The sequence below is a fragment of the Mercenaria mercenaria genome, unplaced genomic scaffold (genome assembly GCF_021730395.1).
Source record: "Mercenaria mercenaria strain notata unplaced genomic scaffold, MADL_Memer_1 contig_3837, whole genome shotgun sequence".
In the NCBI taxonomy this organism is placed as follows: domain Eukaryota; kingdom Metazoa; phylum Mollusca; class Bivalvia; order Venerida; family Veneridae; genus Mercenaria; species Mercenaria mercenaria.
In genome coordinates, this window is record NW_026462015.1 from 1 (window position 1) to 71,933 (window position 71,933).

At 33.3% G+C, this 71,933-nt stretch overlaps 1 protein-coding gene across 1 annotated transcript; it reads right to left on the reverse strand.

The window, feature by feature from the left end:
• Positions 1-7,105: 7,105 nt before the first annotated feature.
• On the reverse strand, positions 7,106-33,116 carry LOC128553450 (uncharacterized). Its single transcript, XM_053534600.1, has 4 exons — positions 33,049-33,116; positions 26,063-26,541; positions 11,279-11,732; positions 7,106-7,770 (listed from the first exon to the last, which is right to left on the reverse strand). Exons 2-4 carry the CDS (start codon positions 26,525-26,527, stop codon positions 7,595-7,597), a joined length of 1,095 nt encoding a protein of 364 aa, XP_053390575.1. The 5' UTR covers positions 26,528-26,541; positions 33,049-33,116; the 3' UTR covers positions 7,106-7,594.
• Between the last annotated feature and the right edge of the window lie 38,817 nt (positions 33,117-71,933).

Sequence of the window (71,933 nt, forward strand, 5' to 3'; positions counted from 1 at the left end):
GTTATAGTGACGCAGTGAGTTAAAACGTCTCAGTATGGTGCTTACGCGCTTATCTAGTAGTAATACGACAGCCAAAGAATGTTTGACAAAGCAACTAAGCTGTCTTATCAGATCATTGTGCGTTACAACTGACAATGAAGAACCAGCGATATTTCTCCCGTAATTGAGGTTCAATTATATATCTTTCATTATCCTTTGATCTTTGATTGAAATTTACAGACTTTAAAAATAATACTGTGTCAAAGATGAAGGCTAAATCTTATAACATATAGCACCACTTGAGATATATTTATCAACTCTTTCCGAGATGCGTATCCGTGGAACAGCCTAAAAATCATGAATCCTCAACATACGCAAAATACTCAATATTTGTTGGATTTATCGTTGCAACGACACAATTATAGGTCATATGGCAACTTGTTGTATTTCTTGTAAGTAGATAAACACTAAAACATGTTTTGATTTAAACCTTTTATACGATGCAGATCTTACGGGTTTGATGAATTTTGTTTAGATATTGTTCAAATTAAACATCATTTTAAAAATAATTCCATGAAACTGTCGAGTGTTTATTTTTATTTAAAACTTCAGAAACACAGCCCCGCAACATAACACATTTGTCCGCGTGCATACAAATTATGACATTTATGGCTGTAGGTCAAAAGTCAATAAGTCACGTTAAAGACATTCGTATATGCTTCCGTAACTTTCCTGACTCTTTGGTCCGTAGAGTGTTCGGTTTAGAAGAGTTCCACTGAAATGTACCTTTACGAAAAGTAAAGAAACACGGAGAGCGTCTCTCTATATTCAACAAAATATAAACACTATAATTATATACAACTGGATTTCTCAAGATCATTAATTTTCTCACAATAATACCTCTACTATGGACGTTGGTGATAATGTGTTGATAATTTAAATGCTATCTAGATTTGTTATGTGATTTCATCGCCAGAACTCGGACGTTTCTGTTACCCCCGCAGACTGCTCCTTTATCGGTATCTCAATGACAATAGTAATAACCACTTCACTTTGACCTTTTCACGACTTTTATAAGGGCTTCCGTGTCCGAGTGGATAAGGTCGCTGACTTCGAATCACTTGCCGCAATTCTTCATGTAAGGAAACCATCCAGCAGGCTTACGGAAAGTCAGTTGTTCCACCCAGGTGCCCGCCCGTGATGAAATAATGCACGAATGGGCACGCGGTGTCTTCATTCACCATCAAAAGCTTGAAAGTCGCCATTTGACTTTATAATTATCAGCCATCAGTATTCATAGTCAAACTTATCATTCAGTCATCATTATTCCCATTAATTATTTTCATTCATCATCAGCAGTATTATCGATTAAACGATATGTTAGAGAAATGATAAAATAACACAAATGATATGATAACAGGATGGACTTCTTGTCTTACTACACTGCGCCCGCCATCTTTCTTAAAGATATTTCTTTTTTTATAGTAAAATCAATCTTACATGTTTATTTTCTTTTTTAATCTGATATATGAAACAAAATTAAAGGTTTTATTTCGTTTATTTTGCGTATCCAAATTACAGTCTTTCTTAGATATCTGTTACCGAGAAAGGAATAATTAAAATAAATCAAATGACGGTGAAGAAATGTCACGAATAAAAACTGACATTTAAAGGCACTGGCCTCAAGATCGTTCGAAAAAAATTTTTTTTTAGATATCTGGAAATTAATGCTGTTTTTCTTAAGAAAGCTTTGAAACTTTATTACTGACAGGCTATATGTTACAGAAACACATTGGATTTGGTTGATTTTACTATTTTTTACGATGAAAATCGAAAAGCGTTTGTAACGCTTTATGCGAGATAAATTGCCTCGATTATAGATATCTATATTTAACGCGCACTGAACACAAAATTATCCATACCGTTAATGGTAACGACAGCGGAAAACATCTTTATTGCCGCGGCAGTCCGGTTTCGATTCCTGACGCGGTCATCTTTTTTCTTGATTTTGCACTTTTAAAATAGTTTAGAAACAAAAACTCATATTCCAATGTTCATAATATCACCAAACCTCAATTTGAAAGAAAGATCATTTTTTAGCCAAAATCTGGGGATCAATTCCTTTAAAAGTTGAATTTTAAAGTAAATGAACTGAGAGCAACTTCCATCTTTTCTATAATTATTTGTTGACTATAACAGGTAAGTTATTTTAGATATTATATATCTAAGCAATACCGGCTAACAATATGAAGGTATCTTAACTTCTATCTAAACTACGTCTTTTCTCTTATTTTGGGCCCGATGTTGTGGTAGCTCATGCTTGAGTATTATTTCATGCTCCAGGTTCATCCGTTTTGATTGCGGGTATTCTTTTGTCGCCTACAAGAAGTATTATGTTATGACCGGCAATCAAAAAATATCAAGTTTTGCGATGGTTTGCTGTCAGAAGAAAAAAACGGACACTGGTGCAAAGGAGGTTAGGATAATAGTTTTGTGTACATGATACATGATAAAGCATGTAACCTCACATAAGTTAAAACAAATGAAAAAAAAAAAACAGTCATAATACCTTTGGGATTTTTTTGCGTGTAAATCCGACGCAAGCTGAAAATCAGTACTCACAATCGGGGGCACATAAGGATGTTATTACAAACAATGTAATAATTAAGTAACCTAATACGGTTTTATTTTTACTTAATTAATAAAGACCATGTGATGTATTAAATATTGATTATAGACCTTTTGCACCTAAGGATTTTTTTTCTAATGTTTTTGTTAGTAATTAATATGTGTACATGCTTTTCTTTTTTGAATAAACATTTTACCACTATCGACTATCGGAATAATCACTTCGAGGGTTGCCCGCAAAACTGCGGTATCTCACTTTTTTTTATAAATTCCCTTTTTTGAGTTTTTTAAGTATTTTCATATTATATGCCTGCAGAAAAAAATTATAGGGTTATATTCCCAAAACTTTTGTTGTATAGTTAAAAAGTTGACTTACTGCAGTCTTGCGGCAAACTGATGGTCATTTGTCAATAAGAAAGAAATGACTTACTGCTATATTGCACTGATAAAATTTTTGAACGGTTTCAGTTATACTCCTAAATTGCTTCTTATAGTAATGCCTTAAACAGAACTTACATGCAAGGATGTGATAAGAGAGTCGAAATGAATTTTTAACTCGATGCACTATGCGTCTCCTATAGAAATGCTTCGGAAAGCTTTTTCATACAAATTCAATAGTTTGCAGTGGTCAAAGTATTTTTTTTACACATAAACAGTAATTAATCAATAGCTTACAATGGCTTTTAGCCAAAAAAAAAAATGATTAGCAATATGTACCATCATCGTATGAGTATAGGTTGCACCTTTTTACAGAGATTCTGGCCAGGAAGGACCAATGTGCCCTGGATACATGGGAACAGGACAAGCCGCATTTTTCCCTGACTAAAAAAATTTAAAAAATATATCTTTGTTTACACCACATACCTTTACATTGCAGACAATTCATGGGGAGTAACTACCTAGGACTCGGGCATAAAAGCGGGTATCATGACCTAGTGTCTTTAATGAATTTTTTCTAAAATGTAAAATTAAGAGCTCCCTTATAAGCTTTAAAGAAATGCAGTTTTTCATTAATATATTTAGTAGATAATGAGAAGATGTTTTAAAAGGTGATGAGATCGAAAAGGTGTTGTGCTCAGAGAAGTTTGAGATAGTTTGGATAAAACTTTAAATACCTCCTGATTTTAGTAAGTCTTTTTCACAACTTTGTCAAAATTACAGGTGGTGCAACAATGGCCGACTGATGCCAGAAAAAATGCATTTTCTTACAAATTTACATGGTTTTGAGATTCCCTTTTAGCGACCAATACATGGTTATAAGCATTTTTCAGAAATCTGTATATATTTTACACTGTGTCTTATACACAAATGTGACATACACTCATACGTCATCATGACAGTATGTTTTGCTCCCGTATGAGCAAGACTTTCTAAAATTGGTACAAGCAGTCTATTGCAATGATAGTCTATCAAATTTGACCACCTGCTGGAAACTAAACTCAGTATCAGTTGATTTGTAACATGTGGTTTGGTTATGAAATAACACTTTCCACTCATGGAAGTGATATTACATTTATAATCCCAAAGACACCTGGTAAGTTCCAATTCAATATCTGCATTTGTTTTGGAGATAGTGATTTGCATGTAAAACTTTAACCAGGACTTTCTAGGTCAAAAAGGGAACATCATTTGACCAAATTACATGTCAGATTTATTGGACATGACCCAGTGAGGCTGATAGTTGACATAGAAAAAGAAAAAAAATAAGTTTCAAAGCTATATGCCTATAAATGATAGCCATATGTACATGCATGCCAAACTTTAAGCAAGGTGAGACGCCGACGCAGACGCCAGGATGAGCAGGGCCGAATTATAGAACCTGCACACTGCATGTCATATCATCAAAGTGAACAAGTGTTTGAAGTTTCAATCCATTCCTATCAGTGGGTACTGAGATACTACATTTTGCTTACATATTAAAACTCAACAAATATTTTTTTAGTCAAAAAAAGAGCATTTGGATTTTTGTAAAGAGCTATCGGACGACAGCAACGCTGGACTGTTCAACAGCCCTGTCAGCTGAATAAATATAAAAGTCGAAAAAGGGGCATGATTTTGTAAAATTGCAAAACAAGGTTATGGAACCTGTGCAAGTATATCAGCTCATGACAACAAAAAATTATCTTAAGTTTCAATCCATTCCTATTAGTGTGTTCTAAGATTACATATAAAAACTTAACCAAAAGCTGCTAAGTCGAAAAAGAGGCATAGTTTTGTAAACATATAAATAGAGTTATGGAACCTGTGCACTGCATGTCATAACATCACAGTGAACAAATGTGACAAGTTTCAGTCCATTCCCATTCGTGGGCACAGAGTTACGAGCTTACGTATAAAACCTTTACCAAAAATGTCCATGTTGGAAAACTAGCATAATTTTGTAAAAAGCAAAATAGAGTAATGGAACCTATGCAGTGTAAGTCAACTTATCACAGTAAATAACTGTGTTTCAATCCATTCCCACCAGTGGTTACTGAGGTACCAACTTCCATACAAAAACTTAACCAAACCTGGACACCAACGCATGGGTGAGTCCAGTAGCTTCTTTCAATAGTCAAGCTAAAAAGCAAAACAGAGTTATGGAACCTGTGCAGTGCAAGTCAATTCTTCACAGTGAATAATTCTGTGAAGTATCAATCCATTCCCAGTTGTAACTTACATAACAGTTTTACATACAAAACCTTAACCAAAATGGGATGCCAACACCAACAAATGGATGAATATAATAGCTCTAACTTTTCTTGGAATAACAAGAACTGTTTGTAAGACAACATCCTCAACTTTTCTCAGTGTTTGACTCTGAATTAGAGCAATGCCAGTAAAAGGGACATAAATCTGTGAAAATTTTAATCAGAATTATGTGGATTGTTTCTTATGTTGCAGTCTGTGATGTTAATAACTACTTTAAGTTTCAAGTCAATAGCTTTGATAGTAACAAATATATTAGATGTTATATAAAACTTTAACCAAAAAAAATTTAAGTGGAAAAGGGAAATAACTCTGATAAAAATTAAGAGTTAAGTTATGTGGATTTTTTCTTGTGGTGTAGACTTTGTAAGTGTATAATAACTATTTCAAGATTCAAGACCAAATCATTGATATTAACAGAGATATTTGACTTTATCAAAAACGTTAACCAAAAAATTTTAAGTTAAAAAGGGGCATAAATTTACCAAAATTCAAATCAGAGTTATGGGGATTGTAAACTTTAATAGTAAATAACTATTTTATTATTCAAGTCAATAGCCCAGATAGTAACAGAGAATTTGACTTTAGCAACAAATTTAACCAACATCAGCGCCGACACCAACGCCGTGGCGAGCGCAACAGCTCTGTATTTTCTTCGAAAGGTTGAGTTAAAGAGTGTGTAATATTAATGTCAAACTCTACATTTGATTTGCATGCATGTGTACACAGTGATGCCAGGCTCTCATAATTTGAGTAAGATATGCCAAGTTAACCAGGCTTCAACAAAATCCACTATCCTGTTGCAGATATGAATAAAAATTTTCTCTGAGCAAGTGGAAATTGCTTTAGTACTTGCCCTGCAGGATTAAATTTTGATTTTTGGCCAAAATATGAATTAATCCAATTAAAAAAAGCTCTGCAGAAGCCAGAGAGCTAAAAGATGTAAAAGGAATCGTAACTATTTAATTCATCCCTCGATCCTTAATGTACCATTCATTATGATTGCATTAGGTAGACCCTTGGCAATCAAGAAATGATTAATACTCTGTGTACTACTTTTAAGGAACTTCAGAAAAGACAAGTCTGTAAAAACAATTCTCTAGCAGGATGAGTACAAACTGAAGCTGGACGAGTGAAAATTCTAAGCAGTCATCCTTCAGAACTACAATTACTTTCAAGGAATTCGTCGAGCCCTGTTATAGAAATGCCATTGTTACACTCATTTAGTTCAGGAGATAGACTACAGGACTATGACTTAAAAGTTCAGTACTATTGACATCTATGTCACATAACGCTGTGACAAAATAATTGTGGTGTACAAACACCCGCAGTTTCAATCTTCTTTAAATAGGAAAATAAAACAGACAGTGCAAAAAAGTTTCTTTACAGTTCGCATTCAAATGAAGTTGTTGCTAGAAGTATCGGGGTGTTATTACTGATTGTATGCTAATGTAACAATGCATACAGTTCATATTCACCAACATGTTTCAAAATTTTTCAGTTTATATAAAAAAGAAAGCAAAAGAAAAGTTAGAAATGCATAATTTTAAGTTTTATTTGAAATGCAAAAGGTAGTAACTGATTCCAATGTAAAAAATTTGTAGTCTAGAGTACTGCAAAAGAGTTGTAACTTTAGATACAACTTTTTTGCAGTAAACATCAACAATGCAAGAGAAATAGATTAGCTCGCAAGAGAGTTGTAAGACCAATTACAACACTTTTGCGGTAATGAATTGACTGCTAAAAGTTAGAAAAGTCATGCAATATAGTTGTAAGTAATTGTAAGTCAAATATCTCAGATAAGTATAACTTTAGACATAAAAGAAGAATTTATTTTCATAAGTCATTGAAATTTTTCCCACATATCTTCAAGTTCTGTCAAATAAGCTGTTTCTTGTAAAATAAGGAAGTTGTTAGCTTTTCCTGAAAAGTTTTCAAAAATGCAGTTACCGCAGTTTTTTCGGGCAACCCTCGACTTGTACATTTTAAGGTATCGCAGGATCCACATGTATTCCATATTTTAGATTTATATTGTCAATAATGCCTACTACCCATGTTTCAAGTTTCATGAGAAAACACCTTGCACATTTTTTGGTTTAGGCAGTGTCCTATTTTGTATGACTGATGGCTGACTGACTGACGGGTAGAGGCAAAGTTCCAAATGTGCATCGGCTCCGTGTCTTCCTGTATACATTTTTGTCCACATAGTCCGTCAAATAACATATGAACATTTTAGCAATGTAAGCAAAGCACGGTGCTATCTGAAATCGAGATTCGGGTAAATTTCGTAAATCGTCAGCTAGTACCCTATAACAACACCATTGTTATTGAGATATATTGGGTTATCCGGTAACTGGTCATAGTCAAGAGTCCACTCCATTACAAGACTGTTGCTCTCCATTGTCTTGTCTCTTACACTCTGCCCAGTAAAATGTAAGCCATTTTCAAACCAGTTGAAAGTAAACCCTTGCAGACCTGAAAAGGCATACAACAGTTTGAAATATTGTAGTAATTTTGGTAAGTTATAATTTAGATTTATTAAACAAACGCGGGCAGCATTACATAAAACATCTCCAAACTAATAGCTTTTTAAAGGTATGATTTCTTATTAGTTGAGAAAAGTAATGTTAAAATATACTGAAGCTGAAAAAAAAATGTTGGTTTTAATATAACGTAACGAACATAAGAGTTGGCAGTTCATTGAAATTAAATGAAAATGTATTTCAACATAAACACTTGTATATGTGTGTTCGGGTTTAGCGTACTTTGCCAGTTTTAAGTGTACTTGTAGCAGTAAGCACAATGATTTTCGTTTCTGCTGCTTCACTAGAAAATCAAACCGTAGACACGTGACCTTATACCCCACCTACATTATACTGACACCGGACTGACCTTTGAACTATTTGCGAATTTAGGCAAAATGTATTGTGCTCAACTACGACGATCGACTTTTCAAGGGGACCATCTCAGCATAATTTAATTATATCATTTATAGTAGGAAAAACATACCCATACTGATGTTTGTTTTTGGTTAATTGGACTGTGGAAAGAAATTGGGTCATGTGTTCATTTTGAGACCTAAGGAGATTGATAGTTTACATAGTTTGAAAAAAGTCCTTATATGCAATGAATTATTATATACTCCTTTCTCAAAATCATTGAAGCGTGCGAAATAAAGTATGTAACTGTAATGTATTACTTTGTATTAGATTTTTGTATAAATGTACATATAATATAAATGATTTACTTTTCTTTAGAAAAAAACTATAACTGAACATCAGTCAGTTTTTATGATGTCTTGACTCTATGTCTTAAAATGCAGTACTTTTTGACGAAATTCTTTATATAATTTCAGCAACGCTTTAAAGGTAGAAATAAGTCTATCTGACGTAAATGAGCGATATATATTTGTCTCTGATATCGCAATGTAACTTATGTTACATGTGTCTTTCATAAAAGTGAAACAGATAAATGTATGTGATTAGTATATATTTATATTTTATATTGTCAAAAAGTTATTACTCTCGTCGGACTTAAACATCATTACCATGTTTTGTGCCTCATTGTGTTACGCTGAGAATGCCATTCACTATTAATACTTCAGAGAAAGAAAACATCTGCATTTGGTGCAAATACATAAGAAGATGACATTTTAATATGAATACATATTGTGGAAATTATAAGGACAGGCTATTTTATGCAATCGGTTATAAAAATATCGTTTAAGAGTAACTAAACAAAAAGTCAGCACTTCCACTACGAAGACCACTGAAAATATTTGAACAGAATTTGTCTACACAGTTAGTATTAAATAAGTAAATTTACTAGGAAACATTTCTATCTGGAAACAAAATATACATGTATATCTACAAGGGGTCATCAATTACTTCTAATACTTAATAGATCCCGACTTTAAAAACTGAGTGACTTTTATTTATTATAATTATATGCACTGATTACATTGCTTTCTAAATACTATACCCTTTCTGTTGTCATAGTAGCAAGTAAACGGTGAGCGAAACTTCAACGACACTACGTAGGTACAATAATTGGCATTTAGAGATATAGTGATGTTTTCTGCATCATGTTATAAATTGTTTTTGGAAATATATCAGGTCTTTTACACTACATAACAGGGACTAATATTTGGCTACTTTTGGAAATTTACAAAACGGCTACTTCAAAATAAAGAAACGGCCACCTAACAGTCGAAGAAATGACCATTTTCGTAGAGTCTATTCCTGATTCCGGATACCCGGTTATTTTTCAGGCAGATATAATGTTATATGCATCATACTAAAACAATTACTTAAGCTAGTGATCAAATATTAAAGCAAAGTTACATGAGAACAAAGATTTTAAACGAAAAGTAACAAAATCATGTTTCCCTTGAAAATTGTTTCATCTATTTTATTTTCTGTCTGTATGTGTCACTGGGATTACCTGTCAATAATAACGTTTTGTAATCCACGTAATTTACATTTAGATGTAGCGGAACATGAATGAAAATTCGATGTATTCACTAGACTGACAATAAAATCTGTTCAATAATATTTTCATTTAATGGACAAATGATATACACTACTTAAAATTACCTTAAAACATGTAAAATATTGTTCCGTTGCATCAGCATAGACCCAAACCAACACAAATCTTCCATGCAGAATGATTCCTGTACTAAATGTTTGAATCCGTATTTTTTCACAAATGAAAAAATATTGCACTATTCATTTCGAAATCGTAGCGACAACGACACTAAAATTTCACAATTTAAAGACCTATCGCGCTTGTTTTTGACAAAACAAGAAGGCTAGGACTTTTTCACAAAATGCTGCCTGCAAGAAATCGTACTAAGGATTAATCTCGGTCTCTTAAGTAGTATATTTGTTCAGGTAGAACATGTTACAAATGACTAGACAAATAATACATAAACAAGTTCCCGGACAAATGATATGTTATTGCAAATATAAATACAGACTAGAAAAACTGTAACCAATGACGAGAGACGTACCATCTTTATGTTTGGCATCCAGAACAGAAAATTTATAGAAAGGTATTGCAGTGAGGTGTTCTTTAATTCTATCCTATAACAAGGTAATAAAATTATAACTAAGATCACAAACAGATCTTTTTTCACAGAAATTATATCAAATTTTACATCAAGCAATTGAAACAAGGAATCGGTAAAACCGAATGATGCTCACAATGCATGCTTGTCCCAATATGGGAAATAACGTATTTTCCCGTCAATGTCTCTATCATTTTGTGAAGTTTCAATGAAATGCCATTAATACTTTTCAAGTAATGCTCCGGACAAGCCTTTTTTGTATTAAAAGGGAGATGATTCAAAAACTAGGTAAAATAGAGTTATGGTTCTTTGACACTGCACTTTCCGTCAATGGCCTGTATAATTTTGTGAAGTTTCAATTAGATTCCATTAATACTTTTCAAGTTATGCTCCGGACAACCTTTATTATGTATAATAAGGGGAGATAATTAAGAAACCAGGTAAGGTAGAGTTATGAATTATAACAGTGCACTTTGACTCAATGACCTCTATGACTATGTGAAGTTTCAATCAGATGCCTTTAATACTTTTCAAGTTATACTCCAGACAAAAGGATTTTGTGTAACAAAGGAAGATAATTCAAAAACTAGGTAAGGTAGAGTTATTGTTCTTTGACACTGCACTTCGCGTCAATGACCTCTATCATTTTGTGATTTTCAAGTAGTGCTCCGGACAAGCCTTATTTTGTATAATAAAGGGAGATAATTCAAAAACTAGGTAAGTCAGAGTTATGATTCTTTAACATTGCACTTCTCAATAGCTTCTATGATTATGTGAAGTTTCAATCAAAAGCCATTAATACTTTTCAAGTTATACTCCGGACAAAGTGTGACGGACGGACGGAAGGACGGACAAATACGTCAACTGTATGCTCGCCTTTCGGGGAGCATAAAAATATAGAAGTTAAAAGCTTACCTGGAAAATTTGGATATAACGTGAACTCTTTTTTGCTTTGTGTATAATACAAATACTCCAACTCCCACATAGAATCTGCCTTTCCTTTTCTTTTCAGTTGTTTATACCATGTTACAGCAATATGATTTTTAATTAATGGAATAACATCAATACTTCGTCTTGTTATTTCTTTGAACCAAGCTAGAAATTGCAACCAATTTCGAGTGTTTGGGGAAAACCCAGAAGTACCTAAAGTTGGATAAAGGAATACTGTGTGTTGTAAGGAAACGTTTAGGCAACACATTCCATCACTATGTTTTATATTGCTGCCTTGTAAGGAAAAACCATATATATCCCGTCTGTCGCCGTACTTTTTATGCACAAGTTTTAAATATCTGTAGAAGTATGGTGATACTGTTAAATCGTCTTCTAATATTACAGCAATTTCTGATGATTTCTGTGCAGGGGACCATGTCTGAAATAGAATTAACGTAATAGTATTTAATATTTAGGTTTAAATGAATAGGCGGGCATTAAGATGAAACTGTGTTGTATTGTACTTCTCCGTTCTAGATATTGTGTACTTATTACCTTTGTCAACAAATCTAATATGAAATAAATTATCTTTTGTAAGTTCGTGATGCCAACAAATTTATAACATGCACACATGATTGACAACGACAGTTGTGGATAAAACAGCGCATAAAGTAAGGTTTTTTTCACAGATGAAAGTGTGTTTTAACATGATCAAGAGGATAAAAGACTTAAGATCCAAACTCCCTGCACCAGCCTCCACTTTTCAGTACACGTATGTCCCTTGGTCACATGTATCATATTACTTGCTAAAAACATTGTGGTAACTTTGCTGTCGTCAATATTTTAATGATAAAGATAATAATTTATATGCCGAAATAAGCCTTTCTGTGACTGGAAGACAAACATTGTTAAAACTTATAGATATATGGGCGAAATTCAATGATTGCTAGGCTCCCATCATGTATTCAGAACAATTTGCCATGAATGAGAGACAAAACAGTGAGTTTATAGGCCTTAAATGTACTTATGTAGTATATTATATAGAATTCTTTCTATATCTTGCATGATAATAAAATGGAAAATTTCGTTCAGCTGTCGTTACTTTTAATTTTAAGACGTGCATTCTGTCAGAATACGAGTTATATGACCCAGGGAGGGGCCTACGCCTTTAGCATCTTAAACAATGGTATGGGTCCAATCGCTAAGGTGACTATGTCTTAGACTAGCTGACAAACGATGTAGAATGTCCTTTGTTAAAACGTATAGCTGGTGAGACCAAATATCTCGTATATAATTTTTTTATCGGGCTACCTTGCTTAAATAATTCGTGTACCGATGATTCGTAAGTGATTTCAATTAGGAGCTAAATAATTTCAGGGATGAGGCAAATCATTAAATGTTTCAAACCAACAATCTTCAGTTAATGATAATCAGCTCAAACTCCTATAGGCTGGATATACTTTACTTATTGAAGCTGTAACTCAATAAGATTGTCATGACTCCTGGATGCTCAGCGCCTATATGCTATCACATATAGTATTCAACTACCATATAAGTATAACCCGATGCCTTAGATGTACTTCTCCAATAACGCTGAACCCCGTCTATAAGCTGGAACTTTCCTACTATCTCAGTAGATTACCAAATACTATGTCTCTGTCTCAGCTTTCGGATGTTCAGCCTATATTTGCTATTGTCTATAGCATTCAACTAACGTTAAGGTAAAACTCTATGCGCTGGCCCTATAGCTCAATACTTTGTTATTGACTGCCAGCCAAGGTGGTTGATCGTATTGGTCACACAGCATGGAGTTCTCTCCCAGTAGGTGTTACAGACAAACCTAGAGCCCCTTCTTTGAACTTTATCGAGTTGATTGATGTCGCCGGCTAAGTACGGGTCCCATACGGCTGCTGCGTGATTGAGCGTGGAGAGAACCAGAACATTATATGTGTGTTAACGTACACTCTGTGTGCAGTTATATAAATTTCTCCCGAGAAACAAGAGTCTTTGAGGCTTTGGCTGCGGTCTTGTCAACATGTATCTTCCAAGTGAAGTTTTTACTAAGGTTACCGCTAGGTACTTGGCGCTGTCAACAGCCTCTAGTGTATGTCCATGCCGCATGTACGTATAGTGTCTTCGATACCTCTTTTTGGTACATATATGAATCACTTGGCACTTCTTAGGATGGAAATTTGCTTCCCATATGTATAGGACATCAAGAGCCTTCTGAAGTTTGGCAGCATCTGCGTCTGTCCTGAACTGCCTATAGAGTAGTCCATCGTCAGCAAACAGGCATGTCTGTAATATTTTTACCTCTGGCTTGTCATTGATAAATGCGTGGAAAAAAGTGGCCTTATACGGTACCCTGCGGGACACCTGATAGGACATCTGCTTGTGACGAAGTAACACCGTGCAGGAGAACTTGCTGCTTCCTATAGCTCAGAAAGGGCCTTATCCATTGGAGAGTGACATTCCGTACTCCATAGTAGTGTACTTTCTGCAGTAGTCTCTCATGTGGGACTTTGTCGAACACTTTTGATAAGTCAAGGAGTATAACGTCGACTTGGTCTTTCCCAGAGTGTAGATGACTCGCTATACCATGCAGTGTTGTAATAAGCTGGGTCTCACACGAGCGCTGTTTTCGGAAACCATGTTGATTGTCGCAGAGTATACCGTGAGTCTGGAAGTGAACTACGTACAACGTGTTCCAAGATCTTGCATGATACTGAAGTGAGGGAGACTGGTCGATAAATTGCGGCTTGGTGTTTGTCTCCTTTTTTGAAGATGGGGACGATGTTTGCTTTCCTCCAGTCTTCTGGTACATTCACTTTGTTGAGTGAGTATTTAAAGATGGCGGCAAGTACTGGAGCTAATTCCTTTCGCTATCGCTATGTAGGAAGCCGTCTTTGTCAGTCAGTAAGGGAAAATCCTTCGCTGTCCTGCTTCTTAATCTTGATGTAGGACGAATAGCGCCTTGGATCTGTGTGCACAATCTCACATACAACCTTCTGAAGGTACTCTTTCACAGCCTGGCTGGATGTGTTTTGGACATCCCTCTGTGAATTTGTATAGCGCCTCCAATCCTTTTTCTTGTTCTTTGCTCTCCAGTGAGGATTTTGCTTCCTTTTCATTAAGCGACGTAGTTTAGTGTTGACCCAGGGATGTGTTTGGTTTGTACTTGACATCTTGGTCGGAACAAGTTGCTGAGGTAATTGCAGATTTGAAGTTGGACCACATGTGTTCAATAATTTGGTCATCTGTATTGAAGTTCAATGGAAATGACAGTAGAAAATGTTTGATACCCTGGATGTCAGCTTTCTTCCAGAGGTAGATCTTGCGACGCGGGAGTCGCTTTCTGTAGGACTTGTGTCCTGTATCCAGTAATAAAACAACATCATGGTCACTGTTCATGCCAATAGGTGGTAGTGGTTTGCAGCGAATGTTAAAGCTGGGGTGTGACATGAATACTAGGTCCAGTATGTTCTGTTGGAATGATCATGTCCATGGCCAAATTCTGGAAGGTTTCGCTGACTCGGAGCGGGTAGTTATTGTCCGTAACGGTGTTGTTTTCCCAGTTTAAATCTGGTAGGTTGAAGTCACCGGCAATGATAGAGGTGGCCCCCTTGTACTTCTTCTTGTGATTATTAAATGCTATGGACACCTCGACACCTCTTAAAAGTATGATATTAAATAAAAACTCACATATTGTTTTAACCTTGAACTGGTTATTGAGAAACTTGACCATTTCAATCAAGATTTGGTAAATAGTGACATATATTTTTTTGCCGATTTCTCTGATTGTGTTTACATTTTTAAACACCCGTATAAAAGAATGGGCTTATAGGGTTTTGACGGAATTTCGTTAGCCCATTGTTCTATGGCATAGTTACTTATGAAAGCATATTTATTGTTTCATGCCATATTTAAAAGAGATTGATTTTAATAAATATTATATCAGGATAATAAATCTACACTCAACTATATGATAAATATGGTTTAACCATTAGTCCCACCTGTGCAGTTATATGAACAAGAACGATAACACCTTAACTTTAGATTACCATATATTCGATGATTATTAACATATGTGCACACATTGATTTACAAAGTCCATTCGGTTTAAAGTCAGCTGTCAGAGCACAATACTCTCTAAACAGCTTTATGATTGAAATTCAAATTTTCAAAAAACAGCATTTCGAGATGGCATATCTGGAGCTAGCTCGAATATTGAAACCCCAATATTCAGTGTTAAATCCAATCCAGCTTTGTATTTGAACATGGTCGAATTCTAAATTAATTTTTAGAAAGAAACTGAATTTCAGCTTGAATAACAATTCAGGCCAGTTGAGGATCAAAATAAAACACATGAACAAAAGATATGTCTAGAGGAGGCATAATTTTTTGGTATGCTAGAAGATCAAAATTCTAAGGAAAATCATCGAGCATTGTAGTCTGAACGAACTTCAAGATCGAAATTCAAACTAAAAGACAAACATCGAATTTCGAGCTGGAATAGAAGAAAGAGTAAGCTGGAAAATTGAACCTTTTTACACTAGTATTAACTTCGAATCGATGTCATGACATTGTTGTGTATTTTTTTAAACAAAATGATCGTTCATATTCGAGCTGGTTCATGGCAGATATAAATTCAATCTCTTCTTATTTGTGCTCGCGCGAAAGTAATGCTAGTCGAAATTTTTCGAAATTTCTATTTATCTGAATTTTGTTCCTCGAGCTTGCTCGAAAATCAATGGTAGGTTAAAATTCAGTTTTCTCAAAATAAAAATTTCCATATTCGAACTTGGTCAAAAGTTAATGCTAGGTCAAAGTCTGAATTTCGATCTTGGAGCAAGTCAAAAATTCAATGCTAGATCAAAATCCTGCTTACTCTATTTTCGAGCCAGGTCGACATAAAATACCGCAATACCAAATTGATTTTATATATAATTTTTTGTAGAAAATACTAATTTCTATCTTCCTGCTGGCTCGTAGCACAATACCAGCCTAATATCCAAATTCTTAAAAGTATAAATTTTGATATTCCAAGTGACTTTTATTGTAATGCTAGAGTTTAATAGAGTAAAATATCGAGAATGTAAGAAATTTAATTAAATGCAAGATTTATCTATTTCAAAAGTTCCAGTTTTCGAGCTAGTATGATATTAACTGCCAGCTTGACATTTCAGAATATCAGTTCCATTTTCGTGCAGGCTCGAACTAAAATATTTAGCTTCCTGAAATTATTTTTTCTATTTCGATCTGGCTCGAAATGCATTCCTAGATTTTTAAACTATGAGTTATGGCCTTGGGCATTCGCGAACTTCTGCACTACATTGAAATTCAGCATTTAAAAATTGAAAGTTGGTTCCACATAAAATCCTAAAATGCACTTGACTTTAAAAATCAAATAAACAACATTTATTCGTTTTGGTCAAGTTACAACATTTGTAACAAAATGAGTTTTGATCACCGAAACAAGCGAGCTGGTATTTCAATATCATGTTGAAATTCAACTTTTTGAAACATCATTTAGCAGACCCGAAAATAATTGTTATTTTGAAATAACACTATTTTGAACAAATAAAATTCGTCGTTCATGCTAGCTTGGAATCATAATTCGACATGGTATAGAGCTGGATTTTAATCTTCGAGTTGTCATGCAATTCAAAGATAGTTAGAAATGGAATTGCGGTCTTCGACGACAATATAACGGCTAACGATCTGGTTACAAATGTGCAACCATTGCTATCTTTATTACAGACAGACTTATTTAAATCATATATTTCGTTTTTTCTTATTTTCGAACAAGGTTTTATATGTAAGAGATTCTGTTGAGCTCTTAATAACAGAAACAATTTTGTACACTGATTATTCCATTGTCATAGTAACGTACGGTACATTCAATATTATCTCTATAAAGGTTTGCAATTTTTGTTTTTTCAATGTTTTTTAATAACCATTTGATTTTAGTTAAATGTTTATACTTATATTTGAAAACACTATATATATATATATATATATATATATATATATATATATATATATATATATATATATATATACATGCCTTCAATATTTCTGGGTCTTTTTAATCTATCTAACTATTAGTATTTATTTAACAGTATGAAGAAAAAGGAGCAGTCCCGACACTTCTTGTCAATGCGCTAGCCAAATTTTGTATCGATTGTTATGGTGTTATTTACGATGTATCGTATTTTCCCATATAGGAAGTAGAAAAAGAAACTCTACTGGTCGCCTAACACGGCAAAAAATAAAGTTTTGCAGACTCGGTTCGATTGAGGGTTGAGCAGAACTCAATATTTGCACATGTAACAAGAACCGAAATACTATTTAGAGGCATCCGCAGATTCATAAGGTGGTGTACGTTGCACCTTCAACGATACACCATAGCGCAATTCAATGAAAAGCGGCATATGGTCCCCATGAAGTAGTTAATGGTGGTCACCGTTAGACCCTTGATACAATGGCGTTAAACATAGGTTCTAGGGGGCGCGAGTGGTGCTGCACATTTCATTACACCTCATGAACATTCAGTCAAACTGCACACCCAGTTACCCGATGTCCTGATGTGTCTACACACATAATTTGAAAATCACTGACGTGGAATGATGGGGATAATTTCTGAGCTGTAATTTCTCATTTCGACTTCATATTAAGATATTTTAAGGTATGCATACGTGAAAATTATACGTCAAAATGCCTAAAAATATTATATTACTAATCCTGTTTGCTATCTTTGCGAAATAAACACACATTTAACTGTGAGGCAAAAACCATATTAAATGGTCGTTTTTTTCGGCGTTGAGGACATCTGATAATTGGGTGTGGACAGCATCTGCCATTATTTTGCTTAGTTGCTCTTGCACTAGCCACTCGATCAACCTTTAGAAGAAAACTAGGTGATTGTCTTTCGCCAATCTTGAAAGGATGCAAGCTTTAGATCTTCCAGCATCTTTGTGACGCATCCTTCCTCTCTTGATGTGCAGTTTTCCGACTGGAATATTGCAATGCCGTACTTTCTCCAGTCGATTGAAATGTTTCATATAGTGGGGATCCAAAACTGTTGAGCTATATTCAAGAGTGGATCAAAAAAGAGCTAGGTATGCTTATCTCCGGCGAGACTGTTATCAGTATTTGAGATTGCTGTTAAGGAATCCGAGTGAAGAATTTTCCTTCTTGACTTGCTTGGTTATGTGTGAGTCCAATTTCAGGTCTTCAGAATGTGTAACTCATAGGTATGGATTTTCCTTCACTTGTTAGAGGTTTAGTGTAGAGTGTAGAAATGAGATGATCAACAGTCTAGGCTCATTAAGTAACCTTCTTTACATTGAAACTGATTTTCAGTATTGGCCCATGCTTCAAGTAATTTAAGGTCATCTTGAAGGGTCTGAATGTCTTGGTATGTTTGCATGGTGCAGTAAAGATTGCAGTGTTTCATGGAGGTCGTTTATGTGTCATAACAAGTAGGTATTCTTTTACAATTATAGGTCATATGGCGACGTTTAAGCTTTGATGGTGGAGAAAGACCCAAGATGCCCCTCCGAGCATTATTTTATCACGAGTGGGCACCTGGGTAGAACCACCGACCTTCCGTTAGCCAGCTGGATGGCTTCCTCACATGAAGAATTCAACGCCCCGAGTGAGGTTCGAACCTACTTCGACGAGGAGCAAGTGATATGAAGTCAGTGACCTTAACCACTCGGCCACGGAGGCCCCCGCATAAGTAGAGGACCTACCACTGTTCAATGGGCACGCCCGAGTCAACAGGTACTGAATATGATTATTCCCCTCCAACAGGGACTTGCATTTGACATGGGAAACTGTCTAACCCAATCATTAGTGAGACCATCTACAGCGTAGTTCTTAATCTGGCGCAGAAGTCTCTCATGGTGAACAGTGTCGAACGCTTTCGAGTTGTCAAGTATGACCATGTCTTTTTGCTTATTGGCATCATGTCGCCGAAGAAGGTTAAGTAAGTAGCTGGGTTTCCCACGAGTAACCAGATCGGAAAACATATCTGGGATTGGTCAGTATATTATAAATCTTGATACTATTTATAAAAAGTGCCTTTTGGATGAAGCTTTATAAAAACGGGATTCTTGGTAAATTGATTAGAGAAGTATTTTACATGTATAGATGTTAAGTCATAAGTAAGGAATTGTAATGATTATTCGGAATATTTTGAATATGTAGTAGGTTTTTTTAAACAAGTGGAGATAATGTCATAAATTTTATTTTCTACCTTTGTTGAAGATTTAGGGCCGACTTAACAAGGTAGTGTTGAATCTGGATTAGTTACTGAAGAATTGTGTTAAAAATGTCATCATTTGCTGATGACTGAATGAACATTAGACTTGTAATGGTTAAAAAATAGAAGTTGTGAGCGATTAAAATTATTTAATACTTACTTAACTTGTATATTTTCATCTAATCTAGAGAATCTTACTTGAAAGCGTCTAAAGTGATGAATGTGTTATTAATCATCTCCATAAAGATTAAAATATCCCTTAAGGTTATATGTCAATTTTGAAAAAAAAGTCATTTTAAGGCCACTTTGTGGCTCTGTGATGAAAAAAGTATTCAAGACAATAAAAAATGCAATATGTTGTGTGAATGTCCATTGCATAGTTATTTTATCATGAAAGTTCAAGGTAAAAAGTTTGAACCTTTAAAAAAAAAATAACGGAAATTGTGTTCCTGGCTGGTTACATGTCAAATTACCCCACCCACTTTAAATGTGAATATCTATAAAAGTAAATCAAAACTGGTAACGGTAACACTTGTTAGTAATACATGTAGAAATATTGTCATAAAATATAAAGAAAATCAAAAAACATTTTGCGCAGACACCTAACTGGGACCCCCCCCGCCCCAACCCTTAACTTTATTATCATAATGCCCGTGGCATTTAGAATAACTCATCATTACTACTATGCTAGACCAAATATATAGAATTGCTTACATTTTTTTCAACCCACAAACGAGATGGTACTTTATAGATTAGCATTTTACTGTAAAATGCACTGTGTAAGATAAACTTTTTTTCTGAATATGATAATAAAAAAGTCTTCTGTAATGTTCATCCTACAATTGTTTTATTGACATATAGCTTGTCGTATAAACTAGCCATTGATTGTGTGATTGTTTGTATTAGGAAATATGCTACGTATGTGTTGCCGATAATGGCTTCGTACAAGTAGCAATAAACAATGTTCTCAACTCCTTCGTTTTAATAAAAAATGACAACAGTCTTTAATAGCCCTTTGGTGGCTGTAATAGTCTCCTCCTACTTTGACTCGGTGTTGTTATATTTTCAGGTCCTTTTGGGATTAAAGAGCACATTCAATTTTACTGTAATGTAACACCGCTTAGGCCGATAGTAAAGGAAGTAAGTGTGTTTCAAATTTCATTAACTCGGATGTACAGGCACAGTCTAACCGTGGTTGCTATTATGTTGCTTGGCTGCGTTCAGTGCTTTCTAAAGGATTTTTAACATATGTTATTTCATATAACATTCGCAATATTCCACAATTGACATGATATTTTCCAGCATGACTTGACATGAGGCATTTATGTAGTCTGGATTTCAAGTAAGATCATGCAAGTGACATTTTGAGATAGCATTATGGGAGGCTCCTTATATTATATTGAAAATTGAATGTATATTGTGTACACTGAAAAGTGGAAAGGCAGGAAACAATTATCAAACACAAGACGTACTGATATTTTAAAATCGGATACTGTTTTTGATTACACTGTCAAGCGTGTTATGCCTATCTACATTATAAATTGTGCTCTGTGCACACATCTTTGTCTGCATGCACACATACTTTTGCAATTTATTCATCGTATTTCACACATGATATTCAAATGTCTTTTGATATTTCTGTAGTAGTCGTTATCAATCGGTCTAATAAAAGGACACACTTCTATTATGAACTGTTATATTAAATTCGACACACTCTCACTCGAACAAAAACAACAAAAAATAAAGGTCTTGATCTACATTGAGTTTAGTTTTGAGAGAAATATCTTTTAGGTGTGAGTGGGGTAATTCCATACCTGTCCTGCTTTACGGAACAAATAGGTGGATTTCATTGCTTTTATATCAGCTGAACTAACAGTAAAGAGGTATAATGTGTACACTATAAACACATACTGATATGATGTAAGACATAACTTCATATGCATTTTGTAGAATCTTATACATTTTGCATCTACCGTCTTTGCGGAAAACCACAACGTTTCTTGATACAAAAAGAGAGACAAATCCCATTTATTGAGAATACTTGTTAATAACTAATGACTCGACATTGCAGAATTATGGGGATTTTTCTGTGCTTTGCATGTGAAGTGACTTATTTGCCCTTGACATCAGAAAAAAACATGAGAAAAATGCAGAAAAAAATATCAAATTTTCTTATTTCAGAATTTCAATTCATTCATGTGTAAAAGTAATCCTGGCCCATTGAATTATACTGTATTCAACTAAGAAAAAAAACATTTTTATTCATCAATTTCATAAATAGAAATAATCTTCTATTCATTTGATGTAGCCAATTCTCTTCGTGTTTCTCTACTAGTTAAGGCATACAGAAATGTCAACAAACATAAAACATAAAAACCTGATGTAGGCCAACTTTTTATGCTATGTATGCTTTCTGGCGTTCCTGATACAACTATATTTGCTGCATTATATGTGTCATTTTCAGTTCAGCAGTTATATTTGGTGTCCCATATCTCTGTGTTTGACAAAGATTCATTTAAATATCTAATGCCTTGAACACAGCCTTAAATAATACATCTAACTCTTTATATATTTAAACCTATATGTTGTACTGTCAAATCCTGACATAACTTAGCTTTCATTTCATTATTAAGCAAATGCTTGTGGTGCGTCTTCAGTAGTTTTGTGTTTCGTAGATTTGCCTTGTTTTAATAGGGATGTGTCACAATAAAAGAAATAAATGCATTGTGATTTTTACAATTTCGCAGATATCACTTTAGGTCCAGTGTCCAATTAATTTACCTTTTTTTTGCAGTACTGAAAATAAAAATATTTACCTTCAGCAAAACTGCAACCTCTTTAGCACTGCCCAGTGAAAAGATCCACAGTGATTTCGGCACATATAATCTGTATTTTCTTATCTATTGAGATATATCACATAGGATATTTTGCTGGAAAAAAACATTCTCTCCTAACATTTGCACCAACGTTTTGTAAGTTCATCTCTAGCATTAAATAAAAAATTATTTCTTGTTTACTTGGCAAGTTTTTTGCTTTTGCATAACACATTCTGTGTATAAATCATTACTTTATATGTTCTGGTAGATAATCAGGAACTGTTCAATGTTTTGAATTTCTTCTGTTTATTTGACAAATTGACCTTCCTTCATTTGATACCAGTGTTGATTTCTTATAATGTTTTAACAAGGAATCTGTTTGTGCTTCATTTATACAATATTTTATAACATGTATGGTTGCAGTTATACATTGTTAATACTTTAATTCAAAGGAATTGAATTTTAAACCTAGGAGGTTATTGTTTTGCATATATAATAACAAGTTTATATGTGTATACATTTTGTTTTCAATATAATATGGCAGAGAAAAGAGGCAAAAGCTGCAAAAGCTGCCAAGTCAGATATGGGCGTTGGTCCCGACTTAGAAGATAGAATGAACATAAAATTTGTGTTTTACCTTCAATATTAAAAACAAAGGTAAGTGAGGGTGATCTGCTTTGCGATAAATGTTATGGGATTCAAGCTTCCTCCTTGCCTAACTCCATCTTAAGGGAAAGGCAATCTAATAATAATGCCAGCACCTCAGAACTAGATCCACAATCACCTCCTGAGAAAATAATAAAGCTAAGCAATTCTACAGCAACACCTTCCTCTGTGAAGTGCCTTGTGTGTCAAAAAGACAGACGTAGACATAAATCTGCCAATATGACAAAGCCTTCGCCAAAACAGAGAGCTGACATATTTATAAAAACAGGCATTATTATAACTGAAGGGGCAAGAGTTTATTCTTCACATGTAAATGATGGCTGTCGTAAAGAAGACTGCTACAGCAGAGTTACTTCAAAGTCATCATTTACAAATGCAAATAGTAATGAAATAACACAACTGCTGACTGAGTTGCGTAGAGTTGCAATGAAAAAGTCTAATACTTTGAATTTTGACAGCGACGAGGCTATGACAGACTATTAAAGGTTGACTGGTATAACAAAGCAACAATTCAGCACTTTCCATGAATGCCTCTCACCAGTACGCTCTTCAGCAACAAGGAACACCCGTACTGCCCTTGCAATGTTGCTTGTAAAACTCCGAACTAGTTTGTCCTCGGGTGTCATTTCTACATTGTTTGGTATGAAGAAAAAAAAACTGTAGTAAAGCTATTTATTCTGCTAGGGTAGGTCTAATGTCCAGCTTTGTCCCAAAGCATCTTTGTCTGGCACATATAGATAGAAATAAGGTTATTCGAGATCATACCACAAAGTTTGCTAGGGTATTATTTGCAGATTCCAGAAGAGATGTTGCAATTGCTGTAGCGGATGGTACCTATATATATATATTGAGAAAGGGGTGATTATTCATTTCAAAGGCGCTCCTATTCTGTGCACAAAGGCTGTCCGTTGATTAAACCAATGATGCTTGTGGCAACGTATGGCTACATACTCACTGTTCTTGGGCCTTATTTGGCAGATGGGAAGAATACAGATGCTAAAATTACTGAGCATATGCTCAAAAGCAATACTGAAGATATTAGAAATTGGTTTAGTGAAGGGGATGTCCTTATAGTTGATCGAGGATTCAGAGATGTAACCAATTTACTAAATGACTGTGTGATTAAGACTGAAATGCCCAATTTCTTGAAAAAGTCTGAGAAGCAACATAGCACTAGAGAAGCATATGAGTCTAGACTTTTAACTAAGTAAGGTGGGTAGCAGAATCTGCTTATGGTCGTATAAAACAGTGGAAGGCATTAATTAATATCCTTTCAAATTCACAAATACCATTTGCTGGTGATTATGTCAGAATTGTCTGTGCACTATGCTATGTTTTTAGACCACCCTTGGTGACAAGTTTGGAAATGGATACTGTCATCACAAAAAGAATGATGACACTGGTAAAATCACCTAACAAGCTGCAGCAAAAGGTTATTGAGAACAAGTGGGATAAAAAGCGTGTCATTTGGAAGAATATTGATAAGGCTGAATTGACTAACTTCCCACAGCTGACAGAAAATGAACTTAGGGATCTGACAATGGGTGTTTACCAAATTCGTCAAGCTAAATCATACACTAAAGAACATATAACAGAGAATAGAAAGTATGAAATTATGATTTACAACGAGAATGATGGTATTTTGAAGGCCCAGATCCGTTCAAGACATACCACCAGCAAAACTTACAATTTGTGGATTGAGCACAATACAGGTATAAATCCTATCAGTGGCTGGTATTGTAGATGTTGATCAGGGACTAGGGTGATCGGCTGCTGTGCATATTGCTTCCGTTCTGTGGTATTTAGGTTTTGAACGTCACCAGCAAAAAGAAAGCCACCTAAAACACATGATAAATTTAAGAAAGCTTTGACAGATGCGCAGCTGAGGTATGGGACACCGAAAGTGACTCCTCAAGTGATAGTAACGCAGAATAACATATAGACGATGACATATCAGAAAAGTCAAACAGAAAACATAACATAAGGAGTTCATATACATCAGACTCTTATATTTGGTTGAAAAGTCGGTATCTCTTACCAACTCCTTTTACCAGCACAGCAACACTTAGAGAGTGTAAAAGCTGTTTGGCAATATCACATTAATAGCAACTGAGCAATAAAATATGCTTTTTTATAGTTAAGTACAGTACAATCCATTGAGCATGGGTTACTTTTACACATAAATTAATTGAAATTCTGAAATAAGAAAATTTGATAATTTCTGCATTTTTCTCATGTCTTTTTCTGCAATCAAGAGCAAATAAGTCACTTCACAGGCAAAACATTGAAAAATCCCCAACATTCTGCAATGTCGAGTCATTAACAAGTATTCTCAATAAATGGAGTTTGTCTCTCTTCTTGTATCAAAAAATGTTGTGGTTTTCCGCAAAAACGGTAGATGCAAAATGTATAAGATTCTACAAAATGCATATGAAGTGGCGTATTGTTGTAAAGGTATGCTACAGAATCGAATGTCTTACATCATGTCAGTATGTGTTTATAGTGTACACATTATACCACTTTAATTTTAGTTCAGCTGATATAAAAGCATTGAAATCCATCTATTTGTTCTGTAAGGCGGACAGGTATGGAATTACCACACCCACACTTAAGACATATTTCTCTCAAAACTAAAGCTCCGATTGGCTAACTAATTCCGGAATGTAAAGCCCATTCATAAGGCTAACTTTTAGCAAAAATCTTTTAAAATCTGTTTGTACCAGGAAAAAAGCCTTATGGAGACCGCCCCAAAGTTTAACAAGAGATATTTGGGATGGAGGTTAAAATATTCCGACGCAATGTCATGTCATGTGGTTTTACTACAATTCTAATGGTTCAGGAAGATCCAAGGTGCCTGTCAAGTCTTTATTTTAGACACAGTAGGGCGACCAAACAAACCTTCCCTAAGTCAACTTGATGATTTTCTAATAGGACGATCAATGGGTAGTTTCGAAGCCAGCGAGGTAAATTGCAAGTGATTCAATGCAAAATATATTTTAGTAATAATTATTAACATACCGAAAGCCACTGTCCTGTGATCCCGACATGTACTGGATGGACATATACATTACATTTTCCTTTGCTGAACTTGAAGTTTAAAGCCGACTGTAGGGTTTCGCTGTGTACCGACTGTAATTTTGACCTATCTATCCAGATATCAAAACATACCCTGTCTCTCCCATAATCAGCTCTGTCCAATGATTTTAGTAACCTCAGTAACGAGTCTGACCTATCGTAAGTAATAATAATCAGTCTCAAGTCCATTGAATGACGTTTCATTTGTGTGCTGTCCCTTAAAATGCACTGTCCGCCGCTTGTATTTAAATACTTATTGCGAAATATAGAGGTATTTGTTATATCCCAGGGCAGCTGTATCCATCTTTCAGTCGAAACTACAGATATCATGTCAGTTGATAGAACATATATAGTAAATAGAACAAATGGAACTAGCAATAGTTTCCTCTTGTACTTTACTGCGACCATGTTGCTCAACAAATCTGTAATGAAAAGAAGAAGGTTATTAGGGAATGGTTTTAGGTTTCATGGATATGTTGGTAGTCAAAATATTTCGCTGGCACTTGGTAGACTTATACACTGATTGTATTATTTTAAAAAGAAGATTTAAACAATACTTGATCTTGTCTTTTTCAGAAAAAAAATGACCTTCAGTATCGCTCGAGGACAGTTTCAAGAGGATGAAGTAAAGGAATCATATTATTACAAACCACCAGTAAGATGATTGCCAAGAGCAAGCAACATCGGTCAAATAAACACAACGTTAAGGAATTCCATAGCTGCTGTTTAACATGTCATTTAACAATTTTCATGCACCTGAACGAACATATAACTGCACAATGAATATTCAGGCGCTAAGGACAGTGCAGGTTGTTGTAATGATAAGACTTGTATTGAATTCAATGGATTGTCATCGTTGCACTTCATTTCTAACGTCATTCTTTTTAATTATTTGAAAATGAACACTTAATGTTTTCTTATGAGCAATGTATCAGCAAGGAATTACGTACAATAATACGAAGCAAAAAGAATGAAACACGTTTTTTTCACATGAGCTAGCATTTCCGTGTTTCCTTTTTTTCCGAATTGGAGACATTCAAGAAGTAAGTACTTAAAAAAGTGCAGTCTTGATATTTATACGTGGTTCTTTTTGTTCTCGTGTCAGCTATTATGTACCACTTTACATCTTTGAAGTTAATGGACCTTTTCAATATAATGTTTGTGATCTTGTTGTGTATTAAACATCAAATAAACTTCATAGTTGCATGTTTTGATATGAATTTATTCACAGAAAGAAATACACTGTAAATGTTTTTTTTTTTTTTTTTTTTTTTGTTTTTTTTTCAAACTGAAGGAATTGCAGTTTTAAGATGGAATGGAAAAGGGAAATGTAAAGAAAAATACCCAAGAAGAATCTATTGCTAGGCGCTTTGCCGTAATTGGTCTGGTATATTGTGGTGGTGATTTAGTTCGTATGGCTCAACTTTGGATCTGAAAGCGAGTCATCCGTGGATGTCTCATCTACATAATAGTCGTTTGATCTTGAAATGAGTCATACGTGGATGTCTCACTATTACACAGTCGATGATTTTCCAAATGAGTCATGCAGGCATGGATCATCTCTGAAAGTGAGTCATGCAGGCATGGCTCATCTATGAACGTGAGTCATGAAGGCTTGACTCTTCATTTACCTTGTTGATGGAAAACAAATGAGAACATACTGTGTGAGAATGTCTCGCTGGAAAACAAACAAATACAGCGTAAGGTAAATTTTTCTTTTTTTATGACAAGCGTAGATAAAATATAAACATGCCGCACCATGAGAAAACCAACATAGTGCATTTGCGATCAGCATGGATCCAGACCAGCCTGCTCATCAATTACCCGTATGCGCAAACTAAAACAGTCATGCCATATAAATATGTTAAAAGAGTACATTCATAGAAATAGCCCTGTCCCTAAGCCTGTTAGTGTTATCTTTTACCTGTAAGAGGTAAAATTAGCTTCTGTTGAATTTGATGTTGAACATGAAAATATCTTTGTCTACGGTCAAATTAACTTCAGAATTCAGACAACACCTGGATGGGAAACATTCTTATTTGGAACCTCAACAAAGGGTGAGCTTAAACAACACATCAATGAAGATGAACATTTGTTTCCTTATGTATCTATTAATGATAAACTTATTCATGAAATTAAACATACAGATTCTACTCCAATCAAACAATATCCAAACAGAATGAACCCAATAAACCAGAAGTATTTAAAAGGGGAAATAACGTACGCTGGACAATGATTTCACTGAACCAAACAACTGTAACTTGAGTTCTCAACGTATATTTGTTCCAAAACCAGACAAATCTTACCGGTTGTGTTATGATCACAGTAAAGTTTTGATAAAGTTGCACATGAAGAATTTGTAACAAAACTTGATTTATTAAAAGGATTTTTGCAAGTTCCTCTCACAGATAAAGCCAAACAGATTGAAGACCTGAAGTATAATTTCAGTACAAAGTCATGTCATTTAAATGAAAAAAATTTCAAGGACTTGTAACGTCCATGATTTGTGGAACATTGACAATGTCATCATATACCATGACACTTGGCAATGTCATCTGAAGACGATTAACGATTTTTCAAGCGAGGCAAAGTTGACAATTACATTCAGATTTTTCTAGAATGACTATTAAAACACTACACTTTACGCCACTAATTTGAAAGTACTGATTTCACCAATAAAATATATTAATGTAAATATTCGTTCAGCTATTTATTTTGAAACTACTCTGATGTTATCTATGTACTTACATAAAATGCCCATAATTTTGGTATACATTATGTTGGGCAAACGAAACGACCTCTTAAAACCAGACTTCGAGAACACTGTGACAACATTTGTAAAAATGATAAGTTTCGGAATTTCTTATACCATAATTCCGGCCTTTCTATACAAGATGTTTTTGTTCAAAGAGATGTCTTGAAACGAGAAGTTATGTTAACTTCATATCTTAATTGTTCAACAGGTTGAACAGAAATAGAAATATTAAACGTTACCTTCGCAAAAGAGTGGCTGTCACTGATACCAAAGCAATTTTGTAGACATGCTTCGTTATCATATTCAACGTCATTACCTGTTTCGTCGTTGAAAAAAAAACTTTATAAAGAAGATATTGTTATACATACACATTCAATTTATGTAACTGCGTCTCTGATTCAAAGTTATGCGCAACATTTTTTCATATTGATTCTGAATCCGATCAAAACTTTCCAAAGTTATCTTTCTAAATAAAGTAATGGAGTATATGTATTTTTAGATTCCTATCTTAAGTTAACTCTATTCCTAAATATTTTCAGAATATGGAAACCCCTCTTATCTGTTACAAATATAATAAACCAGTTAAAAACGTAATATTTTATTACAATAAAATTGTCTTGGATTTAGACATAGAGCTTAGTTTTCCAGACAGTTGCAGTTGTAAAAATATCTAATTACTGTTATCAACAGGCCTGTTCTACCATTGATGACAAAAAGCTCAGATACATTTTATCTAAAGGTCCAAAATGTAAAAAAAAATAATGCAGAGGGGCACGTGGGGTCTTCCTCCACCATCAAAGCTGGAAAGTCGCCATATGATATATAATTGTGTCGGTGCGACGTTAAACCCCCTCCCCCCAAAAATGTAAAATTCCTACGCGTATAAACTTTGAAACATGTATCTCTGAAATAACTCTATAGAGGAATATGCTAAAATGGTGTCAGATAGGAAACGCTTTTACTGAAAGGAAATAGAATATTTTCATATCATAAAAACTCGCATAAAATGCTATGAATCAAACCCGTTCTTATTACCTCGTTAACCCAGGTTTTCACTTCGAAATTTAAAGAAAGCTATATCTATGTTACATACGATTTTTGTTTTAACTACTTTAGACAGAACTCCAAATAATGTTATCATTATCTGACGCATTTACTACACAGAACTATTACAAAGTGCTTAATACCAAACATAGGAATTTATTTACCATAAATACCTGTCTCAGCACAAAATCTTATCCATTGTATGAGGAAACCCTTTATCGCATATTTTACCCAATATACCAACACATTTGCACTACACATGAACTTGTACAGATACTGTTTTACCTAGGGTGTCGTTTAGCGATAACTGGCACTACGTGTGTGCCAAAAATCTGTGTTTTGAAATGATATAACTTGTCACTGACTTTACATAAAATGTTTCTTAGCAAACACGTATTTACTTGGCTTAAATATGTTCCATTTACAGGTTAAGTACGGAAGAAGACGGATAATTGGCGATGTACAATCAAGCTAAATATGCTCGAATATGACAAAGGTCCATACACTGATGTACAGTGTTGTTCTCTACATTCAATCCTGTTTGCTTTAATTCAGATTAAAGTTGAGTACTTTAGCTGGGATGTGGCAAGCGCTGAGGAGCCGATTTTGGATACTATTCCATTGGATACAGTATATATAAAAATGATGTCTATATAGAATAACAAACGGAATGACGGAGAAAATGTCATTAAAAACATACACGCAGAAAAAAATATGAGAAGCCCGTATAGAAATGTGTATAATGTACAAATAGTGTTTCGCTGAATATCATACCGACACAATTTTAGAATACATAAAGCCTCTCCAACATTTGATGCTAAAGGAAGACATTAAATTCATTTTCGTATATTATTGTAGGTACGGCCGGTCATCTGTATAGAACCGCTGACCTTCCGTAAGGTACGCTGACGGCGTCCTTTACACCCTAAGCTAGGTTTCGAACCAGATACACCAAAATCAGAAAACAGTCTGTTCTACCGGTGAAGGAATGTATAGTGTTGGTACAAAGCCCTGTTGAAAGTACATTTTGCTTTGGTTCTCTGAATAAAAGAAAATAAAAATGCAAATGTACGGTTATGGTAACGTTTGATTGTTCAATACATTACGAGGGATTGGCTACATGAAACTCAAACAATATTATATCACAATAAAACAATCATTTAACTTATATCCTCCATCTTTATTACTTGCACACTAGAAGTTAAAATTCAGGCTTAAACATAAGTTTGAATGTTCTGCACGAAAATAATTAATAATAAGGAAATAACTGATGTTAGACTTTTAAACTGTTAAACATTGATGCTGATAGTGACAAGTGTAATCATTTGATTATCGTTTCATTTGAATTACACAAAGCGGTTTCAATAGGCATCAGACGGCGTAAAGTTATAATAAATGATTTCATTTACTCTGCACGTAATCAACTTGCGGCAAACGGCTTCACATTTAGCTGCATGGCATCATGTTTTGTCGGGTGATTTCATATTACGGTGCATCGCAACAAGATTTTCAAGGCATCATTTTATGTTTAAACTGGCGACATGAAAATTTGTATACTTAATGGTTTCAAAATACAATGCGTTAAATGCAAATGCATTGGACAGGATGGAGTTTTAGACTAGCCGCGTTGAAATGCACTGCACTGACTGATTTGTTATTGAATGGTTTGTACAGTTACCAGTTTAAGCGGTTAACCGCCGCCTATGAAATTATTTTAATGAAATTACAAAAACAACAATGTTTTGTTCTTAACTAGCTAAAGGAAACATTTCGTGCCACATAAAAAATAATACATCCAAACTTGTCATTGTCTCTTTTATGTTGAAATATTGAAACACTACAGCTTTAAAAATTAAATCCTAAAATGTATTTTAACATTTTGAATATCTAATAATTCAAAAAGCGATACCATTAATTTAAAAAAAAAAGATAATTCCAAATGTATTAACAGCGATGCTACACTTGGGTTTTAGCTTCATTGTTAAATGTATTTTATTTTATCCTGTCACTTGCAGTATTTTCGACCCGATATCAGGGTGCCGTATATCTTTCTTGATATACCGTCAGTTGATCATGTGACCAGTGATATACGGTCAGTTGATCATGTGACCTTATGATCGATATTGTTTTCATAAGAAATTTTGCAACGAAACCATCATCATTGTGTTGGAAATGTCCGAACTAAGAAAATGAGTGGTCAAATAATGAGTTTTTATTCAAAAACGAAGAAGTTATTGCGATTTTGCCGGTAATCACGTCATTATATAAGTGATGTCATTACGAATATGACGTCATTAAAGCGGTTGTCGCACACTTATTTTTGTAAAATAAATTGCCAAATATCGGAAAATGAAGTGATGACAAGATAAATAGAATAATAGGTTAGTGCCTAAGATGGAGAAAGTTTATCTGGCTCGGCTCCGGACGTTATCAGGTTCGCCTTCGGCTCACCCGATAACCTCCTCCACCTCGCCAGATAAACTTTCTCATCTATGGCACTAACCTATTATTCTCTATTTCAATCGCTGTTTGCTGAATGAAGCATATTTAATGATGAAAATCAGATAAATCAGTATAAATGGGAATACCATCTACATGTCGGAATTAGATAATGGTCAAAACAAAAACAAGACGACACAAGTCTACGTAGTTAATGCTCGTCAGCGGTCCATTTATAATGTTCAACATGACTTAGTCTGGTACTTATAATGTAATACAATCGACCAGTTACGCAAAAAGTAAACAACATTCATGTACACAGAGTATCTTTATATAAGAGCTAGCTCTCAGATTGCCAATGCAATTGCTCGCTTAGAAATAAATTTTATAAATGTCTAAATGGGATTTGAGAAGCTTTGGCCTTTTTTGTCTTTCGTTGTTTTCAATGAAAATTACCTTCATAATACCAACATACTTTTTCAATTTGCTTTATAATTCTTTAATATGCACTCAACAAACGTTCTTTTGAAATGCTGGCAATATTTTTCATCTTACAAACAGTTATGAAATTCCTCACAAAGTTATACATTGCTGTGCATTACATGTTTGGCTAAATATTCTAGGCTTTAGAATTAAGGATGATATTGAGAGTTTGTGTATTTTTCCTGTTTCAGATTAAAATATTACTTACGGTTTACCCGTTATTCCAAAACTCTCTTTGGTGTAAGCAAAGTAAAACGTACAACGGAAAGGAGCAGATAGTCTGTTCACTTTTCACCAATCAAAAAAAAAAAAAAAAAAAAAAAGAAACTGGCTAAAGAATTTTGTCAAGGATGATACTACTTTAAGTGCACACCATACAGAAATATGCATGAATATGCATGTAAAAAATCGTAGTATCCGATGGTGTTTGTAGTTTTTAATACATTTAACAATTTATGAATCCTTGAAAGTGGCACTGTTTTAATTCGGTAGAGCCTTGGAACGGTTAACAGTACCGAAATAGTATTTGGTGGCCCGAAATTTAAATCCCGCTTTTCTCTGAGTTTAAGTTAACGTTTATTCCTGAGCTTGATAATTATCATTTTAAGAATATGATCAAAAAATTTTCTTGTGATTGCCGATTATCTAAAAGTTTTGAATAACCAGTATTGCCGAAACATGCTCATTATGATATAATTGTATGAAAAAATAGCCCGTTAGAACATTGTAGATCTATGTATTTTCTGAGTTTTGAACCGAAACGGCATCTATCAAAGATAGGTCTGGTGTATTTTGTTGGTAATTGGTTGTTATTCATTCTTTATAGCGTTTAAAATTGATAACTGGTACTTGTATTGTTTCATCGAAGATCTCACGTATGGGAAAGTCAAATGTTCGGAATTTAATTATATTTCTTAATGCTAACTATCTCTATGAATTCATAATATCATTGTAATCCAGAGAGAATATATAGCTTCTCCGACAACAATCTGTTCAAAGGATTTAAAAGCTGTGAGTATATATATGCAAATTATGAAACTTATCAATGTTCAGTACAATTAAGGTGTAAATGAAAAGCACCAACGAAATTAGTTTTATTAGGTTATTTGTTTTGTTGTTAGGAATGTATGCTCGTTTCTACAAGTAGACGACTTTCCTCAATAGGTTTGGTGTTTTGCTGTGGTGACTGGTTTATACAAAAATCTCTGTACACATTATGATTAATAATGTGAACTTGTATTATCGCGGATCTCAAGTGTAGGAAAGTGAGCTGTTCTTAATTTGATTTTATTCCTTAATGCACACTATTTCACTTCATTGTAATCTAGAATTACTCAAAATGTCACTGCTGATTTCCACCACATCATAACAGAGTATACGAGCAAGTGTTGAACCCGTATCAATGTTAAGTACAATTCAGGCGTTTATACAAAGCACAAAATGACATAACTCTTATTTGGTTTGTGGATTTGTTGTAGAGTCTGCACGTTCGTTAGTATACAAGGCGCTATCCTATAATAGGTCTGGTGTATTTTGGTTGAGATTACTTCATATAAAATCCGTCTGCCTATATTAAGTTATAAAGCGAGATTGCATTACAGTATCATGGATCTCACGTCTCACAAAGAAAGTCAACTGTTCTGAAATAAATTGTATTCCGTAATGCACACTATAAAATCATTGCATCCTTGTGATCCAATGCACTTATATAGAGAGAACATAAAGCTGCTATTCAGTTAAGAAGATTTAAACATGTTACACTGCTGATTTTACGGAGGTTTACATACAGATGAATATGTCGAACAAGTATCAATGCGTAGTACAATTCAGGCGTGAATAAAAACCGGCATCGACACTAATATTATCACCGATTAGTTATGCACGTTCGTTTGTACTGCAAGCCGCTTTACCCTAATAAGTCTAGAATGTTGTGTTGATGAATGGTTCATATTTATTCATTCTTTCTAGAGTTATTTGTAATGCGAACTTGCTTCCTTGTGGAGGTCGACTGGTCTGACTTTATGTACATTCCTTAATTCACAGACTCTCTATAAATTCATAGTATCTCAGAGAGAGAAAATGTAGCTTCTCTAGTCCCAATGAAACCTATAAAAAAATTGTCATTCCCGATTTGCAAGGTAAAATAAAAAAAATGAGCAAACACGCAAATGTTGAACTGTATCAATGTGTCGTACAATTTATATGCCAATGCCAACTTGCTAGGTAAAAAAAAATCCGAGCCAAGATTCTGACATACAAACAACACACTTATAAAGAACGTCATGCATTCACACTTTATGTTAACTCATAATACTGTAATGATTCCTCTATGAGAATATTGTATGATATATTTAACTATTATGTATAATTGTTTAATTTTAATGTACTACATATGTTTTTTAGAATGAGCCTGTGATTAAAATTATATCTATTGAAATAGTATTTAAAAGATCATTCATGGTATTACGTTGGCAGCAAACTATATATATTTGTTTTGCAACTAGAATGAGCTATTTTTCCATATAGCATTAAAGAGATTATTTATGTTCATATTTTAACATGAAACTATTTATTGCAACTAGAATGAGCTATTTTGCAACATTAATGTGAATATAAACATTCTTTTACATGACAAATACTTGAAACAATGCCACATTTAGTTGAGATTCTAACATTGTCTGCAATATTGGCAGTTTTCTTTCATGATCATTTCTAAGAATATCCTGCCTGCAAATGTAGTTTTTTTTGTAGAACAATGTTTACAAAGGTAATATTATTATTTAATGCATATTTTAGTTTCTAAAAGAATGGACATTTAACAGGGAAGACGCAGTATTTCATTTTTTATTTTAAAAAGTTCATAATGTCTTTGAAATCATCTAGTAGTAAGACAGTTAAAACTGTTTATCAAGCCATTTCACCGTGACACGGCAAGTAATAGCATATGTTTATCACAAAGTTCTCACAGTTGAATCAAACCCCTTTTCGTATGGGGATGTGGTTTACAAACTTCGTAAGATCTTGGTCATGGTAATTTTCAATCTGTATTTGGTAAAATTATAGAACGTTTTATTAAAAGAGGATACGACCCAACTGATTTGAGACATACCACATACCACATGTTTAGTGTTCGACCCGTTTACAGTTGGACACTACGCTTCCCTTTTTGATTGTGTCTGATGGAAGAGGGAGAGAACTCTATGATAAGCAGTTTTTAAATCCCGCCAGGACTTAACTGTTTTGATATCTGTCTTCTGACCTGTTTCGTCGGGCCCTTAAGGATGTTTCTCGTGTTTCTCTGTCTTCTGCAAAGCATTGAGTACATACGTTTGTGATTCTAATATATTTATACAGGAGCATTTTTGTGGTTTCTGTGTCTTTGGAACATGGTGGGTGTAAAAGTTCCCTAGCGGTGTTTTTGCCACTGACCGTTCCAAGGCGGTGCCCCACTTGCTTTGTATGCGCGTGTTTGTGTGTGTGTGTTTTTATTGAAAAGTTCGAAGCTAGAATATATTACAAACTATCAGGTATATATATATCTTTCTTTCGGACATTATATATGAACAATCGCCAACGGTACGGTTCGTCACTACCTTAAACTATGGGAGGGGTAAAATTGAATCTTTGATAAACTTAAAAGTTAAACATAAATGTTTTGGCTGGACTACTACATGAATACTTAACCGATTCATCAATCAAGGTGTCTATGAATTTGAACATAAGGAGTTGCTTCAATGCAAAGTCAGTCTGAAAGTGTCCAGTCACCTGAGGTAAACGAGAGATCGTGTTTTGTACACAAATCCGTTGACTATTCTATTTTTAGAACTGAGAGTGATGTTTTTCTAACGGCTTAAACATTCTTAAAACACGAATGATATCAATATTTTTTGATCAATGGAAAGGATATAAAACAATTTATTGAAACATGTAACTTTTAATTATTATTTCGAAATAAAATGGATTAATTATGAACGCTTAACTTACAGTGTTTCTTCTAAAAGTTTGGATCATTGCTACGCCGCTATTAAAACCATATGTCATTTAAAACGGTTATTCATTTTAAAAAGATATTTGAATAAGAAAATATGAAAACCTGTAGCATTTCAAAACTTACTGAATTTTTAAAAATCCATAAATGAACGAAAAAGTCATTAAAAATCAAAAATTCCGTTCCCATACACAAACAATGTAAAAATAGTTTGTTTTACCCCCCACCAGATTAACAGATGTTGGTGCGTGATGTCAGGGCGATCTCGCCTATTCCATAAAGTCTGTCAAAGCTTTTGTGTCGCTTTTCAAGAATTTTAGGCTTAATCAAGAGAACTTTTACACATTCAGATTTACAGACTTTCATCACTTTGTTCATCTACATCATCTAGTCCAACTAATTGTATGCCATCACGATATTGTGACAATTTTTGTACATGTCAATATCTCTCCTCCACGTAAAACATACAAAAGGTCTTTTCTGTGGTGAAAGTTCGACCAGATTTTGGTTTTCAGTCAATTATTTTTACTTTTTTACGGCCAAAATAGTTAAATTTTACAAGAAAAATAACTGGATATTTTTCATAAATTTAACTTCCTGTTTGGGCTGAATTCTGGCCATTTCATTTATCCATCAGACATGCGGACTGGTGGTCGACTGTTCACACCATCGGTCGGATTCGGTCATGGACAAGGCTGTTACATGAATATTGGATTCATTACTTAACATACAGCAATAAAAATATATGAAAAGAAGAAAAAAAAATCAAGAGGGTCATTTTTTATTAAATGCAAAATGAAGACAAAAATACCGATTAACAATATTTTCCCATAGGCCGTAATGTTAAAGAAATGATGTTACGTCACAATTCAATATCGTTGGCTACATTGTGAATTTTGACATCTACGAGACCGTTTATTAACCATTACGGCCTATGGGGTGATTAAGAAAATATAACATGTTGACTTTTCATTGTATGAAATTGTTCCTTGAAAATGGTAATTGGTATTTTTATCCTTTAGTTAAAGTGATAAAAATGCTAGTGATGTACCGATCGTCGCAGACAATCGATTGTCGATCATTTAATGAGCCAAAGTCACCGACATTATGAACTTACATAATAGATTATTTGACACTAAGGCTAGTTTAAAGCATATTTGGGAGTTACGCATCTTTTAAGTGGTATTTCCTACTTAGGTTCATTTCTTTTCCACTCTTCAAAACGGAGGCAAAGCATACTGTGTTAGGTCAAAATAATAATGCAATCAAAGCTATATTCTCCTTTCCAGGGAATACTATACCACCAGTGTGGAAGTAGTTTGGATTCAACAAGACATGTGAAGGTGCAGCAGTGAAAGAAAATTAAAACATGGGGTGTTTTGTTTGTCGATTATGCAATAAAGACCTCAAACAATGGTACCCTGCCCACTTTCGTAATGTAGGTCGATATACTTCATAATTTCAACCAGCATTGTGCTTCTAGTTTTTTTTATATACAGCTGTAGATGTTTATTTAAATAAACAAGAAATAATTATAAATAGAAAATTAGAAATAAACATTGTGCAAATATGTGTTTTCGGTCTGACGGCGTGGTCAGTTTCTCAAGGACTCCTGATAGTCCCACAGAGGTTAAGGTGCAAATCATACAAATATGCCACCTTAAACCTTAATAAATAAAATATACTTTTTAATTAGCCACACTGATATCTGCATACAAGGGCTAAAGCTTCGCACACAAAGTACATTACCATACCTTTCAAGGCTCTACAAAGGGGATGCCCCTAGAAGCCGGAGACGTCCTCACATGAAAAACTTAGTTTTTGTAACACAGAATAGACCTGGTTTTGAATATCCTCCCTCCATGCTTACTTTTTGTGAAGTTTATTCATGCGGTAGAAATTACATGTTGCATCGGTGAATGTAAAAGCTATTTCATACGGTATGAAAACACCGTGTCAACGTCGTCGGGCATATTCGATTCATTAATTTTCTATGAAAAACAATTGATTGTTATATTTTTTTGAAATGCGTGTGACTTGGAATAGTAGGTGTGTGAGCCTGATATGTGACACACATGCAATGCGTGTGTCTTGACAGAAATGCATTACTCCTGCTAAATATATGCTAATACAGTTAGTCGAGTGAGCTGATAATATGTTACAGAAGGTTCAGTATGAAAGTCTGATTATTTTCCAATTAACCGCTCTGAACACCTTCCAATTATATCCGAATAATCGATTATCATTATGCAATCTGATTATCGTCACTAAAAATGCCTATATTTCCAAACAGTTAAACATATTGCTTATGTATTCGAAATTAGGTGCACTCACTCTACTTATTGTATAAATGGGCTGAACCATTTTTTTTTTTCGAAAAAATCAAATTTTCTTATTTTGTATTTTATATGATTTGTCCATAATAAACCTTAAAGCGACTGAACTCCGTGTGGTCAACTGACGGTAAAAAAAGAAAATTTTCAATTTCAATAAACAGGCCGGCCTCCCCTGGGTTTTTATGCCCACGGCATCTACTGATGCGGGAGGCATATATTGATTGTCTTGTCCGTCCGTCCGTTCGTTCGTTCGTCCGTCCGTCCGTACGAGGTTAACCAAATAGAACTGTTTCATTTAGCATCAATATCCCTAACAAGAATGACTTGATACTAATGCAGATGTAACCTATGACTATTCCTCATCTTATGAGATCACCTGACCTCAGTTTGACCTTGACCTTGACCTTGACCTTGACCTCGTTTTGGACTTAGATTGCTTTGTATCGACAAGGATGCCACCGGGGGCATCAAGCGTTTATTGAACGCAGCTTCTTGTTCATAGTTGTCGCCAACGTTTTCCCCAATTTTGAGCCAGAGTTATGAGCCGCTTTTATCTAAGTTTGCCGTTAAAGTGTGCATAGAGAAATAAAATACTGTAAATAATTACATTAGGAATAATAACAAGGTGTATTAGATTATTGTAGAAGTAAAATCAATTTGTACCTGGATACAAATGTCACAAATTATTTTCGTTAGTTTTTGAATCATATTTATCCACGAATCACCAATTTTCCAGAACTCATTAATTTTCGGAAAGGAAAATTTTGAATTTTTTCTATTTTTGAAGGTCGAGATGAACATTTGTCTAAAGATTTTTTTAGAAACCATGGCGTAGCAGTAATATATTCCAGTTTCTGAACATTAATCAGGTCCAGGATACAAACTGAGGCTGTTGTGTTTTTGTTTTTGGATCCATCGTTAAAATATTTAAAGAAAACTAAAAAATTACAAAATTATCGAAAACATTTGCAAAAAGTAACAAATTAAATTTATCTTTCGTACTTATTAAAAATTCATCAGTCATACAACTGTATGTCACACACATGTCGATCTTTTTGTAGAATCGCAACACATAAAGTATTCCGTAATCAGCTTTAATTTTGGTGAATTCTTAGCTATTCTTGATTACTGATTAACAATCAATTTACACTTTATCATGCAATTATCTTTCTCAAAGTGTCAACCTGGACATCAATATATTTCCTTTTAAAAGAGAGTGCTAAGTACTGATTGTTTATTTAAATGATGCTAAAAATAAAAACGCCATAATAGTGTGCGGTACTTATAGTATCAATGCTTTGTATATAAAATGATGTAAACATATAATGTTTGTGTGTGTGTGTAGATTTTTTAGTATAATAAAATATTCCAGAATTTAAGTACACTTCTCAAGAATATAAAAATGAAAAAGAAAAAAAAAATGAATTATTAAAAACAAAAGGTATTTATCCATATGGTTACATGGATTCATTTATAAAATCCAAAGAAACAAAATAACCTCCTAAAGAAGAGTTTTACTCAATTATAAACAAAACACATATATCCGACAATGAATATGAGCATGCTAAAATGTTTGGAATGAATTTAAAATTAAATGGGAGACTATCATGATCTATATTTAAAAACTGACGTATTACTTTTAGCTGATGTTTTTGAAAATTTTAGAAAACTATGTTTGGAATATTATAAACTTGACCCTTGTCATTATTTTAGTAGTCCTGATTTAGCTTGGTATGCAATGTTAAAAATGACTGGAATAAATCTGGATTTAATAACTGATATTGATATGTATCATTTTATTGAAAAGGGACTGAGAGGAGGAAAACGTTATATAGCTTATTGTTACAGTAAATCAAGCAATACATATATGAAAAACTATAATCCAAAATTTAAATCTAAATACATTATTTACCTTGACGCCAATAATCTTTACGGTTGGGCAATGTGTCGACGTTTGCCGTCTGAAATTTTTAAATGGGTTACTTTAAAACAATATAAGAAATTAATTGCAAAAGGTAAAACTAACTTTATAACTGTATGTGACTTTGAATATCCAAAAGAATTACATGATCTGCACATTAATTATCCTTTAGCTCCTGAAAATTTTAAAATACCAGACGAATGGCTTTCAAATTATAGCAAAAATACTAAAAAAAAATTTGAAATAGGAAAAGGTAATGTAAACAAATTAATTCAAATTTTAATGAAAAAACAAAACTATGTTGTTCATTTTAAAAAATCTTGAACTATATGCACAATTAGAATTAAAAATAACAAAAACACATAGAATTTTAAATTTTGACGAAAGTCCTTGGTTAAAAGGATATCTTGACTTTAATACTCAAAATTGAATTAACACATGATGAAAATATTTTATTGAAGTATATAGTGAAACCTTCATTTGTTAGTGTTTAATAAGAATTTGTGCATTTTCTCCTATAACTTTTTTTCTATGCGGTCAAAGTTTTTCATTTTTTGAAACAGTCTGCCGCAGTGTTCGCACTTTAAAAATGTCAAATAAAAAAGAGATGTGTTCTTGTTGGATTTTTCGCTAAAAAACTTTAAAAAGTCGTAGTTAAATGCCGAAAGTGCGACGTTTCTGAGGACATTATATCACGTCGTTACAGAATGGGTCGCCGTTATCAAGACACGACGTTACAGTATGTAGCAAATTAAGTCTGTAAACGGGATAACTACTGTTTTATATAAAACTGTTTTGTTCTGCTTATTTATAATCTCTCTCTCTACCCCCCCCCCCCCCCACCACCCCCAATTAGATAAGAGTCTCTAAGAAAAACAATTGCTGTCTTTCGGAAAAAATTATTCCTAAAAAATGTTTTTTTTTTTCTTCCAGTCATTCCATTTTCTACTGTTTCGTGTATATTGTTACATATAAGAGTCTCTACGAAAAACAATTGCTGTCTTTCGGAAAAAAAATATTCCTAATCAATATTGTTTTTTTTTCTTCCAGTCATTCCATTTGCTACTGTTTCGTGTATATTGTTACATATAAATGAAGCTTCTTCTTTTAAAATAATTCAAACCTTTTGACCACTTTAAGTAGAATATAGTGTAACAAGTTTCACAAATATTTTTCGGTCGTACCATTAAGAATATTATTATTACATTGTAGAAGATTACAGTAATGTAGGAAAGTTACAGTATTTTGTAACACCGATTTAGGTGGAATGCGCCTAATCTGAAGATGTTGTGTTTAGTTTCGACATTTTGTTAAGTGTAAAATTCAGCATATACCTCACAGAATTTGTATTTTACTTTTTTGATATTTCTGTAACTTTTTTTCCCTGCATACCTTCAAACACAACCATTGACGTCCGTTGCTTTATGAACCGCGATTTCACGTCCATCAGACGGTTTTCGCAAATCGTTATGTTCATTTTACAAGGATTGATTTGCTTGTTACTCATCATAATTTAGTTAAGAAATGTCTTTAAATTGGTGCAAAATTTGTTGAGATCGTTTTAACGTAAAAGTCACCGAATTCGTTTTTGCGTTAAATTACATCACGCTACCAATACCCCAAAATCACAAGATAGCGCGATTGAGTATTTGTTTCCAGTAAATATAAATTTGCTTTTAATGTTTCATAGTACAATTAAAGTTAAATATGCTTAATTCAGTGTAGAACTCAGATTATATTCAATTAAGAAAAGAGATAAAATCGACAACGCCTTACCTTTTCTCTGAAATACGTTGCTCTACCACAATCCCCCCAAAAAAACCCTCCTAATTTAATAAATTTTCTAACGTTTTTTGATATTGGCAAACTAATTTTTAATATTTCAGGTAGAATTTAATCAAAAGAGTCCTTTACAACTGTGCAATGATTTCATTCAACGTTAAGACTGAAATGATTTATCTCGCAATTTAATGATAATACATGAACATGCAGTCATGTATCATTGCACATTTACATAAACAAATAAGAAAACAACAGAAAATAAACAGAATCCATTTTTTTTTAAATATCACAACTTTCTAATTATAACAATTATTACCTACACAGAATTCCATTATAGCCCGCAATATATGTGCGCTAAAATTGATACATAAAGGATTTGAATTATATGGAGGCAAACAAATATAATACAACTTTTTGAATTAGAAAATTGAAAAAAACCCTCATACATTTATATCATCATGTTCGAATAAACATTATTTATTTTACTACAAAATTTACGTTTGGGAAATATTTTCATTGTTTGGTGAGTAGTCGGACACCCCGATTTCGAATAAAATGCATCCTCTGTGACTAACCGCTGGGAAACAGAATATATTTGTTATACGGAGGGTGTTGCTCTGAAAAGGTTAACTTATTTAGCGACTTTGCTACATAGAAAAGCCATACTTTGCAAAGAGGTTTTTGCTCTCCAGATATGTGTGTAAGGAAAGGTTATCCTTGTATTCATAGGCACGTAGTAGAAACATATTACATATGTAATATTTTTCTAAACATAAACATTCTTTTAAAACTGTTAGATATTCCACCAAATAAAAGAAAAGAAATTTGTTTGTTTTGGATTAACGCTGCTTTCTACGTTACTGCAGGCAGTTAACCAAGCCAGCGTTCCCTGGATTCTATATTCTCAACAAGTCACAGAAACTACATTGTATAAGCTAACTCGTACGTATATATAACATTTGGATAGTATCCGTTATATTATGATTGCGGAAATAATAGAAGTTATAATTTATTTCAAAAGCGCCTGTGGTATAAAATTGATTAACCCTAACCTTTAAAACCGAATTCCACTATCAATATATTATGTGAATATATGCGTGACGGAGCAAGCCCATGTCAGCTAATCTTATGGTTAGATGTTACTAGGCTGGAGAAGTAAGAAACGTTATAGTAAAATGTATGTCCTTAGGATGTGCGAGCGTGCGTTCGTTTGTACATGTACTTAGGGAGGGTTTGGGATAATAACAAGCATGAATAACAGGATTCATTCAACCTTTATAGCTGTGGCGGTCTATTGTTATACGACTGAAATTACAAACTTTAAAATATACGAAATTGTTGTATAACATTGAACTATGATATTTTACAATGATGTGAAAACTAAACCATGTATACAATTGTATATGCATAAATTAGTCATTCTAGCAGAGTATTACAACAGAAAATTTTTATATTGGTATTTTTAATAAGGAACATATGAAAAACTCATTTTTATATAGAAAATATATTTGAAGCGATTTTCAAAAATAATCATAGATAGTATTTACGTAAAGTTGTCGCATTGGCTTAAATTAAACATTATGCTCACCGAAGTTGCCAGTTTAACAATTATAATGACCTATTTTGAAAAGACAACCCTCTGTCTTACATACCATGGTTTGTTTCATGTCTGTAGTGAGACTCCAACGAATGAGAGTGTAAACCGCGGTTTATAAATAATAGATGTCAATGGATGCGTTTGAAGGTTCGCAGAGAAAATTATTTTTTACAGAAATATCAAAAAAGTACAATACAAATTCAACGAGAAATATGTTGATTTTTAAACAAAATGTCAAAATGGAACCCAACAACTTCAAATTAGGTGCATTTCACCTTAATGGGACATATTTAGCGCGGTAACTTCATGGTTTCTGCAGCATAACACGCCGCGCTTTTTGACATTTAACTACGAATTTTTAAAAGTTTCTTAGCGAAAAATCCAACGAGAACATGTCTTTTTTATTTGACAATTTTAAAGTGTGGACACTGCGGCAGACTTTCTCAGAAAATAAAAAGAAATAACTTTGACCCCACAGAAAAAATGTTGTAGGACAAAATGCAAAAATTTTGCATATAAAAAATTTACAACGATTTCGGCGTGTACCCATTTGTTTTCATAAAAACGGCGGTCTTATAATGCACTAAATACATTTAGATTTTGTCACGTGCTCCGGGAAAAAATTGAAATCAGTCTATTTTTAGTGAAAATTATGACAGAAAAACGAGCAATTGATGAGAAAAATCGGGTGCCAACATGTGGCGATTTTAACGTGAACGCATAAGCGTCAAAACGTGAAATGATATATATTCTGAAAATATAGAGACTGATCTATAACAGTGCTAAATTTCATTCTTTTCCGCCAAACTTCTGCTTTCCGCTACTAAGGTGTGGATCGACCTTAAACTCATGAACAACTCTGTATTCGGTAAGACGATGGAGAATTTACGCAAAAGAATCAATATTAAGTTAACACATGATGAAAACCTTTTATTGAAGTATATAGTTAAACCATCAATTGTTAGTTCAACAATGTTAAATAAGAATTTGTTTGGTATTCATAGAATAAAAGAAAGTTTATTATTAAACAGACCTTGTTATGTTGGAATGTGCATTCTAGATTTATCAAAATATTTAATGTATGATTTTCATTATAATTACATTAAGGAAAAGTATAAAGATTCAGCAAAGCTTTTATTCACTGACACTGATTCATTATGTTATGAAATAAATACTGAAGATGCATATGAGGATTTTTATAAGGATAAAGATTTATTTGATAATAGTGATTATGATAGTATTTCAAAATTTTATTACGATAATAATAAAAAAGTAATTGGAAAATTCAAAGATGAGGCTGCCGGCACTCCCATTGTTGAATGTGTTGGATTAAGAAGTAAAATGTATTCATATTTATTAGAAAATGAAGTTAACATTAATTGTTGCATAAAAACTACTTTTTTCACTGGATCCGCCCATGTATTAACGGGAGAATAATCGAGTGCAAACAAGGCAATTCAGGTGCTGTTAATACCCGATTTTTATTTTTGAAATGCTTTGCCAGGGATATATGTATGTATTTTTGCGCACACTGATATTTGGCATCTGCGTCTTGTTTCCTCCATAACAACCTCTTCTTGTAGCATTATAGATACAATGTAATCCATAGTATGTTTAGCTGTATCAGTTTCCAACCCCAAACGCACTGCCCAGGAGTACGAGGATTACCTATCAATAAAAGATCCATGAAATTTAAAAAAGTAATTAGGTGTCAAGGTTATGACGTTTGTCCATGCAATCCGGAAGAACTGGTTAATAACTTAGAACTTATTTGTGGTTCAATTGATGCTAGAAATAATAATGAAAAACTATAAAATGAAGGTATAAGCATAATTGATGAACTATTTAAAATGAATAAATTGTCACCAAAACAACATGAACTTTTATATAAAAATATTATTTTCTTTAAAATAAATGGAACAAAAATATAGTGTTAAGTTCTGGAGCAATTAAAAACGATGATAAAAATACTCTTGGCATAATATTAGTGATGAATACGATAATAAAAGAATTCGTTATAATAATGGTAAGATATCACATTTACAAATGGTTCTTACTGTTATACGGACATCAATAATTATATCAGGGAAACACTAAAAGCAATGGTGATTTTGAATTTGATAAACCAGGCATTGCCCCAGTAAGTTTGGAATTTGATGTAAGTAGTGTTAAAATTTGAGATTTGAGAATAAAAAAGCTTCGAGAAATACCGAATGGGAAACTAAATATAACTCTGTGGATACAATTTCCATTCATTGTGATCTTATTGATGATTCACTTGTTGATGGTAATTTTAGTGATATTATCTATGTTTTAAGTACTGCAGATTTAACAAGAGCTTATCCATTTACAAAAGAGCCAAACAGAGTCGGATATTCTGAAAATAATAAAAATGTTATAGATTCAATAATAATTTATATTACAGATGTATTTGGTAAAATAATCAATTTCAATGAAGTTGAAACAAGTTTTACACTAATTTTAAAAGAAATCCTGGTAGGATTTAAAAACTGCTTATCATAGAGTCACCCCCCCCCCCCCCCCCCCCCCCCCCCCCCTCCTCTTCCATCAGACACAATCAAAGAGGGAAGCGTAGTGTCCAACTGTAAACGGGTTGAACACTAAACATTCGGTATGTCTCAAAACAGTTGGGTCGTAACCGCTTTTAATAAAACGTTTTATAATTTTACCAAATACATTTGGAAAATTACCATGACCTAAGATCTTACGAAGTTTGTAAACCACATCCCCATAAAAACGGGTTTAGAAATACCTTCTCGCAGAAGTGTCCTTACATTACTATTGAATTTTAAAACTAAATCAGAATTACGATAGTAAAAATTAGCAAAATATTTACTTAATTTGTTATAACGGTAGCCTTGCAGAAGAAGTTTACTTGTAATATATAGATTACGTTCATTGAAATGCTTGACATGACTACACGCTCTGGCAAACCGAATTAATTGAGAAATATATACCCCATAAGATGTAGCCTGAGGTACATCCCCATCCAAATGGGGAAAATTTACAATACTAAAGTTTAAATCATCACTCTTGTCATAAATTTTGGTATGTATAATATTGTCATAAATAGAGAGATGTAAATCTAAAAACGAAGCATCAGTATCCGAATTGTTAGTTTTAATTAACTGAAGCTCCCTATGATAAATAGTACCCACCAATTGACCAAAAAAAAACGGATTATCCATATTAAGAATATCATCCAGATACCGTGATGTATTATTAAATGCAGTTATAATATCTGCCTGCGTATCTGGAGAAAGGCTCAACATAAAGTCTCTTTCTTAACAATATAAATACAAATTTGCGACAAGGGGTGCACAATTTGTTCCCACGGGAATACCATCTACTTGTCTAAAAACTGCATTCCGAAACCTGATGTAAATGTTGTTCAATAAAAAGGAAAGGGCTTTTTTCTACAGCAACGCATAAAACAACCGTTCAAGAAGAAATTGGCTGGATAAATTTACTTGTAAATTGATAGATTCCACCGATGGAGACGGATATAAAAAATGTTACTTTCGGTTTCAGTGATACAACCGCCATCATTCGTATACGTCCGTGAATACGCTGAAGGAAGTGGCTAATCGTACGGTCCCGTATGAATAGTGAAATAAACCGCATGTGGTTATTCGTACGGCAGTTTTGTATTACATTGTACTGAAGCCATTCAACTGTTATGTTTTCAACCGATTTCTTTACTTCTCTTTAATTTTTAGTCGCACATAAACAGGAAATGATTTCGAATACAGAAAAAGGCTAATTTTATGTCTGCATGCAATATTGTTGTCATCGCATGACACACATGCAACAAGTGTGAAAAATAAAAATGTCATCTACAGAGGTTCACATCATCGTTTGAATATCATGTAATATGCTTACTTTTGCTTTCATATTTTGGTTGATAAGACTGGAACTAATTATTGACAATAATAGGTCTTCTCTCTCTCTCTCTCTCTCTCTCTCTCTCTCTCTCTCTCTCTCTCCCACTGAAAACTAGAGACGCTGCTAAATATCTGAGCGCTCACACCAAGTAAATACTTGTACAAAATGTATCTCATTTGGTCAGAATATGTTGATAACATCACTTCAAAAGCAAAGAATTCACTTAGATTCATCAGAAGGGGAATTAACAAAAAAAAAAAAAAAAAAAAAGAAACAGCTTACGACACAATGTCCGCCCACACCTTAAACACTGCTCCTCTATAAAAATGAGACTAACATTTACATGTCTTCACTTGGTACCAGCAGTGTTCCACAAGATTAGAGGACGGCAATCGTTGTCCCTGTATACATAAAGGGCCCACGAAGCAAAGCCGGCAATCTCAAACCTATTCTCTTACTTGCAATTGCTTAATTCCAACTGATGTGACATGTTTTAGCATCAAATATTATTAATCATCTAGATAATAAAATTTCCTTAATTCCTTCCAACATGGCTTCCGCTCAATGCACAGTTGTGTATCTCAATTTTTATTAAATTTTAGTCAAGAATTTTTGATTACCTTGAAGCTAGTAAATAGACATACCTAATAGTAATTAGTCCGAGAGCTCACGGACTTTTATTGGAACAATTGAGGCCAAAAGAAGTTTATACATTTTTGGAAACGAAACTTCTTATCCTCCATGAAAACCCATTTCTTAAGTGTCAAAGCCGTGCCTATCTATATTTTGTTCACTTATGTTTGTAAAAGGGGAGGTAAAATTCACTTGTAAAATATTAGGGGGTAGGGAAAAGTTTACGTCTGCCAGCTTTTTCACTGTTTAATTACAGTAACAATTGGATTGTCAGTAAATGTATATATGACAAACAATGACAGCAATAAGAAAGTCATCAAAATGGAATGAAGGGGGCAAACTTGATATTCAAGGTCAAAGGTCAAATTCATTTGAAAGTCAAAAATTTGGCATATTTGAAATTTATTTTTATTCTTAGAGAATAGTTTGTTATCTTAAGACACTCATCTTTATCTATGTAATGAGTATATATTAGCAAAAATCAAAAATACAAATATCATTGCAAAAAGTCAAGGTCAGCCCTGATATTGTAAGGTCAAAATTCATTTCCATGCGAAAATGTAAAAACTGTTACCTTTGCTTTTTCTAACCCGTTGGATATATCTTTACATTATTACTCGCTGAAGTAAATTGATTTAATATTTGTATGTCAGGCAAAGTCAGCAGTGAAAATGTAACTCCAAAACCGCAAAGGGTGAAGCTAATATCTGAGGTCAAAGGTCAAATTTGTGTGAAAAAAAATGCATAAATAGCTTCCTTTCTGAAAAATAACAGATACCTTTCTAATTATTAGTACTTACTTGAAATCTAGTTTAATGTATTTTTGTCCCACAATGTCAGCAATAAAATATAGTCTGGAATGAGTCAAGTTCAAATATGACATTAACGGTCAAAGGTCATTTAAAATAAAGGGATGAAAAAATAGCTCTTAACTATTTCTTTTTGTTGATAATACCACGTCGATATAAGTCAATGATATCTGTTCATTTTAAAGTATAAATGTTAGGAAATGTCTGGTATGCACATACAGTTTCGAAACATTTTAGGTAAACCATAATATCAAAGGTCAAAGGTCAAAAGAGTGAGAAAAATGTTGTAATAATATCACATGTTTTTAATAATCATTATTGTTTAAAAGTATCTGTTTTGTCATGTTAGCAACAGATCTATGATTATTTACTGTATATTTGTCAGACGATGTCATGAAATAGAAAATAAGTCAAGGTCAAACCTGGTATAAAGGTCAGGGGTCATTTTTACATAAAAGATCAAAGTAGTAGTAATATAACTAGTTACTATGTTCAAAATCAGCTTGTTGTTACAATGCACTATTAGCAATTTATTTTAATGTATACATGTCACGCAAGGGCAGCAATGTAGGTCTTAAGTCAAAGCCAAACCTATCATCAAAGGTCAAGGGTCAAATTTGTCTGAAATAAGCAAAATCAGCACTTTTACAATGATATTTCCTCAATTTTTAGGTGTTTTTTTTTTCAAACCTAGTGACTGATCATTATTTGTTTAAAGGAATATATAACAGATGATATCATTCTTTCTTAATCATGAAAAATTAGACAAGGTCTTACCTGAGATTAAAAGTCAAAGGTGAGGGTCTTCAAGGAACTCACAGTATGAAAAACTTGCTAGAACAAATGGGGGAGCCAATGGAAAGATCCTACGGTAAGCTTACAAAGATAACGTTCGACCAACTACAGAGTACGCGTCCACCTCATGGGTAACAGCTTCCTAAACCGGTAAAGATAAACAGGACAAGGTTTGAAATTCAGGCCTGTGGATATTTTTCTTACCAATGAAGACACCTCTAACAAAGAAATGGAAAAGACATTTAACTTTGAGCCATTAGAAACAAGACGAGAGTACAAAAGCCCCTGTGCAGGCAGAGAAGGCAAAGAGACTACCATCACATCCACTCCATACAAAACTCGAGAGCAAAACCAAGTACTGACTGAAACGACAGAGTCTCAGTCATATCGTTAAAGAACTACAAAAAGGGAAAACAACAGCAATGGACGCAGAAGCAAGGCCGCTTGTACCCGATCAGTGGGTTCCTAGACATTGTGCTTCGAAGATCAGTTTTGAGGTGACAGGAGTAGAAGAAAATGGAAAACAACATCAGGCTCACCAACAATCTCTAACGCTAGAAATGATCGATGACTGCTATCCAGCACACTCTTGGATCCAAGCATATACCAATGGATCAGTGAAAAAAGCAGTTCAGAATGCTGAGTGTGGTGCCTACATCAAATATCAAGACAGCTTTGCTTTCACTCTCTCTAATCTAGTCGGCAAGAGATGCTCCAACTTCCGAGCAAACCCTCACATCGGCCGCACTCCAACTGTTTCAGCGAGGAGAAAAGGGACAGAAGATTGTTTTCCTAACATACTCCAAGTCAACTCTTCAGGCTCTCTCAGCAGGTCCATCAGACATCTTAATGAGACAGCTGATAAAAACATCAATCTCCTGTGTGAGAACATAAATGTAGCATTTCAATGGATTTCTGCACATGTGAGCATAACCGGGCTTGAAGCTGCAGACAAACTTGCAAAAGAAGCAACTAAGCAAGTACAGCCCTAATCTCAAATTTAATACAGAGATGCTCAGAATATACTGAAGAACAGACAGGAAGAACATAAATGGAGGCTACCTGCTCCATCATGACAGTCTACATAAGCTAATCAGGCACATCCAAACAACTATCCTGCATCTGTGCACTGGACACTATGGCCTGAGAAAACATATGAAGAAGCTGGGTGCTGCAGAGACAGCTAAAGGTCAGTGTGGATTAGAGGAACAAACACAATTCCAAATCCTGCAGAGCTGTTCCTATTTGGAAGAAGCACGCCAGAAAGTTGGCCCACAGACATTTCATTTGAGACCAAGCTGTGGGGAGATGCCAGCGATCTGCAGAATACAGTGCAATCCATTTTTACATCTGACGTTAAAATATAAAACGGCCATGAGAAGCTTAAACATAATAAGAAAGTAAGTAAGTAAAGGTCAACATTATTATGAATAAACATCAAGTTATTAAGACAAGATATTATTTTAACAAAGAAATAAGATAACAGTGCTAACTTTTGAATTTTTACCCAAAAATGACTGTTAGCCATTAACTTCAGGGCTGATCTATGGACTCATGTCTGATGATATCTTCATGACAAAACATTTATAAACAATGAAAAGTATTGCAAAAATGCTATTTTTGCGATCTTTTGCACAAAGTTTACCTTTAGCCTTTGATCTAAGCTTTATCAACCACTGTTTTTGAAATTAGATCTGCATTGCTGATATTGCCTTACAATTATTCATAACAAAAAATATTTTCAATGAAAGAAATGACAAGTAAAATTTTAACGAAGAAAAAAGGAATAAATATGCTGTATATTGAATTTTTACATGAAAATGACCTTTGACCTTTAATGTCAGGTTTCATCTTGAACCATTTATTTTTCATTATCATTTCAACAGTGATATTGTCTGTTTTAAATATTTTAAGATGAATAATGATCAGTTTTACTAGGGACAAATTACCCTAAAACAATTAAGAAAAATCATTGCAAAAATGCTGTTTTGCAAAATTTTCAACAAACTGGACCTTTGACCTTAAATAATAGGTTTTCTTATGACCTATTGGGATAAGACCTACATTGTTGACATTGCTAGACATGTGTACATCAAAGTAAATTGGTAACAATGACTAATAACAAGCTGTGTTTGAACAAAATAATTAGTAAGTATGCTGCATTTTGTGCTTTTTTGTACAAAAATGACCCCTAACCTTCAATACCAGGGTTGACCTTGACATATTTTCTCTTCGATAACATCGCCTGACATATACAGTAAAATGAACAACTATCAGTAACAAACATTACAAAACAAATACTGTTAAACAATAATAATTATTACAAACAGGTGATACTATTGCAACATTTTACACCCTTTTTTGACCTTTGACCTTTGATATTATGGTTGACCTTGAATATCACATTTGAATTTGACTCATTTTAGTTTTAAGACCTAAATTGCTGCCCTTGCTTGACATGTACACATTAAAATAATTTGCTAACAGTGAATTGTAAGAAAAAACTCTTTTTGAACATAGTAATGGGTAAGATTACTACTACTTTGATTTTTTATGTAAAAATGACCCCTGCCTTTTAAACCAGGTTTGACAAATTCATGACATCGGTTGACAAATATATAGTTAAACAAACAAATGTTGCTAACATGACAAAACAAATACTTTTAAACAATAATTAATTATTAAAAACAGGTGATATTATTGCAACATTTTACCCATTCTTTTGACCTTTTACCTCTGATATTATGGTTAACCTTGAATGTTTCGAAATTGTATGTGCATACCAGACATTGCAAAACATTTATACATTAAAATGAACAGATATCATTGACTAATATCGACAAGGTATTATCAAAAATGAGAAAAGTTAAAGATCTATTTTTTATTCCTTTACTTGAAAATGACCCTAGACCCTTAATATCACATTTGAACTTGACTCATTCCAGACTATATTTTATTGCTGACATTGTGGGACATATATACATCAAATTAAATCACAAGCAATTGCTTACAATTACAAAGGTTTCGGTTATTTTTCTAAAAGGAAGCTATTTATGCATTTTTTTCACACAAATTTGACCTTTGACCTCTGATATTAGCTTTATCCTTGGTGGTTTTGGGGTTATTTTTCACTGCTGACATTGCCTAACATACAATCATTAAAATCAATTTACTTCAGCGACTAATAACGTAAAGACATATTAAACCGATAAGAAAAGTTAATGTTAACAATTTTAACAATTGCGCATGAAAATGACTTTTGACCTTAAATTATCAGGGCTGACCTTGACCTTTTGCAATGATATTTATATTTCTGTGTTTTACTGATATATACACATTAAATAGATAAAGATGAGTGGGTTATGATGACAAACTATTTTATGAGAATAAAAATAAATTTCAAATATGCCAAATTTTTGTGATTTTCAGATGAATTTGACCTTTGACCTTGAATATCAAGTTCCCCCTTCATTCCATTTTGATGAATTTCTTACTGCTGTCATTGCTTGGCATATATACATGTACTGACAATGCAATTGTTACTGTAACTAAACAGTGAAACTACTGGCAGACGTAAATTTTACCCTACCCACTAATATTTTTACAACTGAGTATTACCTCCCCTATCACAAACATAAGTGAACAAAATATAGATAGGCACGGCTTTGACACTTAAGAAATGGGTTTTCAAGGAGGATATGAAATATTGTTTCCAAAAATATATAAACTTCTTTTGGCCTCAATTGTTGCAATAAAGGTCCGTGAGCTCTCGGACCAAATGGACTTCATCAAATCGTTTGAGAAAGTCGATCACAATTGTCTGGTTTACAAGCTATTTCAATTAGGTATATATAGAAACACATCTATGTGGGTTAAATATTTCCTTTAAATCCAGTACGAACACAAAAGGTCTTCAATCAGATATGCCACATTTGGTATCAAGGGTACCGCAAGGGTATGTCCTTAGGCCTTGCCTTTTCTTAACATGTCCGTCACCTGCCAGGCTCACTTAAAAGCACCGTAAGACTCGTTGTTGATGATACAGTAGTTTATCTCACTATAAATATCATGCATGATTGTGAGACTCTCTAGCAGTACCTCCATAATTTAGAGCTTTGGAAAAAGACCCGGTCAAAGGAGTTGAATTGCGATAATGCGAAGTGATTAGGGTATATAAAAAGAAATTAAAGGAACATTGCTTTTCGCTATAAGCTACATATCTATGAATTTAAAATTATAAAAATGCTTAATATTTAGGCGAACCAGCAGTGTTAGATCATAAAAAGACAAACAATACCGTAAAATACATGAAAAGAAATGATCAAAAAATTGATAAATGTACAAATTTAAGAAACTCCGTATAAAACATGTTCAACCATAATTAGAATATTGCTCAACTGTTTGGCATTCAACAATCTCTTACATATGGAATTGAAAGATTACAAAAGGCTGCCGCCAGATATGTTCAAATCAAGTATGTCTGCAGATGAAGCATCACAGAAATGTTAACTGTACTGGCAAACGTTAGAAACAAGGAGACATTTCACATCCTTACATCCCTGATTCTTTTATATAAAATCCGTCATTCCATTGTTTGTTTTTTTTGTAGATCACCAGTACCGGCTAGACTCTCAGGACCTCCACTTTTATATTCCCTTCTCTCGCACCCATTATCAAAAGAACTCAATTTTCCTCAAGAACCATTAGACTCTGAAACAACCTACCACATCATGTTAAATCTAGTGCTAATCTTAATGAGTCCAGGAGTGGCCTAGATTTTTCAAACATGAAATATCTGTTTTATCATCTTTTAACCTGTAACTTGTAATATAATAGTGCTGATTTTAATAATGCACACTAATTTGTGTTTTCAATGAAGGCTTAATCATAAGTGTCGACCAGACAGTCGCCTCCCAGTCACAGTCCGTCATTGACAATGGGGACTATCTAGTTCTGGCTAACATAACTTAACTGACACTGTTTTTATTTTCTGATGGTTGCATTCATCTAGTTATGGCGAACTCCATTTTTTTAACTAACCAGTATCAAACCACAACATATAGCACAGTCTCTCGTGAGAAACTCATGATGTCATGCAACAGTTCAAAGCAAGTGGTTATTCTTGAAAATCAGTATCAAAATTTTACCTATTTATGAATTTAATATAATCACATAAAATCTATAAAACAACACAAAAAAATAACGCTTCTCTACAGCCTATTGGTTTTTCAAAATGAAGAGTACCCTGATCAAGTGACAACTGCAATGACGGACAAAATATTGCAGACAGGGATACCAATTTGAAACTTGTGTTCAAATTATGTTGCATGGATTATTTATGCCAGATCAAAACTAAAATTGATTAGAAATATTGTATAGTAAAAGGTGAGTCCATTGCATTTGACAAAATTATAGCATGACAGACTTCTGGAACGACGGTGTTAGGTGTCAGTACGGGATTCATTTTAGCTCAGTAACAGCATATTATATAAACATCTTTGAGCTGAACTTTTACTTAGGGACTACTGTGTAGATGTAGACAAATTGATTGTAAAACGTACGGTACCGTAATACGAGCCACGCTAAATGATTGTTCGTACGGGACCGTACAAAGAGCCATGCTAATCTGTTTTAAGAAACAAAACAACAACATGTTTAGCATATTCGTATTGCATTTTCTGGTAAACTGCCTTTCCTTTTATTTAACAACCGGCTTAATTTTATAACATTAATGCATTGTTTGTAGAAATAGCATCGAAAAGCAAAATATTTGTAAATTTCTGCATTTATCGGCCGTGTTTACACAAAATCCTATCACGGCCGATCAGCCATTGTTGTTTTTGACGTATTTAAATTCTTGTCGCGTGACACTGTCTTCGCTGCTTTACGAAATTCGGCGAAGCCTGGCGAGTGAATTAGTGACCAGCTGGTCATTAAATATTTCACGGTTTTATATATATTCGTATCTCAACAATATTTGGCCATCCATGTCTAATTAACGGGCGAATTTGTTCATTAGACTGTCTTCTAGAAATCTACAAAGTTATTTGCTTGAATTTAACGGTGATTTTTAACAGTATTATAACTTTAATAATGCAGCTTCAATAATTGATCAGCTAATAGTTAAACAGAATGGGAAAAGTGTCTATGATTGTAATAATTTATATAAGGTAATAAATGTAAAAAAAATAGTTGAACTATCAAAGGATTATGCAGAATCAACAGAAATAATCGAATTTATTCATTTAGAAATTAATGCTAATGCTGAAAGTTGAAAAGACCAAGCTACATATAATTCTAGTTTTGCTGCTAGAAAGGCATTAATCCTAGGTGGTTATAATGTAAATGCTAAAATTCCGCTGAATTATTATTCATTTTTTCAGGGTTTAGAACAAAACAAGCTACCACCAAGTCAAATTCGAATATCATTACAATTAACGCATGATGATGAATTAATTTACAAAGTTAATGCTGCTGATGCAGGTATGGTAATTATAACTATGTTAATTTTGTGTGTTCCACGTTTAATCTTTAATGATTATGAACTTAATTTAATTTCTGAAAGATATACAAATGCAAGGTGGAAAAACCTCAGAGAAATGATAACACAAATCAGCAGATACACAACAGAATAATATAACTTATTTTGAATAACAGTTGTGTAACAAAACCCGAACATATGTTTTTTTTTTATTTACAATGACCTGATAAAAGTAATTCACAAAAACATAACCCACATTTATTAGATACGTTTAAAGTTAATGCAGCAAATGGTAATTGTACGTTGGAATCTTGTCGTCTTGAAGTTGGTAACGGTGTTTTTTATCCCGAAACGAAATAAACAAGTATATGAAGAATTTACGATTGATGCTCTTAATTTTTCTTATAAACAAATTAATAAAACTACTGGAAGTCTTTTAAATAGTATAAATTTTCAAACTTTGTTTGGATTTGTTCTTTTTAGCTTAGAATTTATAAAGGAATGCATTGCAGAAGATCCTAAGCATATTACATTAACAGTTAAATTAAATATTCCGCCAGCAGCTAATATCCATGTTTACGCAATTGTATTGTATGAAGAAACAGTTGAAATAAATAATGTTAGAAATAAAATTGTTATTGTTTAAATGATATATATATATATTTACATATATAATGACATCAAACCATATTGAATATAATGTAAATTTAACAGACGGATAGAAAAAAAAAAATGAACAAGCTTACAATGATAAGATCCCATATATTTTTAGGTTGAAATATATACAATTGCGTGGAAACTGGTGTAATAAAGCTAACTCATAAACAGAAACAAGACGTTGGCTTCTTAGGTATGTAAGGTGCTAGTCTCGGAATACCTTTGATTATATCCCTTCTTAGTGGTAAAGGTATACAGATTGTTTCTCAAAAAAGACCATACAGACGAATTCCTATTATAATATATATAAATATATATATATATATATATATAGAGAGAGAGAGAGAGAGAGAGAGAGAGAGAGAGAGAGAGAGAGAGTATGAGAAAAAATATATGTTCAAACAGTGTCAAAAGTTTAATAATAAACCCGAGCGCTTTCGGCTTTTTAAAAAGCCTTTTTCAAGGGTAGCATAAATCAAAACAACACAGCAACGGCGTAAATACCGCCTGTATAGTTCGATATATAAATGCTCATCGTTCCGGGTTCTTTTTTATTTCTTTTTTATTTGTTATATATATATATATATATATATATATATATATATATATATATATATATGAAGATTATACATATAAATACAATTTCAGACAATATTGAATATATCCAAGTAAACGCATATAAACACATTAGCAAAAAAACTGATATCTGGCTACTAAATTCTACGTATGTACATATACATAATTGCAACTTTTAAACAAGCATTAAATCTTGCTTTTTTTTCAAACATTATCTGTAAACTTAATAGACAGGAAAATTTTCACATTTCCGATCAACTTTATACTTAATTTATTGAATTAAATACGCTAGTAATCAAGTTAACCGTTGTGGACAATGTCGATGAAAAAGCGTCTTTACTGTCTTAAATAAAAAGACAAATTACTGGTCACCAGCTTTCCCAGAAAATAAATACTACAAGAGAAATCGTTAAAATTTGTGAAATATGGTACATAAAATAATGTAAGGGTAAAAGCAGTATTGATAACATCACATTACAGTTTTTAAAATGTATTTGAGTTGACTTCGAACCCGAGATAACATGCATGGAAGTCTGACACTTTACTACTTCATCGGTTAACTAACTGTACTAGTATCTATTTTAATAATACGGGTACAAATATTGCGAAGATCAATGACTGCGAGGTAAATACGCACACTAGCTATACTTACGATTGTCCCGATATATCATGCCTGTCCCCTACTTATAAAGTTGTCTATTTCAGCCAGTCAGGTTCAAAAGACAAAAAGTCACACCTCTAGGCATGTCATAACAGGTGTAATTAACCCGTTATAGTTCGGCAGAAATCAACGGAAATAAGTTTGTGTATTGTCTATTGTCGTATCCAGCAAGTTTATTTATTTAAAATGTAGTTACGCAATCAATTATTTATGGATAATCGTACATGAAATGAAATGTGATTTAACGTGTCAACTATCATATTAATTATTTGTATGCTTACGAAATTTTATGGTATTCTGTTGGTGAAAATTTTTTGACCTGAACATAAGAAAATAATTATCCTCTAATGTATAAATTGTTTACCCGAAAGTTTTAATGTTCTTTCTGTTTTGTATCATAGCCATCCATATATGGAAGTTTTAGGCGGTCCACAATGCCATATACAGCAGTTCAATAAGTACTTAAAATCCTTGCTTTACAAATGTGTAAAGCCCAGGTAAAAAAACCAATGCTAGAGCAGAAAATCAATAAAGTACACCTTGCTGTCTACTGTTCCAGACACTCTGGCATACTTTCCTATCTAACAGTGCGGAAACTAGCGTGCGGGTATTAAATACCTGCACACTTTTAGTTACCACACCCTGTACTCAAGAGTATAGGAATTATCTGCACCAAATTTGTCAAGAAAAAACACCGAGCTATGATACAATATTTTTTACCACTCTGCAATTAACGTATTAATACAATACACATAATGGCAACAAGAGATAATCTCGCGTTTACAATGCGCATGCCAAGCGCCTCCGGTAAAAAATACCCCGTCGCGATCACAGCGTTACAGTTGTCACTTTTAAGCGGATAATTAGTGAGAAAGGAGCTTAGGGATTTATGCAGGTTTGTTTTCTCGAAATACGATTTCTGTACATGCACTTAAATTTTGCGGGACATCTACCAGACAATTTTTGAAGTTATGTAGAGAATATGACCATTTAGAAAATAGACCATTTTTGCTTTTCATGTCTTTCATACTTAAAATTTTGTCTGTAACATAGTTTCGGACGGACTGTTCCTCGAATATTGTCGCGCATAAAAGCGAGGTTATGATCGTTATGTTAGTCAATTATTTTTTTTCAGTTTCAGGACTGCTTAACATAAAAATGATTATTACACTCTTTCAAATACATATAAACCAACGTTAGATTGTTTATGTATTTGACTTGCGCATATTTTAATAATATATTGTACTGAAATAAAGACAAAACCTGAAATAAAATGTGAAAACTACTTCTGCTGCCTTGAAGTAAACGCTTTCTGAATGTTAGTAGTCAAAACTATTTGCACTCTGCTCTATGGACCTCGGGTAATAGTTTTGATTGTAAACCGACATGCCATTCAATAAGGTAGTGGCTAGGGATCCGGTAACCAGACCTCTACACCCTTAGTCTAGATTTCTGGTTACTTGGCCTTCAGACAACCCGTACATGGCAGGCTAGAGGTCCAGTAATCCTTATAGATACTGAGACTTGTCTTGTATTACAAAGAGCAGACTATATTAACGGGAGATGATTTAAAATGTTTGTTTCACCCCGTCTGGAGGTGCCATGTAAGGCTTAACGGCACTAGAGCGGTCAACAGATATAATATAATCTCAGGGGAAACGTGTATAAACATATTAAAACCCTAAACTTCGTTCAAAAGAGATGGCGTCAATAATCAGGATGGGGGGGGGTGGGGTTAGCTTGTATATGCACCCCGTCTGGGGTACCACGTAAGGCCTAACGACACCGGTGCGATCAATACAAGGGACATATCCTCAGGGTGAAAGGAGCTATCTATTAAAGTTGCTAGGGTCGGGCCACACCTATGAATAGCAAGAAATAATTTTAGAAACAACGTAGTAACAGGAGCCGACTGTTTATGGAGCATATCAATGGATAGAAGCCCGAAAAAGTTCTTAATACATGTATTATAATTTCTATTATATTAATTTAAATTTTAATTAGTTAAAATGTATACATACATATGTTATTTTTACTGTTCTATATGTTATCAAAAGGAAAATACTTTCTTACCAACTAGTATCTTTTAAATTATTCTGATTTTAAACATATACGTAATTTTAAGCCATAATTAGGCTAATTTTAGACAATGATTTTAAAACTAAGAGACCTATCCTTGCAACCACTTTACATTTCGGCAAGGATGGTCACCAGTTTTTACTAAATTAGTTTTAAATATATAGCCTAATTTTATTAAAACTTTAGGCAACAAATAAAAATCAGAAGTATGTCTTTGTGTTTTCGTCTTTCGGCAAAGGCCGACTCTGATTTTATCAAATTTTAGCTAGCTTTAACATTTCTAACCAACTTTTATTCAATATTAACTTTTTTACACAAATTTTATAATGCAATGTAACTGTAATAAAATCATGATAACAGAAACAACATCAAAATACATGTAAATTTATTAAATTAAAGTAAAGTAATAGCCAACAATATATATATAGTAGGGACCTATGGTGGCATAAGCAAGACCTAGTCCGAGAAAACATGTACTAGAAAGACGCCACCATAGGAAAATCCAGTAGTAATAATGACCAGTAAACGGATCAACGGAAACAGACAACGGTAATCAAACAACAGGTAAACAGGTAAATTTTAAGTAAAAATTCTCAGGCGAAATTCGGACGTCGGGTACAGAGGATTCGCATATAAAACATTCATTAATACATAGTTTATCTTCAAATTTTCAGAATCGCTAAAGAACAGATATAGCTATAATGCTATAGCAATTTTAGTAATATAAGTTAATTAAAATAAGCAAAATCACATAGAAACGGTCGAATTTTGATAAAACCAACCGTAAAATTTCATACAGCGCGATCATAAATATCTTTTCTATACAATAAGTAAAGTAACTAATACCGATATAATAATTAAATTTAGACTCTGGACTATAAAGTGCAAAAAAAAAAAAAACAGATCTGAAAAACATAAAAAAATGACAAAATGACAGCAATTTAAAAACATAGAGTAAAACGGTATCGGTAAAGTACATTAAATGTTTACGAGTACACATGTATATAGCATTTATTGATATGACACAATTATGCAGTAGGCGTGGCGTGTAACCTATAAATAACCTGTGTACTGGCAACAATCGGACATGGACGTATATAAATGTTTTGTATAATATGAGCCGTGGCATGAGAAAACCAACACAGTGGGTTTGCGACCAGCATGGATCCAGAACAGCCTGCGCATCCGCGCAGTCTGGTCAGAATCCATGCTGTTTGCTTTCAAAGACTATTGTTACTAGAGAAACGATTAGCGACGTGCATGGATCTTGACCAGACTGCGCGGACTGTCTTGATCCATGCTGGTCGCAAACCCACTATGTTAATTTTTTTCATGGCACGACTCATATGTGTTTTTAAAGTTTTAATGTTTTAAAGTTTATGGTTAATAAAATAAAGCAGTAGAGTGTAGATGTAGTTCATGGTCAGTGGCAGTTTTTCTCAGGCGTTTCAGAAGTGTAAGAAAGGTAATCGCGGTTCTTACCCTGGATGACAAAATTTGATAAATTTAATTATATATTTCATAATCTATTCATTATTTTGGCAATTTAGACACAATTCAGGGGGATACAACAATTAAACAATGCAAAAACAATAAATACTCCAGCCTAGACCCAGACATGCTCCAAAAAAAAAAAAAAAAAAATAACACCCGGGCCTTGAATTAAGGTCCCCCTTTTACTATATCATATGAATCTAATTCTTTGGAATCAATCCAGGCACCGACCTGTATCTGGCAACGGGTCTCAAAATTCAAATCTCGCTGGGCCTACGATTGATTAGTTTGACTGGAAACAGTCATAACTACGCAGCGCAGCGTCAACAAATAAAAAATACTTTCCTCGATTATTTGAATGGTTCAGTCACAGGAAACAGATGCATTTATAATTCTTTAATACCGGGAAAAGTACAATCACATACTAAAGACAAAATATTTAGCTCTCTCGCTATTCATATTAATTACCGGACCTCAGCCTGTCCTGTACGAGTTACCGGCCGCCTAGCCACTTCCATTAAGTAAACGTATAATATTACATGATTCTTTATAAAATTCACCGATCAATAATTTGTGCTAGTGTTTGTTTTTTTCTGATGCCGTGCAATAAAACACGTGCAGACTTCAAACATATTTTTTGACAACTGACCATCAAGTCATTCGATCAAAGGTTAAATAATATATTTTGTGTGTATGTTTCTTATCTATATTCCAAAGTAGGTTATTTTGATAAATCGCCATTACGAAATTTTATTCATAGTTCTTAGCCGATAAAGCTAGACGTCTTTGCCCATCACAAAAATCAATAAAAACCGATAATCTAATATCACAGCCTTCGGACGGATTCGTGGATTTCCGTACCAGTTGTTGTTGTATGGTAACACTGGTACAAAATAATTCCAATATTTGACTCGATACATCAACAGTATAGAATTAAATGCAATACAATTTTTAACAATGCTTAAAAGAAATAAAAAGAGAAACATCATATTCAAAATATTATTTTTTAAGTAAAAGTTAGACCAGCATTTTATATAAGTATTAGGGATCTATGGGTTAAAGGTCAGAAATTCAAATCCTTCTTTGTTTCATATAAAAAAAACACGACGACTTCATGTCCTCTTTACGTATCTTTAGAGAACATCACTTTTTCCTACACCAATTTTTCATAAGTGTTCTATCACAAAGTAACGAAAAAATGGAAAGAAAACAGGGGGTTGAATAGTTCAAAATTGTATGAAGGTTATATACCAATAAAGGAAATTGTTCTCTGTTTCATATAAAATTCGGCCACTTGAGTCTTCAGAACAATTTTGTTACAGTTTCTAGATTTTCACTCCGTCGTAGACCTATTTTCCGCAAGATATCCATTTACTTCCTAAAAAAAAATAAGGCGTCACGTACACAGAAAACGCGTGAAGAGCATTCATTAATTAATAATTTCGCTTCAAACTTTCAGTATCGATAGAGAATAGATATAACTCGGATGCTAGAGCATTTTTAATGAGATATTAATGTAATAGTACATAAAATCATACAAAAACAGCCGATTTGCAATAAATTACCTGTAAAATTTCATACAGCGCATTCGTAAATAGATATTTGGTTTTTATCAGAAAATGTATTTAAACCGCTGCGACCATTACATTCAGCCTTTCGGTCAGATAATGCAAGAAAACAGAATATGAGTCGCGCCATGAGAAAACCAACATATTGCATTACCAACTTTTAGTAACATCGGTCTGTCGGAAAATCGATAAATTTGCCTATATAAACAAATAAAGAAAAAAATACTTACACTTAAATAGAAAAAGTTCTATTTGGAAATCAAAAATTCGAAACCCCACAAATTAAAGTTTAATCTATTCCGGATATTATGAATATTCTTTAAAAAAAAATATTTTAATATTTGGTTGGTCTTTTTTGACTTTAAACAGACCCACTTCAGTTCATATAGACTCTGTAGGAAACGGGTCAAAAAACTGACTTTTTCAAATATAACAGATAAAATGAGATATTTTCCGAAAATAATCAAAAAATCGATACCCCTAAAATGTAGAAAAAATATTCAGTTTTCGTTATGTGTAATTTGTTTTAAATTTTATAATGGATTGTTTGGTCCTTTTTGTATTTTAGTGTGTACGTTGAACATTTCTTAAAAAAATCCGGCTTCTTCCGCCGTTATCTGTAAGTACTCAGAAGCTGTTACGGACAATATTGTCGTCTGCTAGTCTGACTTTGTCGGTGTATGAATTGTATGCAGCCTCACATTGAAAAAAAATCTGAGATTGTAATTAAGACAGATTAAAACAAATTAATTGTTGAACTCAGAAACGCCGAAACCTAGATCCGCTGTCGTTTAAAATAACGCTATGGATGAGTTAATATTAAATTCGCATTTAATGTACAAATGCTTTTAATTTTCATCGCAAAAAAAAACTTAAAGCAACTATTTCTCACGTGTTTCCATAAAATATAGTCTGTCAGTAATTGAGTTTCAAAATATTCTTAAGAAATATAGCGATGATTAATTTCCAGAGGCCTATATTATTTTTTTTTTTGCCGTTCGATCTGGAGAATTTTTATTGCCGCGGCGGTCCTGGTTCGATCTCCGACGCAGTCATCTTTTTTTCTTCATGTGGGAATTTTTAATAATTTTGAAACAAAAAAGAATCATTTTTTATTATTCATGAGATGACCAAACTTTAATTTGAAAGATAGCCTTGGTGAACTGATAATTCTGCTTCTTTCCGAACCTACTTATATATTTTTCTGTATTCTTAAATTAATGCGTTTTTTTGGTACATTCTTTAATCATTCGTTTTAAAAAAAACGCGATATCTTTTATTTGTTTTAGTCTCAAGATTGCACAAAATCACATAAAAGGCCTAGATTCACTACTATATAAGTGTACACCCCCAAATCCAATATACAACTCCCATCTTATCAGCTGCTTATCAGCGATTATGTAATAGCAACCGATTAGATGGCAATTAGCACAGCAGGGACTCCAACTAGACCATAAAGATGTGTGCAGTGGAGTTGAAAGAAATTATTTTTTTCTTCAGTAAATATGGAATGATAATAATAATTATTATTATTTTGATATTATGTAGATGATAATAACTATTACTTTTATGTTATAATAATGATCATGATGATAATAATAATGATAATAAAATAATCATAATCATAATTATTATTATTATTAACATTATTATTATTATTATATTATCATTAGGATATTGTTATCATTATTATTATTATTATATTACATATAGGATGATAAAAGATAACAGTAATAATATTGAAAATAATAATGATAATAAAACACAAGTATAGTAAAAAGTTCCTGAGTTCTTGGTGCTGACAAACAATATTTTTCGATTTGGAAATTGATTTTCATGTATTCATGTTATCAACATTATTTGAATATAAAGTTATTGTGTTCCATCTATATTCAATTTTCATTTTCAGTATGGTTGCAAAAAGGGACATTTTTCATGCTTTGCTTTGTAACTTTGAAATTCACATTCTGTTTTCAATTTAGACAAATGTTATTTACAGTATTCTGCAAGCTTTAGATGAGTGAAAGTTAAATTTTTCAGAAATATCACAATTCTCCAGACAAAATTTGAAAAAGTAAAAACTTGCATGTTTCGTTAAGTTTCTGATTATCTCATTATTGTGAAAATAAGTTTCTGATTATTTTATTATTGTGTTTGATCAACAAATATTTTTCTTTACATAGAAATGTCAAAAAAATATTTAATAACTTTAAAAGTTATCAATTATTATAGAATTACTTTGTTTCCCCTTCTCACTAATAGATACACTTGTCAGGTAGACTGACTCTCCGATAAACAATGACCCTTGTTTATTGGAGCCATACTGTGATGGTCATTAGCCCCCAACTGTGCCGGTGAAGACAAAAATCCCTTGGCCAACTGCCAAAATCTAGGCCTTGAAGCATAAAATTACTTTATTGTAAAAAATATCTTAAAATTACCCTTTGACTTTTATTGTGTATTACAATATTGCCTAGAGGTAAACAATATCCGGTCTGTGTTGTTTCAAGCCGGGTCATAAAATATATGTTACCCCACTTACTATAAGTGATAGGTATTTTTATGGTTTTATGGATTTTGCGTTGTAATATATGTCTTTTACTTTCTTCTGTCTTTATATAGTCTTTCCCCTTTCTTTCAGGATTTTTTTTACGATTTTTACCCTTACTTCATGAATCGTATGACAGTAGGAAGAATCAGTACAAATTTAGAATTCACATCGTTAATAGAGTTGTTCCGTACATGAGTAAAGATCCAGGCCTAAAGTTATTACTTAGTCAGGCCCGTGTGCAGGATTTGTTTGCTGGGGGGCCCAACCTGGGGTGGGTTCGGGAGGGATATCCCCTCCCGATTACGAAATATTTTAATATGGCACATGAATAGATGCATTTTCCTGCTACCTGAAACACCTTTAAGGATGCATGAATGTATCATATATTTAAGAAAAAGTCTACATTTTAATCATTTCATCAAGCCTTTTCGATGTATATATGATTGTACAGTGTAATGTAACAGGTTTGAAAGGTTCGGAATATTGTATATTCTATAAATCATTGTTTAATATGTTACGGAGAAAGATGATAAACTGTAATACTTGAATCTAAATAGAAAATATTTTAAGTTTGCTAAATTATCAAACCTGTCACAAAACATGTAGCCCAAGGGTTAAACAGGTATACTTAGTCGTTTATACCATTTACTTCGGGATCAAAGTTAAATATGTTTAAGGAAAAGGCACAACGAATTGCGTAATTTTACATAGCGGCTAGACTGCTTAATTAAATATATATGCTGAAATATAATTATCGAGAGTTAGATTTAGAGTTAGAGAGAAAGATGGGTTATAGATGCTACATTGATAAGGTCACCTTTACTTGAAAATATCTAGCTAAAAAAGTTATGTTTGAATATTAAAGACTGATGCTAATTTGTTTAATAAAACTGGTTAAAAGGCTATGTTTGTTGTATTAAATGGCCACGCTACGTTACAACGCGCGTTTCTGGAGCCGTAGACCAGGATGGACCTTTGCAATGTTGTCAGGGCACTACGATGAAGTACGCAATACCACTAGATGATCACCCCGAGAAACAAGGTTAGAAAACTGTCTATTGTATTTGCTTGTTAAATAATTTATTTTAAAATGGCAGACAATGCTTCTATTCAGCAAATTTTTCAAGATTTGGCTATTCAATTAAAAAATGTTTCCACCGCAATAGGAACTCAAAGCGTACAACATATGATTTCAAAATTTGATGGTAAATCTGAAGATTTTAAGTCGTGGGTAAAATCAATAGAAAAATATTCTATTTTAAATGATTTAAATGATGAAAGAAAGAAATTAATTTGCTATCAGACTGCAACAGGGCCAGTGTCAGATTTTATACATAGATTTATAAACGAAAATCAAGATTGTACTTGGGCTGCTTTAAAACATGCTTTATTTACTAGATTTTCTGAAATACACGACTCACAGCATGCTTTATATCTTTTGCAAAATGTCAAACAAAAACCTGATGAAATGTAAATGTCTATGCTGAAAGATTATTAACTCTGGCAGAAGATGCCTATGAAAATCAGGATCAAGGTCAAAATCATACTGTTAACTTAGCAATTATTCAGAAACAGTTAATAGGTCATTTTATTGATGGATTAACAGAAAATTGTCTGAAAATGAATGTTATGCGTGATTCGCCGGAAACTTTACAGGCTGCAGTTACGTCAGCTATGAATGAACAAAATTTAAGAGATCGGTTTAATTTACGATTCGGAAATGCTACTAGCCAGAAAAATGTTTTAGAAACTTGTCAAAAAGCTAAAGAGTTAGATCATATTCAGCCACAAATTCGTTGTCAATATTGCCGAAGGCTAGGTCATAATGTCAAGCAATGTAGGACACGTCAGAAATATGTTCATGCAATATAATTACGAAAGAAAGCCAATAGACATATGTAGAAATTAAGCCAAAGTAAATTTCAGAACAATTACAATTGGAAAAAATATATTGATTGCTGGAATTGTGGGAAATTAGGACATTTTATGAGAGAATGTAGAAGTGTATTGAGACCTAAAAGAAACATATTTAGGCCTTTAAACTAAGATCTTCCTGTCATAAAGAAGTCGATGGTAGGAAAAATGATTTATCAACGTATTTTATAGCGCTAGCAGGAACTCCAAACTTTTGTACAATTAGAATAGGGAAACAGAAGATTAGGGCATTAGTAGACTCTGGAGCAGAAGTCTCATTAATTAATAGGAGGACGTATGAATCATTAAATAGAAAGCCAAAACTATTTAAAAATCATAAAGTTTCATTACAGTCTGTAAATGGTAATTCACTGCAAGTAAATGGATACACCAATCTTATTTTTCGAATAGGTGGTGAAAAAATAGAACATAAATTTTATGTGGTCTCAAATATGAATAGAAAAGCAAGACTTGGAAGGGACTTTCTCATTCAGAACAAATGCAGAATTTATTTTGATCTTTTATCAATGAGAGTTAAAAATAGCTATATCACATTATAAGAAGATGTACATATTGCTTCAGTAGTTAGGTTGCAAAAAGATACTGTAATTAAACCTCAGACAGTGCATATTTGTTCAGGACAATTAAGAAAAGACTCTAAACTAAAGATTTTTAAAACATATGAGTTAAAAAGTGTTGAAGATAGTTATCTTAGTACAGAACCTGGTTTAATGGTAGCTAATTCAGTCATAAAATTACGAAAGCATCGTAGGTTTCCTGTTATGTTAGTAGATTCTACAAATAGAACAATTAAACTAAGAAAAGGATGTGCTGTCGCAACTGTTGAACAAATTGATGAAAAATGTATAGCTTTTGTTTCTGATGTCAATAAATTATCACACAATAAGGGTGAAAAATCAAGTATAAATACAAAAGAAATAATAGCACCAAAAGAACACTTTCAGTATGTAGAAAAATTAGTTCAAACAAACAGGGACGTTTTTGCGAATAATGACTCAGATTTGTCACAGACAGATACGATTACAATGAAAATTGCTACTGTAGAACATGAACCGATAAAGCAGCGACCATATAGAGTACCATTAAATGATAGAAAAATTATGAGTGATGCTATTATTAATAGATGAAATGCTTAAGGCTAACGTAATAAGACCTTCTCAAAGCCCTTATGCAAGTCCTGTTGTGCTGATTAAAAAGAAAAACGACAACAGTACTAGATTTTGTATAAACTTAGAAGGGTCAACGCCCTGGTGAGACCCACAGCACATCCTCTACCTCATATCGATGATATATTGGCTCTTTTAGGTGATTCAAAATACTTTACTACTCTAGACTGTCGCTCAGGATTTTGGCAAATACCGATTGATGAAAAAGATAAAGAAAAAACTGCATTTACCACATTCAGGGGTCTATTCGAATTTAACGTTATGTGCTTCGGATTAGTTAATGCCCCGGGGTGTTCCAGGAATTAATGTCTAAAGTCTTAGAGGGATTAGATTTTGCTGTGGCATATTTAGATGACTGTCTTATATTCAGTAAAACATTAGAAGAACATAAACGCCACTTAGATATTATTTTTCAAAGGTTAAGAGAGCATAAACTTAAAATTTAGTTGAAAAAGTGTCAATTAATGCAGCCTAAAACCGAATACTTAGGTTTTGTCAAAGATGAAGATGGCATTAGACCAAATCCTGATAAAGTTAAAGCTATTAGGTCGCTTCCGGTTCCAGAAACCGTGCGTGAAGTTCGAAAAATAATTGGGGCTTCCTCGTTCTATAGACGGTTCATCTCCTCATTTTCAGAAATAGCAGAACCTCTTATAAACCTTACAAGGATAAGATTTCCATTTATTTGGACAGAAGAATGTCAGAAAAGTTTTGAGAAAATTAAAGAACAATTAACAGCTATTCTTTTCTTATCTTACCCAGATCCAAACAAGCCGTATACACTGTATACCGATGCCAGCGATAGTCATGTGGCAGCGTGCTTAACTCAAGAGTGTAATTCACCAAAATCAGATGAAAATAAAGAAAGACCTATATATTTTCTGTCTCATAAACTAAGTGTAACACAAAAGAAATACAGCACTACTGAGAAGGAGGCGTACGCCATCTTTTATTCTTTGCAACGTTTAAATTACTTTTTACACAATGCTGAATTTACAATCAAATGCGACCATTCTCCGCTGCAGTATTTATTAAAAAGTGAAATGCAAAACAAGAAAATTCAGTTATGGGCATTGTCTATTAGTGGTTACAATTGTAAGATAGAGTATCTTCCAGGAAAGGCAAATGTTATTGCTGATTTCTTTTCACGACCACCAGAATCTGAAAATAAACAAACTGAAAGTGAGCAAGAAATTGAACCAGATATAAATTACAATATCTACAAAATTTCTGGATGTGTCAAGGACATTGCCTGTTTTTAATTTTGTTATCGTTTAAAAGTGCAATATCATGTGATTGCGAATATTTATAACATGGTGAAAAATTGCACAATAAGCTTATTTATCAGCTGCACATTTGTACGAAATCAAAATTAAGTCAGCAAAGAATAATAATACCGTAAACGTAACTTATTTGCTCATTGAAAATCATTTAATGATTAATGTTTATGGTACAGTATTAGTTTACACAGTTGTAAAAGTTAGTTCTGTTTAATTAAAGTTTCTTTGGAAATGAACACATAAAGCTAACTAAACAAACTACAAACGTATTTTTCATTAACAGTACAATATACTGATGTAAAAATGAAATATTAAAATATAAAATAGAAATCAAGGCTAAGCTATTTTAAAAAGGAAAAGCAAAGAAAAAACAGCAGGCCTAAATGAAACGAAATTCAAACTTGTAAAGCAGACTGAAAATTAAGAGTTGACTGCCAAAAAAACCCGCTAAATTAGTTAGATAAAACGATTCGGCTGCACAAAGTTTTTAGTAAAAGCGTAGAAACAATCTGACATAAAGAACTGAGGCTTAGCAAACACTAATGAAAATCTTAATTTTGACCATACAAGTAACAAGAGTAAAACGTCACGGGTGAATTCCGGCAGATGCTGTAAACCCGCCCGCAGGCTATTTCGGTGCGCGTTAAGATATTTATTACCTCTAATAGAAGATAGCTAGCATACATTTAATTAAGGTGAGATCTCTTATACGCATAAAAAACTTTACACGAAAATAAGCATTTAGAGTTCTTGTTATTATTATTATCATTGTTGTTGTTATTATTATTATTATTGTTGTTGTTGATGTTGTTATTATTATTATTTTAAGAAAATCAGTTGTAATCACAAATTGTTGCGTAAACTACCAAGAACAGATT

Excerpts from the sequence above, each read along its gene's own strand:
- LOC128553450 (XM_053534600.1), bottom strand. The coding sequence starts at position 26,527 with ATGGTCGCAGTAAAGTACAAGAGGAAACTATTGCTAGTTCCATTTGTT. Across the intron at positions 11,733-26,062 it reads TCACAGGACAGTGGCTTTCG|ACATGGTCCCCTGCACAGAA; the intron begins GTATGTTAATAA and ends ATTCTATTTCAG. Across the intron at positions 7,771-11,278 it reads GTTATATCCAAATTTTCCAG|GTCTGCAAGGGTTTACTTTC; the intron begins GTAAGCTTTTAA and ends ATGCCTTTTCAG.